Source organism: Tenrec ecaudatus, chromosome 6 (assembly GCF_050624435.1).
Source record: "Tenrec ecaudatus isolate mTenEca1 chromosome 6, mTenEca1.hap1, whole genome shotgun sequence".
NCBI lineage: Eukaryota > Metazoa > Chordata > Mammalia > Afrosoricida > Tenrecidae > Tenrec > Tenrec ecaudatus.
In genome coordinates, this window is record NC_134535.1 from 170,002,931 (window position 1) to 170,075,019 (window position 72,089).

At 45.7% G+C, this 72,089-nt stretch overlaps 1 protein-coding gene and 1 pseudogene across 1 annotated transcript; both read right to left on the bottom strand.

The window, feature by feature from the left end:
* Nucleotides 1-25,757: 25,757 nt before the first annotated feature.
* On the bottom strand, nt 25,758-26,832 carry LOC142451744 (ubiquitin-fold modifier 1 pseudogene; annotated as a pseudogene).
* Nucleotides 26,833-27,638: 806 nt separating this feature from the next.
* C6H10orf67 (chromosome 6 C10orf67 homolog) lies at nt 27,639-50,740 on the bottom strand. Its single transcript, XM_075553415.1, has 4 exons — nt 50,625-50,740; nt 30,570-30,690; nt 29,124-29,267; nt 27,639-27,725 (listed from the first exon to the last, which is right to left on the bottom strand). The coding sequence occupies exons 1-4, from the start codon at nt 50,738-50,740 to the stop codon at nt 27,639-27,641; spliced, it is 468 nt and encodes a 155-aa protein (XP_075409530.1).
* Between the last annotated feature and the right edge of the window lie 21,349 nt (nt 50,741-72,089).

A 72,089-nucleotide genomic window follows, 5' to 3' on the forward strand; every position in this document is an offset into this window, starting at 1 on the left:
GTCCAAGCCACTAGGCTAAGAAGGCAGCCTAAATACCTTAAAGTACAGCCCTCTGGAGAAACAAGCGTGACCAGCAGCCATCATCAAGCTCCCCCTCCCTGACCACTGCACCGGCCACGAGGAAGGTTGAAGCTCACAACAACTGTGTTCCTGGTGGGTGTCAAGGGCAGCAAGGTCCAGATCAAACAGGCTGTGAAGCAGCCCCGTGACACTGGCGTAGCCCAGGGCAATACCTTGATGAGGTTTGTGTTGACTGGCTCCTGACCACCGCGCTTTAGACATTGCTGACAAAATCGGAGTCACCTCATCTGAGTCCAGCTGCCTGATGCTGTCTCTAAATGCTTTCAATACCAACCCCCCGTCACATCTCCTTCAGATAGCGGCTGCTATCACTTAGAGAGTTTACACTTCCCCTGACGGTACTGGTTGGTTGGTTGGTTGGTTGGCTGGCTGGCTGGCTTTTTGGTTGGCTGATTGTTTTTTTTTTTTTTGATTAGTTGGTTGGTTGGTTGGTTGGTTGGTTGGTTGGTTGGTTGATTGGTTGGTTGGTTGGTTGGTTGGTTGGTTGGTTGGTTGGTTGGTTGGTTGGCTGGTTGGTTGGCTGGCTTTTTGGTTGGCTGATTGTTTGTTTGTTTTTTTTGGTTAGTTGGTTGGTTGGTTGGTTGGTTGGTTGGTGTTGTCTCTTGAGGACTTGGCCAACCTCCCTCTTCTCCCATGGCTCCCAGACAGGCCAGACTTAGGGAACACACAGGGCAAACAGTTCAAGGAAGGCTCGTGTCTTCGTGTGAGGAGTGCAGCGACCTGATGAGGGAGGGGGTTCTCACGGTCCACAGGTCCGCATTCACCCCTGGAGGATGGGTGGGGTGCTGGCTACAGGGTTCAACCATGTCGGGTGAGAAAGCAGAATGAAAAGTCCCTTCCAAGTGACCACTCCACCCACATGGGCCACCGCACCCACAGGTCACCAGGAGGTCTCTTCCACAAGGGCATTTTCCTCACCGTGATAGATGGAGTGTCCACAAGGGTGTTTCTCTAAGGAATTCAAAGCAATTGCGATTCAGTACAGCAGGCACCTTGACCCATTCCTTTAATTCAGCAGGGGTCATTGCCCATTTTAAAATGAAGCAGATCCAAATTGCCTGGCAGATGCCCTGGCTAAGGTAGGAGTCAAAAGCAAGGTCATTACAGCTTTTTTTTTTTTAATTAACATTGCTTTCCTCATCCAATAAGAGTGGTTGTAGATACAGGAAAAGGCTAAAGAAAAGTAAAGGCAAAAACTAGATGCGAAGAAAGCTGATGGTGTCCAGCTATCAAAAAATACAGCGTCTGAGGTCTTAAAGGCTTGAAGGTAAACAAGCGGCCATCTAGCTCAGAAGCAACAAAGCCCACATGGAAGAAGCACACCAGCCTGTGCGATCACAAGGTGTCAAGGGATCAGGTATCAGGCATCATCAGAACAAAAATCTTACCATAGTGAATGAGTGGGGGAGTGCGGAGTGGAGACCCAAAGCCCACTTGTAGGCCACTGGACATCCCCTTACTGAAGGGTCTTGGGGAGGAGAAGAGACAGTCAGGGTGCGACGCAGCAACGATAAAAAATACAACTTTCCTCTAGTTCCTAAATGCTTCCTCCCCCCGCCATCCCCCCCCCCCACTGTCATGATCCGAATCCTACCTTACAAGCCTGACTAGACCAGAGGAAGTACACTGGTACAGATGGGAACTGGAAACACAGGGAAGCCAGGGCAGATGATTCCCTCAGGACCAGTGGTGTGAGTGGCAATACTGGGAGGGCATAGGGAGGGTGGATTGGAAAGGGGGAACCTATTTCAAGGATCTGCATGTGACCTCCTCCCTGGGGGGCGGACAACAGAAAAGGTGAGGGGAGACGTGGGACAGAGCAAGATATGACAAAATAATAATTTATAAATTATCAGGGGTTCATGAAGGAGGGGGTAGGGAGGGGAAAAATTAGGACCTGATGCCAGGGTGAAGCGCAAATGTTTTGAGAATGATGAGGGCAATGAATGTACAAATGTGCTTTACACAATTGATGTGTATGGATTGTGATGGGAGGTGTATGAGTCCCTAATAAAATAATTAAAAATAAATAAAAAAAGTGATTTAACTATTAAAAAAAAATTTTAAAAACTGGATGCAACACCTATAGTAAGGCAATCAGAAAGTGAATATTCCATCTCATTAGACCTGTTTCTTGTTTTATGACACTTACGATTGCACTGTTTATAAACTGCCCAGTTGGTTTTTATTGGGAGTATTAAAATTTGAACACTGTCACAAAGCAAACACTCCTCACGTACTAGGAGGAAGACCAGGGTCTTTAGCCCAGTACTTCATTGATTCCTTATCTCTTAGACACCTTGTGTTCTAAGTTAGAACGCTAACTTGGGATTGAGATGAACCACAGACCACAATGAAAGGGACACGCGATCCATGATGTTTTGTAAGAGGTTGGACACTTGTGTGTGTGTGTAACTTCCCACACTTTTTCTGTGCATGTAGATGTTCTTGGTCATACTTACATGTGCACATATACCCACGTGAATTAATATGCACAAAACATGTAATGTATTATAACCAACATTCTACCCCAAACCCACCACCACTGAGTGGATTCTGACTCACAGGGTTTCTAAGACTGCAAACCTTTACTGGAGCAGACAGCCTCACCTTTCTCCTGTGCAGTATCTGGTGGGTTTGAATCTCCAACCTTGAGGTTCACTGACCAACACCAAAGCCACACACACATTCGTGACCTGTTTAATTTTCATGGTAGCACATAACATCTCCACCACTTTATGTGGGATTTGGGAGGCAGGGGAAGCTCGATTCCATCTTGCCATTTACTAGCTGTGTGCCCAGGAGAGGTCACTTAGTCGCCCTGCTCCTGCTACTTCTGTTATACGGCGTTTTGAGAACAAGGAGACAGGTGGCCGATGAAGCACTTGGCTTCTGGGTGTGGATATTCAGTAGACCGTTAACCCTCCTGGCTCCTGGTCTTTCCCCGAACCTCTCATCAGGCTATCAGCGTCTCGTTCTTAAGATCTAGCAGTAAAAAGGCATCTTGGCTCTGGCTGTGGGTTGGGTGTGAGGCAGCATGGTGTCTCTGAGCTCATAGCTCCCTTGGAGGTAAAAATGGGTACCCCTTTGGGACCAGCGCTTTAAGGAACCCTGACATGCTCCTTCTCAGCGGGAGCTTAGATACTCCTTTCTGCTTTCTCTCCATATTTTCTGTGATTCTTACCTCCCCCAGCGACTCTCCACATGGGCCACATGTCCCAGTATTAAGCAGTTCACTCCCCTGGACAGCGAGTCCTGGGGCCAAAAGCAAAACCCCAAACACCCTGGGAGCATTCCTCCCAGGCATTTCTACTTGAAGGCCATTCTGCTCCGAGTTGGCTTCTGGGAAGCCTCTCATTTGGGGAGACTGGCGTTCACTTTTTCAAACTATCTTGACAGCCCGGGGGGTGGGGTGTGGAATCAGGGAGTTGTGTGAGTGAAAACCACTATATGCTAAGGAGCCCCGAGGGCACGAACGCTCAACTGCAAATGGAGAGGTTGGTGGTTCGAAACCACCACTGCAGGAGAAAGAGGTGACAGTCAGCCATGCAGAGATTTACCTCCGGGGATCCCCTGTGGGGCGATTCTCCTCTGTCCTATCTGGTCCCTGTGAGTCAGAATCGAAGGAGACTTTTTTCCCCCCAGGGGGTTATTCACATATTCTTCTCCACTGGGAAAATCTTTTCTGCTGACCATGAAGGTCTGTTCTTTTGCTTCCGTTATAAACCAAACTGTGATGTCTGCGCCATTGTAGAATGTGCCACCAAGCAGAAAAGTGTTGAGCCAGTTTCCCGTGCACGGTGTGGAGATGGTATCCATGTGCCCATTGAATTCATGCCCTCCCTACTTTCCCCCAGCGCCTAGAAATGAACGGATGCATTCCGTCGCTTCACATTCTTCCATCTTTACCTTGAACGTAGGAAGTTTGAGGAAGCCCGTTGGATCATACTCTTCAAGTTCCTCCCGTAACTCCCTGATGATCCTTTCTTTCTCCTTCAGCTTCCGCAGCAAGACGTTGATTTTGACAGCATTGGAGTCTTGCGTGGACGTCATCTCTTCGCTCACCTGGAAAAATTGCTGGGGAGAAACAAACAAACAAACAGCATTTAAAGTCAGAGTCAGAGCCAGCACCACCGGGAACCATGGCATGTTTGTCTAAGCTGTTGGCTCCTAAACTTGTGTCTTTTTAAAAATTTATTTATTTAATAAATCTTTTTATTGGGGCTCATACAACTCTTATCACAATCCGCACATACATCAACTGAGCAAAGCACCCTTATACATTCGTTGCACTCGTCATTCTCAAAATTTACCTTCCACTTGGGTTCCTGGAATCAGCTCGGTTTCCCTTTTTTCCCCTCCCCCTCCCTACCCGCTCCCCCCTTCCCCCTGGTCCCTTGATAGTTTATAAATAATTGTTATATCTTATCTTACATTCCCCAGCATCTCCCCTCACCCACCTCCCCATTGCCCATCTCCCAGAGAGGAGGTTACACATAGATCTCCAAGATCGGTTCTCTCTTTCTACACCCCCTTCCATCCTGGTGTCTTTGTAACTTGCATACGGTTTGAAGTAAAGAACGAAAGGGCTACTGAAGCCCTAAAACCTCATGTCATGTAGCCTATCACTACGTTCCATAAAGCATATCAGTCGGACAAGCAATGGTAGTAGGACAGTCTAATGGGACCTTCACATCGTGATTTATGACTCCCGAGCGTTCATGAATCACTGATGACGGTCCCATTTCAATCGCCTAGGAAAGGGACGAGAACAACATGTGTGACAAGGGAGGGTAAAAGTGGAGGCGCAAGCCCCTCCGTGGTGTGGAGCGGAGCTGAGGGGCGAAGGAAGGGTCTGCTGAAGTCACTCTGAGGAACGGCCTGCCCAAGCCACACGAGTCTCAAGAGCTTCGCAGACGGATGCCGTGACTTCCTTCCGGCCCGTCAAACTCTCATTTTCAACATGCAGAGCCATTTTGATGCATCCTTTATCCGCATGATCTGTGCACGAGTTACTCATACAGGTGAGCCAAACACCCGGGAAGCCATAGAGACGAACCGGGGTGGCTAACATACTCAGTATATCTCAAAGAGTTCAATTTACAAACTCAAATGGTCCTGAGGCTTGGTGAGGTAGTGCCATCTGGGTTGAGCCACTAACGGTAAGTTCAGCAGTTTGAACCCACCAACTGCTCCACGGGAGAAAGATGAGGCTTTCTGTTTTGGTAAAAAGAACCCACAGGGACAGGGCTGCCCTGTGCTATTGGGTCACTATTAGTCTAAATCAACTGGATGGATGGTAGGGAATTTTTAATTAAAGAACTTCTTTTATGATCTCAGTGTTTACACACACACACACACACACACACACACACACACACACAGTGCTGTCTGATCTGCTGCAACTTCTAGTGGCTCTACAGGACACAATAGGGCTGTACCATAGGGTTTTCTGGCCTGTAATGTGAGCAGAGCAGTCCGCCTTCCCTCCCTTGTAACTGCTGAAAGGATTCAAATTACCAACCTTTCTGAGACCTTTGGTTACAGTTAAGTACTTAACCCTTGTGCCACCAAGGCTTTGCATATGCATACAAGGGCGTACCCCACCCCAAACCCAGAATTGTGCTGGGCAGAGCAGAGCAGAGCTCTCATAGTACGCATTTTCCCCACTAGGTGAGCATCCAGCAAGTTGCTCTGAGTTAGTGCACCCAGTGGCGTCATCTGGGAAGGTTCTTTCTGGTCACTATGAATTTTTTTTGTAATTGCAGTTTCACTCAAACCTTGTTTTTTTTGGTTTTTGGTTTTGGTGATGGCTGATTTAAGAGAACAGTGTGCGGTTGTGAAATTTGATTTGTTTCCTGCTCAGGAAAAATGCCGCAGAAACTGTTGTGATGTTGAACACAGCTTATAAGGTCAGTACTACGGAAAAAAATGCAAGTGTATGAGTGGTTTTCTCATTTCAGAAAAGGTGAAATGTCAATTGATGACAAATCTTGTTCTGAATGTCTTTTAATTTCTCAAATGGATGAAAATGTTGATACATAGTGCATTTGCAGTTTGTTCTTTCAGGTCAGACTCTCTATTTAGAGGTTCTGAAAAGATAGTATACCTGTGCCACCAAAAAACACCTGATTTATGCCAAGGGCTCAGGTGGAGAGCAGGTGTTTTGAGAATGATGATGGCAACAGTACGAATATGCTGGACACAATGGATGTATGTATGGATTGTGATAAGAGTTGTATGAGCCCCTAATAAAATGATTTTTAAATGCAACAACAAAAAGTCTGATTTGTGGCAGACGGGGATTAGTTTTGCCACCACAACAATGCACCTGCTCACACAGCCATCTCGGTGCACCAGTTTTTGTCACAAAACAGCATGCCTCTCCTGCCCCACACACCCGACCTTGCTCCTTGTGACTTCTTTTTGTTTCCTCAAATGCAGAGAGACATAAAATGACAGTGATTTGAAGACATCGAAGAAATGAAGGAAAAAAAACCAACGAGGCAGGAGCTGTCAGTCATCCAAACAGATGAGTTTGAAAAATGTTTCCAAGAATGGAATCACAGATTTGAAAAATCTATTAAGTGTAATGGAGACTACTTTGAAGGTGATTAGGTTGTTTTGTAAAAAAAAATTAAATACATAGCTTTAAAAATCAGTTTTTTGGGGGGGAACTCTCATATGTATATCTGCATGCATATGCATATCTTTATCTATATAGAGAGTACAGAGCTGTGATAGATATCTGAAAAGACTAATATTATATTGAGGTAGACTAGATTTAGGTTTCGCGACATAATACTGACAAATCTACACCACACTGGGGGGAAAATCACTATGTAAGCATGTGATCATATGGGTTCTGATGGACTATCCTTGTGAAAGTTTGCTCCCACCTTCATGACGCTGCTGCTCACAGAGCCACCCCTGGAGGAGACTGGGGCCACTGGGGCAGTGTAGACTTTGCTTCAGAAGACTCTGCATTGGGCTCGTGGAAGGCATTTAACCCCAAGGGCACTGGAGATGGTGACGGGTTAATGCTGACCCCTTTACCAGTGGTTCTCAACCTTCCTAGTGCCGCGACACTTAAATACAGTCCCTCATGCTGTGGTGACCCCCCGACCATAAAATAATTTTTGCTGCTACTTCATTGCTGTCATTTTGCTACTCTGATGAATCGGGCAACTCCTGTCAAAGAGTCATTCGACCCCTAAAGGGGTCATGACCCACAGGTTGAGAACCGCTGCCCTCGACAGTCTAGCAAGGTCTGCTTAGATATTCTATCACTTAGCATATGAAGCGGTCATCTAGTGTTTTATTCTCCCCTTTGGGGCTTCAAATGAAACGGAGACACTGAGAAGCATGTTTTAACACAGCATTGGAAGATGGTTTATTAAGGAACTTAGTAAATTCTAGCTCACATCCTACCCTGGCCATGTGGCCTCTTTTCCTACATTAGCATTCTACCTATCAGCGAGAGGTGAGAGGGACCGTGGGCATACAGGGCTTAGGGTGTGAGTAGAATCAAGTCCTCTCAGGCCGACACACACAGTTTGCCGGATACAGAAGTTCTAGAATCGAATGTGGCTTCAGCAGCAACGTCAGAACAATGCCGTTTCTGCCTGCTGCCCAAGGGAGTTTGTCCTGGCGTTTCGAAGGTCGCACGAATCTTTTCAAATTAAATGTCCATATCTACTGTTATCATGCCCACCCAAGTCCAGCTGACCGTGGGCAACTCACAAACCAGGGAACGTGTCTTCCATGGACAGTGAAATTTTCCTGGGACCAAACTCATCAGATGAGAGGGAAGTCACATTGCTTCCACCAAAGGTCAACTGAAGAGCGCACAGGCTCCGAAGTCAGGAGGCCTGGGCTTAAAGGCTAGCTCTACCACCGCACTGCTGTGTCACCTTGGACACGTTGCTTAACTTCTCTGAGTTTCAGATGACTTTGTGTCAAAGGAGAATATCGACAACACGAGGGCCAAATGAATTCGTGTTTGCAAGGCAGTCGGACTAGTGTCCGGCAACTCTCCAGTACTCCATGACTTGCTGCTGGACGCACATCAATCCTACACGCAACAGAAGGAAACACCGCCCGGTCCTGTGCCATCCTCACAATTGTTCTTATGCTTGAGCCCGTTGGGGCAGCCAGTGTGTCAGTCCATCGTGTTGAGGGCCTTCCTCTTTTTCACTGTCTATCTACTTTAGGAAGCATGATGTCTTTCTCCAGGGATTGGTCTCATCTGACAATGAGTCAGAAGTACATGAGACAAAGTCTCTCCATTCTTGCCTCGAAGGAGCATTGGGGCTGTGCTTCCTCCCAGGCAGATTCTTTGGTTTTTTTGCAATTCCCTGGTGTTTTCAGTATTCTTTGCCAGCACCATGCTTCAAACGTTTTCTGATTCAATGGCCAACCCTCACGTGCAAATGAGGCCATTGAAAACACCCTGGCTTGAGTCAGGTGCACCTCAGCCATCAAAGTTGCGCCCTTGCTTCTTAACTCTTTAAAGGAGTCTGGTGCAACAGATTGACGCAATATAATGGGTCGTTTGACCTCTTGATCGCTGCCTCCCTGAGCACTGACTGTGGTTACACGCAAGACGAAACCCTTGACAACTTCAATCTTTTCTCCGTTTAGCATGATGGTGACGATATCATGATGAGGATATGGTGGTCCAGTTCTGAAGATTTGGGTCTTGTTTACATTGAACTATAATGCACACTAAAGGCTGTTAGTACTTGAAGAGTGAATAAAATGCTCCAGATGAAAATGCCTGTGAATGTTCCCGTCCAAATGCTATTGAAAAGCTAAAGTCAGGGGTGATGCTGGGAGAGTGGAGGGCGAGTGGGTTGGAAAGGGGGAACTGATTACAAGGATCCACATGTGACCTCCTCCCTGGGAGATGGACGGCAGAGAAGGGGAGGAAGGGAGACTCTGGATAGGGAAAGATATGACAAAATAATTATGTATAAATTACCAAGGGCACATGAAGGAGGGGGGAGCGGGGAGGGAGGGGGAAAAAAAGAGGACCTGATGCAAGGGGCTTAAGTGGAGAGCAAATGCCTTGAGAATGATTGGGGCAGGGAATGTGCGGATGTGCTTTATACAATTGATGTATGTATATGTATGGATTGTGATAAGAGTTGTATGAGCCCCTAATAAAATGTTTTAAAAAAAGAAAAGCTAAAGTCTGCAGGGCACATGCGTTCATTGCTGTAGGAGGGTCCCTGCTTCAATACCCTCTTCCATGACAGAGTGAGGATCTATAACTGTATGTACGCATGTACACTCATTGGTCTACATATCTGTGTATCTTTACTGATACCCTTAGCTCGATACGACCATAAAATCATACCTTTAATTCCACCCAACCACCGAGCTTACATCCTCTCTATCTTGTAACCTTCACGCCAGCCCTCAGAAGACTTGACTCCCATTGTCCTCAATGACTTGACTTGTTTTCTCATTCCTCCCTCAGTGTGACCAACCTCCGGCTCATTCTGCACCACCGAGAACGTGGCCCTGACAAAGCTGAGCTGAAAGTGGGAAGAGGCCAAAGCAGGCTTTTTTGATTCACAAGGGCTTTCAATTGAAAATTCCCTTGGGAATTTGGAAGTGGGCAAGCATTTTTATCCTTTTTTTGAAACCTCTTGGTTATGTTCGACAGCATGGCTGATGACGATTTCGGTTGAGAACTAGACTAGGAAGTAAACTATCAATATGGGATCCCAAGTGCCCTTGGGGTTAAATGCCTTCCACGAGCCCAATGCAGAGTCTTCTGAAGCAAAGTCTACACTGCCCCAGTGGCTCCAGGCTCCTCCAGGGGTGGCTCTGTGAGCGGCAGCGTCATGAAGGTGGGAGCAAACTCTTTCACAAGGATAGTCCATCGGCACCCAGAAGACCTTCCCAGAAGAGCAGACACATGCCTGCTTGATCCCAGGCTGGATGGTGAAGTTCAAGGTGTAAAGAAGACAAAAACCAGGGGGAAGGTTTTCTCTTCCATATACAGGAACATCCTAGTCTCCTCTTCTCTCGGTTACCTGATTTTTATGACCTTAGAAGGAGAAATTGGGCGCCTATTGGCCGTTCCCTTCCTTCGATTTTCTCTTCGGAGCAAGTGCCGCCGCAGGACAGGTGTCACGGAGCTGTAGCTCTGTCAGGGGCTGCCTCCGCCCGGGCCGGAAGGAGCCTGCCCCAGGTCACTGCTGTCTGTGACAGAGGCGCGTTAAGTCCGCCAAATTCCGGGTTTCAGTCATAGAACTGGCAACGTCCTACAGCTTTCTCAGTAAAACAGGTCTCTCCATCTGCTGTCTCCTTGATTATATTGTTCATCAGAATCCAGGGGGCTGGAGGGGAGTTACTTATCCAGATGCATAACCCCAAACCAGACCGCTTGCTATGAAGTTGACTCCATCGCACGGCGACCACGTGCGGACCTGAATGAACTGCTCGCTCGGGGCTTTCTCGGCTGCCAGCCTGACGGGGCAGCGCACCCGGCCTTTCTCCCTCGGTGTCTCTGAATGAGTGGGAACCGCCAACCTTCAGTGACTGGAGCACTTGTGCAATGTTCGTCACCCGGCAAAGTACAAGACTCATCAAGACTTCAATGAGACTGATCTCACAGTCTCTCAATGCTGTGAATCTACACCGTATTACAAAACAATCTCAAATGCTCGGATGATTCTCTGATGTCTTGGTGATGATAAACTCCTTAATTTAACTTCCCGTTATCATCTCTCACTGTTTTCTTCAAACCTCATGTCTTCCAGCCAAGTTTCTTGTTACCCTGATTGTGTCGTGCATCTTTAAAAATGTGTGTGTGTGGGGGGGTGGGTGGGGTGGTGGTTGTACTTTTGGTGAAAATGGAACACAGCAAAACAGATTTCCATTCAGCAATTCCCACACATATTGTTCGATGACCTTGGCTACCTTCTTCACACTGTGCCAATATTTTCATTACTTCCATAATAGTTGTGCTAGTCCGGGTAGACTAGAGAAACAAATTTATAGACACTCCTATGTGTATAAGAGAGAGCTTTCTATACAAGAGCAATTGAATATGGAGAAAACATCCCCGCACAGTCCAGATCAAGTCCATAAGTCCGATACTAGCCCATATGTCTGATACCAATCTATAAATTTTTCTTCAGACCCATGAAACACATGCAATGTGTTTCTGAATGCAGGAAGATCACAGGCCAGTGAGTGGGAAGTCTTGTGGATCCAGTGGTGGTGTAAGTATGTCAGCATTGACAGGGGTCTCCATGTGGCTCCTCCAGCTCAGGACACTAGCCTACCTCCATGCATCTTGTCAGCTGTAATGTCTCCCAGGGAGTGAGCATGTGTCCCGAATCCAAGGAGCTATTTATCTCCTTAGCGCCTCCAAATGAGGTCATCAAGCTGCGACCTGACGGACAGGCTAAACTCCACCCCTTCACTCTTCAGTCTCAAATTGACAACAGATTATGTAACTACCACACTACTTGTTCCATTCCCATCAGTTCAACTCACTGTCCCTCAAACTTCTGATTCATCTTTAGTGTAGCTGTTAACCATTTAATTTCATATAGTTAATTTTAAGACAAGAACACACTACTCAAGGTAGACATTCTTAGTGAGTTGTCTTGGTATCTAGTTAAAAGGTGACTCCAGAGGATAGTTTACTTCAAAGTTTAAAGAGTAACGTTGGCACTAATCTCGGGAATTTCTCTAGTCCCCTCTGGCCCAGTAAGACTAAATTCCTTGGGACTGAGAACCTCTGTTCCACATTTTTTCTCCTTTGCTATCAGGATCCAACTGCTGGGTCCTTGGTCAGGACACTCAGAAATGGTAGCTGGCAATGCTTCCATATTCCATGACTCTTCATGTCAATGGTGCCCCAGGCTTTTAGCCTTAACTCAGGAGTCATCGCCTTCTGGAAGTCTTTCTTAACTATTCTTCCAAATGCCCAGGAAGAGTAAGATCCCCATCAGGTGCAAGCCTCCTTTATGGCCTGTAATTGCAGGGACTCTTCTCTCTCCTGACTACTAGGTACCTACTTGAGTGCATGGGCTTCCTCGGTTTCTGCTGCAGTCAGAGTGGAGGGTGGACAAATCAACACCCAAGTCAAAGAACAGTTAAAGCCCTCCACATTGTGCATCGCCAGCGTTCTAGAAAGTTTCCACCAGCAACTTACAGTTTATCCTGGATCCCAGGGTGTAGGGCCAGTTCTCTTGGTGCTTTCTTAGATATAGCCAGCCTTTGCTCAATGTATGAGATGCTAGGCTTCCTTCTCAGAGCAAATACCAGTGTGACTATGGACCCAACTCTCCCCCTCACCCCCAGGAACAAAATCCCCAGTGGGAAAGAACTATACCTAAATCGATAATCGTGATACGATACAAAGCACCCAATCCTACAGTGTATGCCAACTTGTCCAGGAGAGGGCTCTTTCTAAGAAAAGGGGGTGTTCTGTGAAAATTCTAGTGGGGCATGCAGCTCAGGATTGCTAGGGAGTAAAGTTTAGCCAAGAAGCAAGGAGGGTGGTAAGGGCCTTTTGTTCCAGGTTAAGGGGTCTCCTTGGCATCATGCGAGTGTGGGGACGAGACTGAAGGCTTTCTAAACCAAGGCGGAACCTGATTGGTGATTCGGCAGATGATAGACATAATAAGAATCAAGTAGGGCAAGAAGTCGATAGCTGTTGGTCCCCAAGAGATGCTGACTGCCCTCCTGAACTAGTTCTGTGGCACGCTGAAGACAAAGTGTAAGAGATGGCCGGGAAGACAATGGGGCATGTCAGTTAACGGTCGCAGCATAACTGTCATCGAGAATTGAGCAGCTTAAAATAAGCCCACCCTGATTATCCTCCTTTCTGTGGGCCAGGGTCTGGGCACATCCTAACTGGATCTTCTGATTAGGGTCCCAAAAGGCAGCAATCAAAGTGTCAGCCAGGGCTGTGGTCTCCCCTGAGGCTCCAGACTTGAATGGGAAAGGATCTTGGCTCTAAGCTGATTTAGCTGTTGCAAGAATCCTATCATCCTCAAAGCTGCAGAACTAGAGGCATTTAGTTTCTTGCTGAGAGTCAACCAGGGGTTTCCTCAGCTCTTCTTGACCACCTGCAATCCTTCTCCGTTCGGGGTTCCCTAAAGCAGCCACTCTCTCATGCCCTCTAGCCAGTAAGGGAAAGAGACACTCTTGCAAGACGGACCGTTCACTCTCACGCCATGTACCATATAATCCCAGCATCCCATTTGCTTCTCCAGATTTAATTCAGTCAGCTGGAAACCAGTCACAGGCCCCGCCCACCTCAGCCCCTTTTGTGAATCTGCCCAGGGCCCCTGTCAGCTGGCTTCAGGGATAAAAAGGCCACCAACTGGGACTGGGAGAAAGATCAACTTGAAAGAGAAGGTCAATGGGGTGACTTATTTTCAACCTGTTTTCCCCAACACCGTTGGGTTGCTTGTAGTTTGCTTTCTTCCCCTCTTTTCCAGCCATGGTGGTCCTGTGGGGAAAGCACTGGACCGCTAGCCCAAAGGTTGGCCGTTCAAACCCATCAGCCTCTTCATGAAAGGTAAGACTGTGTGTCCCTGCAAAGATGACAGTCGCCATGAATCAGAACGGACTCATGAGCTGTGGGTTTGGTTTGGGTTGGTTTGGTTTTTCAATCTGCAGTCCCAGTCGGTGCGGGAGAATTGTGATGTGGGAGAGTAATCTTGAAAGTCCCCGGGACTGCCTAAGGGACAAACCAATCTGTCGTGAACGAAGTATGACCAGAGTGCTCCTAAGGGGCAAGGATGACGAGACTTTGTCTCACTCACTTTGGACATGTCAAGAGGGACACCGTGCTCGGTAGAGTAGAGGGACAGTGAAAGCGAGGAAGGCCCTTAACAAGACGATGGATCCAGTGGCTGTGACCAAGGGCACGGGGACAGTGGTGGGGCAGTGCAGGGTCGGGCAGCATTGCCTTCTGTGGTACTATCCTAGGGTCACTAAGGCTTGGGACCGGTTCAATGGCACCTAACAATAGCAGCAGAAGTGGAGTACTTCCCAACCCCAATACATGCCCATGATCAGGTGTCCCGAGTCAGAGTACCGAAAAGGAGAAATCCTGTCCAAATACAAAAAAAAAATCGTTTGTTTTTTTAAATGGTCTCATACTGCTGTTTTTAGGCTTTTAAAAAAAGAAGCAACCTGAAATACAAACCATTTCTCACCCAGGCAGTAGCTGCAGCACTGAGGCACAGAAGGCCATGCTGGGCCTCTGGTGGGGAAGATTGTGCTTTACTTCTGAAGCCCCAGGAGCAGGGGGCTGAGTTCCCATTAGCAAAGCAAGGCTTTGATGTGGAGAGAAATCATTTGCCTGCCCAGAGGCCTCTTAACACACCCATGGGGGGCCAAGACACTTCATGCAGAGCCAGGTGAATCTGCATTCTGTCTTCCTCTGTGCTTGAGGGAGGCATGCAGGGAGCAACCCAACCCGAAACCCTCCTCTGGAAACATCCTCCACCATTTGCCTTCAAGGCAATGGTTGCTCCTCTGCCAAGGAGTCCCCGGGTGCACGGTTAGGCCTCAGACTGCTGGCCCCAAGGTCGGCAGTTCTAACCCATTCAGAGGTGCTCAGGAAAGCTTCCTAAAGAGCCTGGCCTCGAAACCCCCAGAGAAGCGGTTCTCAACCTGTGGGTCGTGACTCCCTTGGGGGTCAAATGACCCTTTCACAGGGGTCTCCCTAGACCATCAGAAAACACCTATTTCCGATGGTCTTAGGAACTGAGACACTGAGTCTCTCCCTGTCTCCAGGCGGGTCCGCCCACATGCAGGCACGCCCACAAACCAGTACCCGGCGTGAAGACTGTCACCCATGCTTCAAGACATTTCATTTCTTTGTCATTAGAAATAAGTATTTCACAATATAGAATAACATGCTGTTTTTATGATGAATCACTATGCTTTCGTTGTGTTCCGTTTGTAACCATGAAAATACATCCTGCCTATTAGATAGCTACATGATGATTCATCACAGTAGCAAAATTACAGTCATGAAATAGTAATGAAAATAATGTTATGGTTGGGGGTCACCACCACATGAGGAACTGTATGAAAGGGTCATGGCCTGAGGAAGGTTGAGAACCCCTGACCGAGAGTGTGCAAGGGATTGACACGTGTTCAAATCCACTTCACAGCTCAAGGGCAACTGTCCCAGCAACAACACCGGCATGCTCAAAAAGATGAGACATGATCCACCAAGAGATGTCCTCACAGCGAAACGTCTGAGAGCAGGACCCCCACCGGACGGCCTCCGGATTCTGGAGCTCACGGGTGCATTTTGACCACTGTCCTAGCGTTCTCGTCAGTGGGAAATGGTTGTGTTTTCCTTCTCCGACGGTCGTCCGCCTTAGGTCGCTGCGTGTGCACGGTTTGCTGTCTTTGGTGATGATGTCAAGGGATAAGAGTTGAACTAGCGGAAGCGCTGGTGGCACAGTGGGTTAAGCATTGCACTGTCCATGAGAGGTTCCAACCCACCGGGCACGGACCGAGGGAGCTGTCTGCTCACGAGAATGTAGTGTGGGAACGCCTCAGTCGCAGGCTGACGTCCTACAGGGTCGGCATGAGTCAGAGTGGATTCGATGGAAGGGTGTTCTTCAGCTTGCTCCTTGAATGGGGCACCAGAAAGCATTTTCTTGGAAGGTAGAAAACTGCACAAAAGTGTTCTCTGAGTCAATGATGGCGGAACTGGTATCTGTTGTCTTGAAAGCCACACCAGTAGGAGGACCACTCCTTCATATTGCTTCGATTTTCTGAATGACAGCTTGTTTTGCAAACAACATTTGCGTTTTACCCACAGATCGGTTATCCGGGGCCTATGGGTTTCGTTTTCGCTGTGGTGGTGTTGTTATCTGTTTGGTTTTAAGAGGCTCATACAGTTTGTCCTCAAAAGGCAATGAAAACTCCACTTTCTGTAGTGGAAAAAATGGAGTGCTCAATATTTTAAAACACTAGGAACACCATTATTTTTAATCTTATGAAAAGTAAAAACCAAACAGACAAAACACACCCAGAGGGGTTACCTTGGGGCGCCCTCCTTGTTCGCAGGTGACGGTCCACTAGAATGAGAAATGCTCACAGTCATGTCTCCAAAACCCACAGGGGGGCGCTCTGAATCAGCCTCGGCCCGATGGCACTGAGTTTGGGTTGGGTTTGAACTTTCCATTTAGCTCCCGGACTTTTTGAGTGCCCTGCGCAAGAGTGAAGGTCACTGTGATGGGACACGCGCAGGCGCATGGTTTCTGTGATGGCTCCTTTTCTGGGCCCACCTGGCCAGGTATGGTGCCCCTGTGCACGGTCAAGCCCTAGTCTAGATGCTGCGATGAGGCAGGAACATGAGATGCAATCAATTGTCATGAAGGAATGCCGATGCCCCTCCACAGTACGGGCAGGGCTGGCCCAGTCAGAGAAGAAGCCTGGAGAGCGAACAGGGTGCTCCCCTAGGGTGCTCTACACTATAAACAGACATCCTCCCAGAACTCTTCCCCTTTCTACTCTCCCGGTCATCTGACCTCGGACACAAGCCTGCAAGGGTCTCCACTTGATGACAGATCTTGGATTTTCCAGTCCTCCCCACGCAACCTGGTTAGCCATTTCATTAAACTGAGTCTCTCTCTCTGCATATATACATATATATATATGATGTAGGTATATATTATATAAGATCATATATACATTGATATATATGTGGTAGCTCCAAAAATAGGCTTATACAATCACAGAAACCTTGATTAAACAAAAACAGCCAAAAGTGAAGCTACTGTTTCTCGGGATACCCTCCCTCTACTTGGATTCGTACTACATCAAAAGAGTAGATTTGGTACCCTTGGGGGACCTCTGAAGCATTGGAGGACTACAGGAAGTCTGAGTGGACAAAACCAAGGCTGCAGAGCAGATGGGGTAAGGTTGCCCAGCCTCGTTCGTGCAGCCAAGCCCCTGAAGAAGGAGCAGACGCCTCATCCTGGTTGGGACCAATTCCTCAGCACAACTTTCCTGGCCTCTTTCTCACTGGTGTGGTTTTCTGATTTCTTTAAACTTCTCCCAAGTCAGCGCCCATATTGTTGAGCGTCCTCTGAGAAAAGGGATCGAGATGGCCCCTCCTGCAGTGTCACAGCCATCATGTTCTGAGCTTACCTCCCCGGCTAGCATTGGACTGACCCCGCAGGTCCTCTGAGATGTCACTGTGTTGATTGGACTTGTTAATTAAAAAAAAAATGGAGTCACCCTAATGAGGCTACGATAAATGTGTTACTGAGAGAACTTATCTGCAGCCATCCACTGATCGTGGAGACACGTTTGATTGCATTCGGTCGGGCATAACCCCAGGCATGCCTGGGCCCGAGCAGCCATACTTTGAATGTGCCCCCCTGAAGCATGGCATGACTTCATCTGACAAGGGGAGGAAACCCACAGAGAACCCCATCTCTCGGGCCTTTTCAAGGGATCTGGATGAGTTCATGCAAAGTGGTGCTGTGAGAAAAGAGGAATCTGATCTCGGGGGGTACCCTGCAACCCCCAAAGTTGTCTAGAACTCCCATGGCTCAATCCATTCTTGCCTGCCACCTTTCGCAGTCATCGTCCCTGGTTCTCGGCTCCCCGTTCGGTTGTACGCTCCTAACACCCAACTCAACCTCCTTTGACTTTTAATAACCCTTTTGGGGTACCTTCTCCCATAAATACAGAGTCTGTATTTGTCTTGTTACCCAGCACACTACCTCTGCAAGTTAAATCACATCCCCACACGCCGGTCCTTCTCACTGACTGACTGGCCTGACTCTCCTCCCATCCAGCTTCTCCATCAAGGGACAGAGTCGATAAATCATATCCAACACAAAAGTCGTTATGAGGGGGCTTCAGAAAGTTTCTGGGGGGAAATGGAATTCAAGGATAACAGAATTTTCCCACAAACGTTTCAAAGGCCTCTCATACATAATCATGAATTGTCGGCAACATGCTCATCGACTCTGGTAACAATAAAATGACTCCTCCCTTATTATTTACTTAATATTCTGTAACTGCAGTCTCATGTTAAAAAAAGACATATCATTGAGAAATGACTGCATGAAAATGACCATTTTCCATTATGATATGCATATAACTGGAAAATACAAATTAATCAAGGACTTATTAATACTCCATCTGATAATTTCATATTTGGCATGCCACAAGCAGAGTTGTTGGCTACAATATTCATAAAGATCAGTGGGCTTGCATCGAGAACATTTTGCTAAATGAAAGCAGTTTCAGAAGACTACATCCTTCCTGGTCTCATGTATATGAAATGCCCAGAATAGATGGAAATTAGATATGTGTTTGCCACGGACTTGCTGTGGGGAGAGCAGAAGGGAGCAGGGAGAACTTGGGAGTGACTGTTAATGGGTACGATGTGACTTTTTGTGAATGTGAAAGTGTTCTAAAAAGAGATGATGGTGCTGACTGTACAATCTGTGAATGTACCATAACCATTGCATACTCTTTTAAAATGATGTACTTTCTAGTATGTAAGCTGGATTTCAACAAAGCTGGTTTGAAAAATCAATACTTTATGTTTTCCAAGGGTAGATCTTTTTATTTTGAGTGTGCGAATGAACTCGAGTGTTATAGAGCGGGTCGGTTTTCCGTTCAACAATTCCTACACATTTTGTTTCCTGTCATGGATTGCAATCCCCACAATGCAACATCACGCCCCCCACTTCCTCCCCGTGTTTCTCGTATCCACCCCTCCTTCTTTCCTACCACTTCTAAACTGTGTCCGTAGGTAAGTGACGCCCTTTTGATCTCAAATGGGTGGTTATTCTAAGGAACGTTTACCTCCCAAGTGTTCTTTCTTACTTTCCTGTAAATCTGTCCCTGGTGGAGCTGGAAGTTGACCCATGGGGGTGGGGGGTGTCAGTCCAACACATGAAAGGTGGTTAAGAGCCATAGTCTTGGGGGCGGCGGTGGGGGTGGGCACCACCAATATCTATAGGCTCAGCAAGCCTGGCCATTTCTATGATTTTTTCAGCAGAAGACTCTTAAACTTATAACGAAAGACTTCATTTTGTAAAGTATGAGATACAATACTTTGGCATAACTAGGTTTTATCAGAAAAATTCATCATAGATGAGTCAAGAGATAGCTAATAACCTTGGATAGGTAGGCTGAACTTTATAATGGATGCAGTTTTTTTCTAAAATTCATGAATACATTTCTGATCAGCTCAGTTTCAATAAAAATTCTAAGTTCATCTTTTTGGAGGATGAACCAGAAACATTATTTTAAAGTTTGTGTAGGAGAATAAAAAAGCAAGAAAAATTCCAGAGAGAGAACTAATAATAAAAAAGACCTAGAATTACCAGGCATTAAATCATATTATATTGCTAATAATATGATAATATAAAAGTTATAAAAACAGAACTAAACACAGCATAGGTAATTGTCCTAAAAAGATGCAACATTTTCTGTTTTTTTGCTTTGGTTTTTTGTTTGTTTGCTCATATTAGGGTTTATCTCACAGGTGTTATGTCACTTGGGGTTACCCTCTAGAAGTTGTGATATATGTTTTTCAGTATATAAAACCCAGGATCGATGAACCTATAGGGACAGCAAGAAGAATAAGGGTTTCGGGATTTCAGGGGCTGGGGCCGTGGGTAGTGGTGGGGGGAAGGGGGAGGTGGGTAAGAAAGGAGACGATGTCATGAAGTCCAGGAAGGAAATGAATGTTTGGACACTGTGGTAGCACTTGTACTATACTGCTTGACACGATTGAACTATGGAATGATAGGATATATGTATTAACTCCCAATTAATAATACATTTTTAAAAATAAAAAGGATCTGAAATATTTTTTTAAAAGCTGAAAACTAGCATAAATAATCTTAAAGTACATCTTCTTGTTGGGGTGAGGCGAGGAAGCCATTATAAGAGAATGAAAAAGGAAAAGACTGAATGATGCTGGAGTAGTTGCTTAGCAATTTGTTCGTTCGTGCAGCTCGGCCTGAACCCAACTAACATCAAAATCCACTGCTATGCAGTCAGTCATGATGCATGGTGACGCTAGAGGCTGCCAGGACTGCTTTTCGGGGTCCTGGAGGTGTAAATCTTTGCAGGAGCAGATAACGTCACCTTTCTCCCAGGGCGCTGCCACGCACACCTGACCTCTCAATCCACAGCCCATGATTGCCCCGCTAGCGTTCTGCCCCTTTCTAAGAGGGCCCAACCCCCTATCTTTTACCACTCACTCACCTATCAAGTTGTCCTACTGTGGGACTTGCATACTGCTGGGATGCTGGAAGCTGGGACCCCCATTCAAGGGTAGTGTTTCCCTGTTGTGCACGTACGGGGTCACTATGAGGCAGAAGCAACTCAACAGCACCTGTTGTTGTTGCCATTGTTAGGTGCCAGCCAGGTGATCTAAATTCACAGCGAGCCTCTGTACAAGACAACAGAACACCTCCATTCTAACCACTGTTCTTATGTTTGAGCCTATTGTTGCAGCCATTGGGCCAATCCATCTCATCAAGGGCCTTCCTCTTTTTCACTGCCCCTCTACTTTACCATGTATCGTGTCCTTCTTGATAACATGTCCAAAATACGTGAGACAAAGTCTTGCCATCCTTGCCTCTAAGGGGCATTCTGGCTATACCACTTCCAAAACTAATTTACTTGTGTTTTTGGCAGCCCATGGTATTTTCGATATTCTTCATCATAGTTCAAATGCATCAATTCAAATCACTAGTCTTCCTTATTCAATGTACAATTTTCACATGCATAGGAGGTAATGGAAAATACCATGGCTTGGGCCAGGCACAATCTTAGCCCTCAAAGGGACATCTTTGATTTTCAACACTTTAAAGAGGTCTTGGGAAACAGATGTGCCTAATGCTATGTGGAGTCTGGTCCCTAGACTGCAGCTTCCATGAACACTGATGGTGGATCCAAGCAAGAGGAAATCCTGACAACTCCATTTGTTCTCCCTTTACAACGATGTCACCTATTGGCCCGGTTATGAGGATTCTGTTGTTTTGTTTTGTTTTCATATTGTATTGTAACCCATACTGAAGGCTGTAATTCTTATTCTTCATCAGTAAGTGCTTCAAATTCTCCTCACTTACAGCAAGCAAGGTCGTATCATCTGCATATTGCAGGTTGTTAATAAACCTTCCTTGAACCCTGAGGCTGGGTTCTCCTTCATATAATCCAGCTTCTTTGAGGATTTGCTCAGCATCAGACTAATAAGTATGATGAGAGGATACAACCGTGACACACGCCTTTCCTGATTTTAAACCATGCATGACTTCTTTGTTGTGTTGGAAACACTGCAACTTGATCCATGCATAATTAAGTGTTTTGGAATTCCCATTCTTCTCAAGGTTCGCTACAGCTGTTTTTTTTTTATGATCTACACAACTGAATGCCTTGGCATAGTCAATAAAATAGTCAAATAAATATCTTCCTGGTATTCTCTGCTTTGAGCCAAGATCAATTTGATATCAGCACTGATATTCCTTGTTTTATGTCCTCTTCTGAACTTCATCTGATCGTATGGCAGCTCCCTGTCAGACAAAGCAGGACAGACTATAACGAATTCATGGGCTATCCACTTCAGAGGAATTAGCCACTGCAACCTTGATAGCAGCAAAACCTTGTCAGATACTGAAAATCTCACAGATACAAGCAGAACATTGTCCGAGTTAGTGCCAGAGCTTCCCTGGTCAGAAGTACTCAAAATATGACTGATGAAGGGCTTCATTCTCAAAGTAGAGTCAGTCTTCATAACGTGAATGGAGTGAAGCACTAGATAGTCAAGACTTCAGGACCTTCATTTGTTGGTGGGAATGTCTCAAAATGAGAAGGCACAGCTGCAAATATGTATTAATAACTGGAACTTACAATGCAAAATGTATGACTCTAGGAATGTTGGAAGTTGTGAACAATTAAATGGAACTCATAGAGATCACTTTGAATCAGAAAAATCACATGGTTTATGATACTGGGATTGACACATTCATGAGAAATGGTTTGGCTTTCATCATAAGAAAATTCAAAATCGATCCTGAAGTACAATGCTGTCTGTGAGAGAAAAATACCTACCTGCATACAAGGAAATCCAGTCAATACAACTATTGTTCAAATTTAAACATCCATCACTAAAGCTGGTGATGAAGAAATTGAAGAACTCTACCAATGCCCTCAGTCCAAAATTGATCCAACATGCAATCAAGATGCATTGATAATGATTAGCAGTTGGAAGCAAAGAAGAAGGAGCACTGTGTGAAATATGATCTTGGTGATAGAAACAAAGCTGGAGATCTCATGGTAGAATTTTGCAAGACCAATGACTTGTTAACAGCAAATACCTTTTCCAACAACAGACACAGTGACTATACGTATGGACACCTCTAGATGGAATGCACAGAAATCCAATTGGCTTTATCTTGGGAATAGATGATGGAGCAGTCCAAATCCAGTAGCTGAAATCAGGCCAGGTGCTGACTGTGGAACAGACCACCAATTACTTATTCATAATTTATTATTTATACTTATTCTTGTGTAAGTTCATGTTGAAGCAGAAGAAAATGAAAACCAGTGCAGGAAAGCCAAATCATAACCCCGAGTCTATCCCACTTGAGTTTTGAAAACATCTCAAGAACAGATTTGTTGCATTGAACACCAGTGGCAGAAGATCTGATGGGCTGTGGGAGGGCATCAAGAACAGCACACAGGAAGAGCCCGAAAGGTCATTAAAACAGACAAGAAAGAAAGAAAAAGTCAAAGTGGATTTCAGCTGAAACTCTGAAACTCGCTCATCATAAAGTAGCTAAAGGAAATGGAAGGAAGGATGAAGTCAAAGAGCTGAACATAAAATTTCAAACGACAACCCAAGAACACAAAGTAAAACATTATACTGAAGTATGCAAAGACCTAGAGTTTTAAAACCAAATATTTTAAACTGAAAGAACTAAAGGAAAAACTCAAGCTTCCAATTGCAATATTGGAAAATTCTATGGGCAAAATATTGAGTGCTACAGAGATTATGAAAACACGATGGAAAAAATTACACAGAGTCCCTGTACCAAAGGGAACTAGTTAACCTTCCATCCTTTCAAGATCAAGAACCAATGGTATTGAAGGGAGAAATACAAATTGCACTTAAAAAAATTAGCCCAAAAGAATACTCCAGGAATGAAATGCTAATTGGAATGTTTCAACAAACTGATGAAGCATGGGAAGTACTCGATGGTCTATGAGAAGAAATTTGGAAGATTTGTCAACTGACTGAAAGCTATCCATATTTGTACTGATTCCAAAAAAAGGTGACCCAAAAGAAACCACAAATTATTGAACAATATTATTGATAACACATGCAAATAAAATTTTGCTGAAGATCATCCAACAACAGTTGTAGCACTACATTGACAGGGAGCTACCAGAGGTTCAGGCCAGATGGAGATAAGGATTCGGAACAAGGGACATCGTTGTTGACATCACATAGATCTTGGCTCAATGCAGAGAATACCACAAAGATGTTTATTTGTGTTTTACTGACTATGCAAAAGCATCTGATTGTGTGAATCCTAACAAACTATGGGTAACCTTGAGAAGAATGAGAATTTCGGAACATCTCGTTGTGTTCATGCAGAACCTGTACATAGAACAAAGGACCATTGCATGGTTTAACATCGAGAAAGGTGTCATCGAGAGGCCAGTTCCTGGAGAAGGACATTGTGCTCAGTCAATAGAGGGCAGTGAAAAAGAGAATGGCCCTTGAAAAGATGGACCAGCACCGTGGCTGCAACAACGGCCACAAACAGAAGGACAGTTTTGAGTATATTACAGGACCGGGTGGCATTTCTTTTGTATATAAGCGTGGGAAACTAGCGCTGAGGGAATATGACGAGGACTATTTTCTCTATGACTTTAATCTGTACATATTGTCACTGTATAATTGTGTCTACTGGTCCTTCGGTTGTTGGAGGCTGGCTTCTTCTGACACATAAGGTTGCTATGGGTCAGAACAAAATGGATGGCACCTGTCAACGTCAGCAACCTCGCCAATGTACTGAGCTGGTTGTTGCTTGCGACATCAGTGACATTGTTCTACAATTTGTGCATTCTGTTAGGGCACCTTTCTTGGGGATGGGTACAAATACAGATCTTTTGATCATATGCTACCTCTTGATATAGCTGAATGGCAACGTTATTTTTGGAAAAGGGACTTTGTATTCTTTCCATCTTCCTTCGATGTGCCCTGAATCATTCAATATGTTGCCATATTCTCTGACTACTGTTCCTGTCTCCCCTCCCAGCTTTCCTATTCCGATCATAATCAGTGCATCTTGATGGAATATTTTATCAATTTCAGACTGAGGGTGTTGGTAGAATTCTTCAATGTCTTCATCAAAAGCTTTAGTGGTTGGTATATAAGTTCGAGTAATATTGGCTACATTGTCTTGTGTGTGATTAGCTATTATCCTATCACAGACAGCATTGCACTTCAAGATACATCTGGAAATGCCCTTTTGGACAATAGATGCCACACCATTCCTCTGGAATCTATCATTTCCAGCACAGCAAACCATATGACTGCCTGATTCAAAATGGCCAATACCAGTCCATATCAGCTCACTGAGTGCCTAGGATATTGATCTTTCTATGCTCCATTTCTTCTTTGATGGCTTCCAGTAGCCCTAGATTAATTCTTTGTACAAAGTTCTAATTAGTAATAGATATTGGCAGCTGTTTCTCCTCACATTTGAGTCATGCCCCATCAGGAAATGAAGGTCCTGAAGGCTTAAAAAAGTGTCATTGGCATATAATTCATACACCATGCAATTCAATCAGTCAAGCACATTAGGAAGAGCTGTACAATCATCACTACCATCAGTTTTAGGGCACTTTCCTCTTTTGTTGAACTCATTGTTCTTCGCGTCCCATGTCCCCCTAACGTCCCCTGACATCCTCCCAAGAACCATTATCTATTTACTGTCTCTATTGTTCACCGCTCCTGGATTTCATCGACAGAAAAATGTAACAACAACAGAGAAAAACCTCCAAAGGCTTGGTTTCCTCAGCTTTTATTCCATCCATGTCACTGTAGTTGACTTCGCTTTGAGAAAGCAGCTCTTGCTCCATCAAATTTTGAGTGCCTTCTGACCCGAGGGACTCTTCTTTTTATTTTGTTTAGATAGAAAGTATAATCAGTTATTGATCCACTCATCATGAACTGTATAAAATTAATACATCTATCACTTTAAGTCCTGCAAGGTAGATGCTATCAAGCAAATTGCTGTCTACAAACCATATATAAATGTTTAACTCAAGGACAAATAATTAAGATTCAGGATCCAGTCAAGTTTAAATTTACAAATGGTTTCATATGATCAGAAGTACCTTCCAGTTATACAATTCTGATCATCCACTGCCCAGACATGAGCTACCTGGGCATGTTGTGAGGTGGCAGTGACAGGCTATGTGACCTGACGGCAGTCACATTCAGTAAGTGCCCCTCTTCTCACTCAGCCCGTGGGTAACAACAGGGCTAGGAAAGTCATCTCTCGTTGACTATTGGCATTTTCAGAGTGTTTCACAGAGCCTGATTTCAATTTTACAAAAACCTCCACAAAAACAAAACAAAATTTATTCTGAAAGTGTATTCCTTGAAGCAGCTATTAACAACTTCAGACATGATCTCTAGGAAAGAATTCACAGTTCTGAGCCACGCTTTAGAATGACATTTCCAGCAGTCTGTGTAGGATGTACTCCTATTCCATCATGGGTAATAATTGCACTTGTCGTTGCAGGTACTTTAAATCCTTCTGCTGCAAACGTTCAGACTGCCATGAAAGGGTTACTTTCAGGGACACATGAGTACTTTGTCAGGGCAGCCGCGGGCTGATGTCAGTGGGATTTTAAAGGAAACCTTCAACGTGGTGATTCAACCTGGATGGAGGCCTCACAGCCCACTCCCAAGGGGCTCATCTTCTGGCACTTTCTCTGACAGTGTGCAGATTCTATTCATCTCCCTAAGGTTTTCAGTGGGGAATTCCTCCAAAGAGGACAGTCTGTTGCCTCTTCGTTGTCTGTTTTAGTCTGGAAGCTCTTCTGAAGCTTGTTCACTTGTAGTGACCCCGTTGGTATCTGAAATGCCAGTGATATAGCTTCCAGCATGGCAGCAACACACAAACCATCACAGAACAACAAGTTGACAGATAATGGTAGAGACAGCACCCAACAACAATTAAATCCCACCTGTCTGATAGACCTCGAGTAACTCCTCTCCTCCAATTTGAATCCCAATGGATACACTTCCAAGTTCCCAAATAGGTAAATCAGAACTGTTTTTTAGTCTGGTAAATAAGGTACTGTAATATCACCTGCTAAATTGTGTGAAGTTAATTAGGGCGCCATAGCTGGGGAATTGGAAGGTGTCTGTTCCTTCACAGATCTCCAGAGGGCAGCAGAGAGTCATCGACTCATGCTTTTAACTCAGAGTGTAAACTACTTACTGACTTTTTTTCACTCAACACTCACTCTTTCTGTTCTTTCCCTAAACTTTGACACGCTGGGTGGTCAGGATTAGGAAGGCTGTGTAAGGCCCTGGACCAAAGCGATGTCAAGAAAGCCAGAATGAAGATCCAGTTACAGCTTTCGTATCTTTAGGAGAACCCTTTAATCGGCTAAGGCAACTAACCACAATTAACAGTAGATATGACTGACCAGGTCAAATGGCCCATACAAGTCCATTTCAGCTCAGTAATGCCTAGGCTACCGATCTTTATGCATTCCATTTTACTTTTGATGATCCATTATCTAAGAATGAACTTTAGAGGGACTGGAATTTGCCTCTCAGGTCCACCACCGACCAACTCTGTGACCTTGGGCCAGTTGCTTAGGGTCTCTGTGCCGGTATCACGCTTACAGCCCATTGCTGAACAGCGAGGCATGTAAACACGTAATTGAATAATTAGCTACCAACATGTTAAGTGCTATGAAGTGCTAACTGCTATGCAATCAGCGAGTAATTAGCTGTAAATAGAAAACATTACCTTAGGGAAGCAGATTGACACGAAAGGCAAGATGATCATTATAAGCACCCAAGGAAGTGGTTAAGTGTCGGGCCGTCACCAGGCTAAGGAATGTGGAAATATCCCTTTCTGTAGAAGCGGGAAGCAGCTAGGGTATCCCCTTTGTGGAAAAGGTATTCCATTAACACATCAGAGGCCACTCCCTGTGCTACTTTTGTTACAGCCCCAACCAAAGTATCTCTTAAGATGATTGGACTTTCTCTGATCCCTCTGCATCGTTACCAAACACACTTCATGTTCCTTCACCCTTTTACCCAGGTGCCTTCGATAGATAGCAGAGTGGAATTTTCCAGCCTCTGGAAAATAGTATCTGTCCAAGGTGTGAGTTTGATAAATGCAAGCGAGTGTGAACAGCTCTGAAGTGGCCCGAGAATGGAACAAACAGACTCGGGAAGCTCAAAGTACAGCCTGGGAGCCCGCAGTGTGTCCTTACAGGAAACCAAGCCCGTCTCACCAGCGACAGCACTAAGAACCCACCGCGTACATTCCTTTGACAATGGCGATGGCATCCGCTAACTGCTGATGGAAGCTTCTTCTCATCTGCTCCTCATTCTGCAAGCCCAAAATTAATATGATGAGCACCACATTATGTTTCCAACCGTGACTCATGCTTACGAGGACGGGGCTCAGAGGGGGAAACCATCACTGAAATCATCACTCTCTTGGAAATGCCCATTTCATAATTGTTTCTCCTGCTCTGCATCTATTCTAACGCATTTGATTCTGACTTTAGAGTCAACCGAAAGCACTAGAGAGGTCACCGGGTGAAATGAATGCAGAACATTCCAGCATTTTAGTTTATTTGACGAATGTATCAGCCCAGAGCTGATGACGAGGCAGTAATATCTATTTGCAATTCTTCCCCTCTGCTCGTCTCTGTGCTTTCTCAATGGAATATGCTCAGGTATGGGGTTCCAGAATGGCGAAGGCAAAACCCCAAGTTGTTTGCTGATTGCAGGAAGACCTTGAGGGATCTGTCTTGCATAGCAATGCAAGACAGCACTTTAAAAATAGTCTTTCCTTCTGGGTGTGTGAACAACAAATAATAGGGGCTTCAAAAAGTTAATTAAAAAATTTTCTTTTCATTCCATTTTTCCATGGACCTAGTGAAGCCCCCTCAAAGGTTTTAAGCTCAGGCCAAACAGAACTTAAGTATCACTGCGCCCCTTACTGTCTCTCTAGTCTTAAGCAAGTTGCTTAAGCCTGGAAAGCTTGGCTGGCTTCTTTCTCTATAGATGAGGATCGTCAGATTTCCATTGAAGGAGGGTTGAAGGATTTAAGGAAGACATGTACTTAAGCAACTCAGCATAGTATTTACGATGGTGTGGCCAACATGTTTTTGGTTTTTTTTTAATGTCAGAGAAATAACAGTGATGCACATGCATAATAATGGCTCAGTTTGCCAACCTGACCAAAGTTCCCGGGAATTTCTTCAAGCAGCATGGTCTTCACATCTCTGGCTCCTAAAGAGCCCAGACAGCACAAGTAACACCATCCAGCCATGTGGTTGGGAGAGGGAACTCAAGTGACCCTTACTGGGTTGGCAAGGAGGTGCCACCATTTTTAACTGGTGTCCTCGAACAAGTCAATGGACTTTCCTAGATCTCTGGTTGTTTGTTTGTTTGTCTGTTTCCATCTGTAAAATCGAGCTAATAACTGTACTGACTCGAATGGGTTATTATGAGGCTCCAATGAGTTAACTCCACAAACAAGTACTTTAAAAAGCCCCTGACACGTGGGAAAGCTAGACCAAGGTGTTCCACAAAGTTCCTGAGGAGATGGAGTTACAAGATAATGGGTTTCCCCCCATGAATCTTTCTAACCCTGTCTCACATGCATTAGCCACATTAAACGAGACGCAACATGGGCAACTTAAATGGCCCTCACGAATCACTAAATGTCTGAGTACAGGGTCTATCCCCACACAATGAAGGGGGCGGGGCACCTGACCTGTTGATAATATTTCTCCACTGTTGTGATCTTGTCATCCAGAATATCAAAGAGATGGAAAGCCTCCGCTTTAAGTTGATCCTCAAATTGTAACTGAAGAAACTGTTTGAGAAATCCAAAATCCACTTGCAGGGCTTTAATAATCTACCAATGGAAACACATGCATGATTACAGATAGTTCTGGCTCTCTGTAGCAAAGCTGTAACCCATTCTGGGCACAAAGCAGGGTTAGGGACATGTCCTCCCTTTTCAGGATTCCTTCTCAAACACCTTGCGCATTGGCCAACCCCTGTCAGTCTGTCTCTGAGTAATCAAGCTCTCAAAATGACAATTCATCTGCTAGACTAAGAGGGGTTCCTGGATACGGGAGAGGGTCTTCCCAGCAATTTCTCCCTACGTAAAATAAAACTAACTATGCTCACAACAGTTGTGTGTGTGTGTGTTTGTTTATCTACCCTCAAAGTTAATGTTCAAGGTGTGGATTTCAGATCAGAATGGATGGGAAAAGACAGACATTTGTTGAGAGTGAGGCACTTAGGGATCTAACCAGGGGGCTGAGTGAGAACCATTTGCGATATAATCAAAGCAATCTATTTTTGTCTCCCGTCATCTATCTATGATGCATCCTCTAAATTATATTCCCGCCTTCCTGAATGCAAACACTGGAAAATTCGTTGACCTTTCTGTTCATTTTCAGGAAGAGGCAGTTCTTTCAATGCTTAAAAGACAGCCCCAAGACAGCATTGGCAGCACGACTACGATGAGTCGATCACTTTACGCGTCATGCCAAGTGTTCTTTTTGTAGACCAAGGTAAGCAGGCCGGACCTCAGGGAGAGCTCGGCGCCGCAGTGGGGAAAGCACTCCTCTGCGAGCCAAAAGGCCAAAGGGGGGGGAGCCTTCCGGACCGTCTGCAGGAGCAAGGTGTGGCAGTCTGCGTCCACCAAGCTGTACAGCCTTGGACCCGAGGGGGGCGCTTCTACTCTTTCCTGGTAGAATCTCTATGGCTCAAAGTCAACCAGATGACAGTGGTCTAGTCTTTAGAGGAAAGAGGATGACCTGTTTTTGCACTCTCCTCCCTCCTCTTCCACACTCTGGCTCCTACCTCAGATTCTACCAGGGCAAAGCAAGAGCGGTCAAAGAACACAGCGGTTCTTACCTGGTGGGGTGTCTTCACGTTGGTCTGGCAGCATCTGAACATGAACTCTTTCTTGCTTAGGCACTGACATAACGCCTCTAGATATTCCCATCACTGGGTCCTTCCGACAGACGCACTTCTACCCAAGTAGACACCCCACTCTCTCACTATGGGTCGCTCTATTCTGGCCACTTGCTATTCTTTCTTTCACCTCTAAAAATCAGCTTTTGCTGAAGATAAAATGAAGGGAACATAAAGACAACGGAAGCCGAAATGTAGCTCGGACATTGGAAGCTGAACCCTGATTTACCTGCACTAGATGTTGGGTAGCCGAACTCAAGTCTTTCAGCGGCCAGATCTCACTGGTGTCTGTCTGAGTAGCATGGTCTGTGGTGAAAAAGCCGATCTTTAAATCATCCGAAATGCTCAGTCTGGGGAAAAACACACACGCCGATGACATGTGTTTGATTCACTAGATGATTTTCGTCACTAGGCAATTCGTTAATAAACCGTGAAAGCAAACATTTTTGAGAGAATCGGGTTAAAGTGGAGAGACGCTAAGGCGTTGGGGAGGAGTCCTGCTGGAAGAGTGGTGATGAACATGCATGGGGTAGCTGGCCACGCCAGCGGTTTGAGCCCGCCGGCTGCTCTGTGGGAGACAGAGGAGCCTTTCTGCTCCTGTGCAGATTGACTACAGATCGACTTCCTCCTGCAGGGTTGCCCCGAGTGGGAATCGCACGATGGCACGGTGTGTGGTCAGGGGACGGCGTGCTTGGAGAGAGGGAACCTGTGGAACGGAGTGTCCACCAGCCCGTGCGGGGCTGTCAGGCTGGCTGCATGTCGGACATTGCCGTGCTGAGACTCACTGCGAGTCTCATTTCATTTTCTGAGCTATAAATTTGAGTGCTGTCTCTTCATACCCTTATCTATGAATGGGTATAGCGACCAGACACACTTTAGCAGTTCTCCAAGCCTGGTCTGAGGTTCAGGGGTGGGAGTGGGGGTGGGGGTGTCCAGGCAGTTTCAGGGAATGTCCCAGGTCAAATGTAACTCATAAAATGAGGGTTTTATGTATCTTTTCCATTCTAGCACCAGGATTCTGTGGGATGTTCCAGAAGTTACAGGTTCGGTGAATGCGTGTCAGACTGAACGTTGGAGCAGATGTGACCATTCAGTAGAACTGCCATGAAGACAGGCACTAAAGTGAGGTGCAAAAATGTAAAACCAGCCCACCCTTCCCACTGAAGTTTCGAAAAACCGCTCTTTCACCCTAAATTAATATAGCAGCGATGTTTCCTTGATGTAGTTATTTTAATTTGGTCCACTATTGCTACTTTAAGATGAAGGAATAGATGTGTGTTTTCCCTTCTCCCCTTTTCGATTTCTCATATGTAATTTACAGGCGTACATAACCCTCATAAACGACATCTCTTTGAGGTCCTCAATCATTAAAATATATATATATATATATCAAGGGGCCCTGAAACTAACAAGCGGGTAAACTATCTCTTTAAATCATCACCGAAAACCCTCTTTGATGGTCAGACCATAGGAGTGTTACTGAAAATTCTGAATAAGCCAAGAACTAATACCCGAACCTCCTTCCTGCTGGGCTGCAAGCACAGACAGCCCAAGCAGCCATCAGAAGGCCAGTCTGTGTTCCGGATGCCGTCTCTCTTCCTTGCCTTCCAACCTGCCACAGCCACCTCTTCCCAAGTCAGCCCACAGCACAGAGAACCACACAAGCTGACATGGAATGATCAGCGCCGAGTATTGGTGCTTCCGGCCTGGCTTCTGGGTGATGGGTGGGAGCAGGAACTAGTGTGGGCACCCCATACAATCCCTGTCTTCTTTGGTCCCTGCAGAGTTCAGGGGAGGGTGGCCATATGCCCAGAGCCAGAGGGCATGCCTGTTGGGTCTAAGCGTCTCACAACGAACCTGTGCTGCTTAGCTGGGAATGTGGAGAAGCAGGCAGGCAGGCAGGCAGGCAGGCAGTCCTCGTGAAAATCTGACACACGGGAAGAAAAGACTGCCAGGGGCAGGGGGGAAAGCGTCTGAAGGAGGAAGAGATGCCCTCGCTGACTTCTGGCTCATACTGAGCCTGATGGGAGGCACCTGCGGGACTCCCAGAGAGGCCCGATAGAGGGCAAAGTCAGCCCACAGGTGATGAGATCTCTAACAGATGGAGAACATTTTGACCCGGCAACTTTATTGGATCATTGAATCAACTCAACCTGCCATACCTCGGGCTTGGCTCACTTGTCAGTGAATAAAAGTCCTTATTGTTAGGGGTTTCGCTTGACAATAGCTGAAACCACTCTAGCCGATACTCTATGGGACATGAGGTAAATGACTTACCTTAGCTGACCCTTCGTTTCAGCGTATGGAAAACAAGAGTGCGTACGTCATAGGGTTACTGATGGCAGTAAGTGCGCTAATACTTAGAAGTTCTGCCAGTGGTGTCTGTCACACAGCAAGACCTCAAAATATACTACCCGTTATTGTCCCTTGAGTTTGCAAACCCTTATATGCCAATCCACCAGTCCAAAGGGGGTGTGTTAGTCTGGGTGGGCTAGAGAAACACATTCATAGACACTCCTATGTGTATAAGAAAGAGTTTTATAGACCAGAGCAATTGAATATTGAGAAAACATCCCAGGTCAGTCCAGATCAAGTCCATTAAAACAATATTAGCCCATATGTCTGATACCAATCTATAAATTCCTCCGCAGATTCACACAACACATACAATGACGTTGAATGTAGGACGATCACAGGCCAGTGGGTGAGAAATCTTGTGGATCCGGTGGTGCTGTAAGCATCTCAGCGCTGGCAGGGATCTCCACACGGCTCCTCTAGTTCCCAGGGCTCTGGTTGCATCATGATGGGTCCATGTGGCTTCTCCTCAGGGATGTCTTGCCGGGAGTGAGCAGAGAGAGACTATGTCTCCCACCTCCTAGGAAGAAATCCATGCGTTCCCAGAATCCTCAGGAGAAGGCCTTCCCAACACAGAGGCCGTATTGGCTAACTCCTGATTGACAGGTTAGACCTCACCCCTGCAGTCTTAGTCCTCAAATCGACACCAGATTAGGTGACTACCGCAGGGGGGTTGAACCTTCCCAGAGGCACCTGGAGAGCAAAGCCTGGTAGTCTGTTCCCCAAAAGTCACAGCTTTGAAAACTCCGTGGTGTGGGTGGGATCCCTGTGAGCCGGAATCCATGCCACCACTACTGCTCGGTTGCTTGTTTTGTTTTTATTGTTGCTGTGGTCCTATGTTCAGAAACAGCACACCGTTTTCAGCATGATTGGGGGGAAACCGATCCGAGCAGCAATCTAAAAGCCACTGTTGTGGAGTCCATGTCATCTCATGGTGACCCTAAGGGACAGAATACAGCTGCCCTCGTCAGGTTTCTAAGGCTGCCAGTCTTAACCGGACCAGACCGCCCGTGTGTACTCCCACGGAGTGACGGGAGGGTTTGGACCACGGGCCTGTTGGTTGGTAACCAAGCACTTCAACCACTGGGTGGCCAGGGCTCAACTAAGGCTGAGTGCCAACCCAACAACAAACTTCTCAACAGTGAAAAGCATGGTTGGTCATGAATCTCCTGAGCTCGCCCACACCCAGCAATAGAATAACGATGACAGGTCCGTGGCAAACAACAGCACAATCAGAGTATCCCAGGGAGCTTCAGAAATTTCATGAAGAAGAAAAAAGCCATTATCTTTTAATCGAATTGTCCATGAACTCCTTGGATCCCTGGTGTTTGCGTTTGAGAGAGTTTGATTTCGATTTGGTCTAATTCATGGAGGAAAGCCAATATTTTTCTCACTGAGGCCCTGCTGCTGGGAGAGGCGTCTCCAAGGGCCCTGGGCTTTCACTAGCATTCTGGGTATGCCAAGAATGCAAAGCCTCCACTCCTCTACCTCCAGGGATTTCTCAGTGTTGTGGTTGCAGAGAGACATCTTGAAGGATGAGGTCACTTCGCTCTGCTGAGTAGTAGGCTTGCTTCTGCTTCCTATAAAAGAGGTGACCCCCCCCCTTCCCTGGCACCCACCCCTCTTGAGCTCAGGCCTCCTTTTATAGACTGCAATTTGTTGCACATACATGTAGGCACCCATGATGGATTTTATTCTGTCTGCCCATGTAAGACTTGGGGGACATGGGGGACCAAAACTAACCCATACGAAGCTCTGCCTACTGTTTTTTGCCACGACAATGATGTCTTTTGTCTCTGAGCCAGGAGTCTTGGTGCTTTCTGCTGACAACCACAAAACAGGAAGAGGTTAACTTGCTAGTGCATAAGCAGGGTAGGATCTCAAACCCTGAATGGCTCTTGACCATGATCGGACCTACAAAATGCCCCCAATAAAAGCTTGATTTATTGAATATCTTTTCAAATGACAAAATGATGAGAATCACCATTTGACAACCACAGCAGGAGTGGTTGACTGAAGAGAGAGCGGTCCGTGGTGGCAGAGGTTGGCCAGTGGCAGTCTGATGAGGAAAGGGGGACTTTGTAATACCTCCGCACAAAAGCATAATTTATGACAAAAAAGGAGGGTGGTAAATTTAAGGTAGAAAGAGCCAGGACAAGACAACACAGAAATAGGCTGGAAAAGTCACTCTCCCATTTGGGCATTAGGACCCATCAGATTAAATAGGAATAATCTGTGACGCACCTGTAACTACCAATAGGACACTCACAGCACACGCTTGATAGGATTTGGAAGGAAATGCTACGTTCTTTTCCGCAAACAACTCTCTGTTCTTTGAGAAAACGCTTTTGGCTGAAAGAGCCTTGCTAGAGAAGAAAAGGCAAACCTTGGTTCATTAGAGAAGTGCATGGCCTGAGCTCTGGGATGACCCGGCTTTTATCTGACCCACCAAGTCAGAAGGTTGGACACTGACTTCTGTTGTGTTGCCTCCTCTCCCGCAAGGCACACCTTTGGTCTCAGGGAGTTCTCAGAGACCAGTTGACTAACAAAGAAAAGGTTATACCTACCTAGCAGCTGGACCACTGATAACTCAGTATTATAATCCTGCTTAGTACTGACCTTGAAGGATGGCAATGAGGGAGAACTCTCCCCATGAAAATACCTTTACATAGTACATTTGGGTGTACTTCTCTGGACTCAAAGAGGGTCAGAAGGTCAGGTTTATAATTTTAGGGCAGTTGCTAGAGATTTGGGTGGATGGGCCAAGAAGTTACAAGGAACAAATTGAGAAGATGGTGATCAGGAAATCTGCAGAAGAATCTGTGGATGAACCATTAAGAATGGGCACAGACTAAAAAGATACTCCGCCCCCTCCCCACCAGGTGAATGCTTATCACAGTGACGTAGAAACCTGCAGAGAAGGTGCTCAACCATGTGATCTAAACCAAACTGACACACATCTGTCAGTTTCTTTCCCTCGACACCCCAGAGCTTGCTTAATAAAGAAGCATGCTCATGGTGGCACAGATGGAGCAGAGAAGAGACTCCCCTTGACAAGGCATTCCTGGCGATCACCGCCAAGAATTAGGCTGAGCACCTGATCTGCTAACAGGAGAGAGCCATATGAATCTGCTAAAAAGGGAACTTTGTTAGGTGGCGAAGCCAAACCGGTTGTTGGTACATGCCACTGAGTTGGCTCCAACCACAGTGACCCTACGCACAACAGAACAAAACACTGCCCTGTCTGTGTCATCCTCACAATGGTTCCTGTGCTTGAGCCCATTGTTGCAGCCACTGTGTCAAGGAGTCTTTTCAAGGGACTTCCTCATGCTCACTGCCTCTTGACTTTACCAGGCATGATGTCCTTCTCCAGGGACTAGTCTCTCCAGATAACATGTCTCAAGCATTTAAGACAAGTCTCGCCACCCTGGTCCCGAAGGGACCCTTTGGATATGCTTCTTCCAAGGCAAATTTGTTGGTTCTTTTGGCAGTCCATGGTACTATTGATATTCTTCTCCAGCACTACAACTTTTTATTAAAAGATCATTTTATTGGGGGCACTTACAACCCTTATGACAATCCATACATCGATTGTATCGGGCCTATTTGAACATAGGTCGCCATCATTCTTTTCTAGACATTTACTTTCTATTGAGCCCTCAGTACCAGCTCTTCTCCCCCAACCCTCATGACCCCTTGATATATTAAAAATTATTTTCATATCGCACACTGACCACTGTCTTACTTCCCCCATGGTTTCTGTTGGTCTTTCCCCTGGAGGGGTGTGTATGGTTATGTGTCCATCATTGCTATAGGTTTCCTCCCCCCCCACCTTACCCCTACCCTTCTGGTATCACTATTCCCATTCCTGTTCCTGGATTCTGTGTGTCGTGAGCTCTTATCTCTAATCTATCCCTGTGTACATGCTCTGGCCTAGCCCGAAGTGAGAAGCAGCACTGGGATCATGATAGTGGGGGGTGAGGAAACGTCAAGGAAGTAGAGGAATATTGTTTCATTGGTGCTTTACTTTGCCCTGGTTGACTCATCCCTTCCCTGTGCCCCCTCTGTGGGGGGATGTTCCATTGTCTACATGTGTTAGCCGGGGTACTTTATAGAAACAAATCCACAGCAACTCATGTATAAGAGAGAGTTTTATATAAAGGTTAAGTGCTCATCAAGAAAACATCCCAACCCAGTGCTGCCCAAGCCTACAAGTCCAACATTAACCCATATGTCCAACACCAATCCACAAAGTCCTCCTCCTTCTCACAAAAGAGACACAACAATGCCAATTACAGGAGGAAAGCCGAGTCAGTGAATGTGTAAGCATCTCAGCGCTGGCAGGGGTTTCCACACGGGTGCTCCAGCACCCAGGGCTGCATCAGGGTAGGTTCATGTGGCCTCTCCTTGGGGATGTCTTGCAGGAAGTGAGCCTTGCCAGCTGAAGCAGGGAACTGGCAAAGGCAGCTGTACCCTGGTCCGACCATCACAAAGCAAGAGACCTGAGAACTCGAAAGGCGAGGCTCACTGAACCATTTATCCCTCCACCCTTCAATTAACCCCACATGTGTTTAACGGCCTTGTTGGCACAATAAACTAACTAACTCACTACAGATGGGCTTTGGGTCTCTGCTATGACCCTGCTCGTTCTCAATTATATGTTTTTCCATGGTTTGTTTATTTGTTATGGGTCTTCCGATGCCTGTTACCCGGTTCTGATGACACCTCATGATCACACAGGCTGGTGTCCAGCTCTATCACTTAAATATGTCGATTCTTCTTCAGCCTGCTTTATTCAATGTTCAACACTCACATGATGCAATGGAGAATACTATGGCTTGGGTCAAGTGCACCTTAGTCCTTAAAGTAACATCCTCGATTGTCAACACCTTCAGGAGATCTGCTGTAGCAGATTAACCTAATGCAAGGTGCTATTTGATATCTTGACTGCTTCTTTCATAAGCACCTGTTGTGGATACAAGTCAGACAAAGTCCTTGGCAACTTCAATCTTCTCTCCATTGATCACGATGTCATCTATTGGTCCAGTTTTGAGGATGTCGGTCTTCTTTCTATTGGATTGTAATTCACACTGAAGGCTGCAATCTTTGATCTTCATTAGCACTTCAAGTCCACCCCACTTTCAGCAAGCAAGGTTGTATCATTTCTATCTTGCAGGTTGCTAGTGAGCCTTCCTCTAATCCTGATGCCACATTCTTCTTCATATAATCCAGCCTCTCGGAGTATTTGCTCAACACACAGACTGAAGGTCGAGAAGATACAACTCTAACACACACCTTTCCTGATTTTAAACCATGTGGCATCTCCTGTTATGTTTACACAACTGCTGTTTGCATATATAAGTTCTGCACGAGCACAATGAAGTGCCTGGACTCAAAGATGCTCATCGTTTGCTATGATCCACGCAGTCGAACGCCTTGTCATAGTCAATAAAACACAAGTAAACACCTTTCTGGTATTCTCTGCTTTCTGCCAAGATCCACTTGACATCAGCAAGATTATCCCTTGCTCCACATCTTCTTCTGAATCCAGCCTGAACCTCCGGCAGCTCCCTTTTCAATGTACTGCCGCAACCAGTGTTGGAGGATCTTCAGCAACATTTGACTGCATGCAATATTAATGATATTGATCTATAATTAGAGCATTCTGTTGAGTCACTTTTCTTTGGAATGGGTACAAATACAGCCCTTTTCCAATAACTAAGTAATTATCTTCCAAACTTTCTGGCATAATGAAAGTGAGTGCTTCTAGTGCTTCATAAAGGAATTTTGCTTCATCGGTTCTTTCGGTTGGTATTCCGTGAATTCCTAGATCCTTGTTTAGCTAACGCTTCCAGTGCAGCGTGAACGTCTTCCTTCACTATCATTGGTTCTTGTTAACACGCCAGCTGATAGTACAGTTATACTCTTTGTATACTCGCATGTGTATGTGCATAGAAAAAGATTTAAATCAAGAAATGAGTACACAGTTACAAAAGAAGATAAGTCCCATCTGGTTCAAGTGTGTAGGCTTGATACAAGCTGGAGGCTCCCCTGACTTCTGTAGCGGATGAACAGGAAGCAGGAAGATGAAGCAGGAGGGCCATCAGCTGGTGGATGCAAAGCTGAATCACTCTGAGGTCTGTGTCTGCTGACAGGCAATATAAGAAGAAATCAAGGAACCAGACATAGGCTGCAGGTCCAGCAGAAGGCAAAGGGGCAAGGGAGCTCAGTTATATTCAGGGACTCTCTTATGCAAAAGGCCACCCTTCCAAGGAGCTGTCATCAGGCTGTGGCTTGATTGATAGGTTGGGCTCCACCCCTACCTTCACCCAGGTATGTCAAGTTGATACTTAAAAGCTCTCCATCAAAGACCACCCCTTGTCAGCTTGACAACTCTACCCAACTCTTTAACCATATATAATCCCCCCTGAAAGACAAGAATAAAGTCGTGCTTGCCCTAACATGATACAACAAACACGCATACAACCGAAAATCTAATAACCCCATGTTCACCTTTTATTTAGTAAGGGAGCAAAAACAAAAATATGTGATGCACACATACAAGTAAGAATTACTCATCATGATTAGAGTCCTCATTTCTGCAGCTGGCTACATGGCTGTAGCAGGTATTTAGAACTACCTTTTTCTACGACTTAGTCTGTATTTCCTTTGCCCTCAGCAAGTCCCTCGGCTGATTTTGGTTCTCCGACAACTAAGATGACCCAAAACTTCCTCCCAGAGCAGTCTTGGCAATTGGAATTCACGTCAGAATCGGGATGCTGTCATTTCCTATGGTTTTAATCACAGGACATGGTAGGACTAGGTAAGAGACGACATAAGGAATCTCCTGGATGCCAGGCATAGTCAGGATCAATCACACCACTCAATAAAGTAACAACCTCGTTTGCCTATTGATCCAGTCATGAGGAGTCCAAAATAGCCGGCAGGCATTTTTAACTTCCAGTTCAAAGGAATCAGTTCTGTCTCCAGACAGGAATATTTCTCCTTTTGGAACTAAGACCTGTGAGAGAAGTGGTTCTCAACCTGTGGGTCTCTACCCTTTTGGGGGTCGAACGACCCTTTCACAGGGGTCACCCAATTCATAACAGTAGCAAAATTACAGTTATAAAATAGCAACAAAAATAATTTTGTGGTTGGGGGTCACCACAACCTGAGGAACGGTATGAAAGGGTCGCGGCATTAGGAAGGTTGAGAACTGCTGCTGTAGAGCATGCGGTTGCAGGGACAGGAAAGGCAAATGTGGTGAGTGGGTCACAAGGAGTAATAGTGAGTGGTGCCACGCCCATTCCTACCTCTTGGTTCCTGAACCCGTGAGTCTACTGAAAATAGCACCCTATATCGGATGCTGGTGTAGAGCATATAGAGCCTCCTGGAAAACATTGCCCCAATCTTGCAAGGTGTTGCCACCTAACAATTGTGTCTTTAGAAGTCCCATCTTTCCATCATTCTATCAAGCCAGCTGCTTCCGGATGATGGAGAGCATGGTAAAACCAGTGGATTTCTTGAGCATGGACCCATTGCCACATTTCACTTGGTGTGAAGTGAGTAACTTGATCAGAGGGAGTAATGTGCAGGATACCATGCTGGTGGGCAGAAGCACTGAGCGCAGATAGGGCAAATCTGTATCCAGAGAAAGTGTCCATTCCAGTAAGAACAATATTCTGCCCTTTCCATGAAGGAAGTGGTCTGATGTAATCACCCTGTCACCGGGATGCTGGTGATCTCTCTGAGAAATGGTTCTATATCTTGGACTTAAGTGTTGGTCCCAGCTGCTGGAAGATGGGCATTCAGTAGTTGGAATAGCCAAGCCTGCCTGGGTAAGTGGAAGTCCAGTTGCTGAGCCCACCCATACCTCCATCCCTGCCACCATGGCCACTTTGTTCATGCACCTTTTGGGCAAAGTCTGGAGTGGCTGGGGAAAGAGGATGACTGATTTTCAGAGAACATGGAAACCTTTCCACATCTTTGTTCAATTCCTACTCTAAAGAGGTCACCTTTTGATGAGATTTCATATGAAACGCAAATATCTTGTTTTGACCCATTCAGAGAGGTCTATCACCATAACTCTTCCCCACATCTTCTTGTCACCAATTTTCCAATCAGGTTCCAATCGAGTCCTTCCAAGTTCCATCCAGCCAAGTCATTGGCCACAGCCGTGAAGTAATATGCAATTGTACATTTGGTCATTTCTCGCCATGTACTGTTCACACTTCTGCCCGTTGGGAAGGTTTCTCTTCACCACTGCCCTTCAGGGAGGTCCTAGAAGCTAGTCACAGTGCCGCTGTTGTCGGATTTCACGTGTTTCCTGCAGCGTGTGCAGACCCATCAGCTAACCAAGCATGAGTTTCTCTTCCACAGTCAACTGATCATAAGGAATTCCCCATGCGGCCCTAGATGAAGACTTGGGGAAAGAATACTGTGACAGGAGTGGAAACTAGTCATTTGGGCCACTTCTTCATGGATCTTAATTGTACCTTAAGGTCCTGATCTAGGACAATCTCATATATACCACTGTTGTCTGCAGAGGGTGGCAGAGTTCGGCTCCAAAATTCTCAGGGTCGGCCCTGTGATTCGCCAAGAGGGACCTGCCAAAGACTCTAAAGTGCAACTCTATGCACCACCAATACTGCAAGACCATTGGGTCAGCTGGATCATGTGGTCCAAGTGGCAGAGTAGCTTACATAGCAGCCTGAACCTTTTGCAGAGCCTTCTTCCGAATTAGGAGTTCATCTAAATTAGGAATATGTTGCCTCCAAAATCAAAAGAGGTCCAACTTTTACTTGTGACAGGAGCCAGATGCAATAACTTATCCTTCACTGTAGGAATATCTCAACAGGCCCCACATCACTGGACCTTTAGAAATTTCACTGAGGTAGAAGGGGCCTGAATTTTGTCAGGTTAATTTCCCATCCTCTAGCATGCAGATGTTTCACTCATAAGTCTAAAGTCATGGATGCTTCTTTATGTCCAATCAGCTTAATGTCATCCATGTTAACGGAGCAAAGTGACCTTTTGTGAATGGGAAAGGCACTCAAGGTCTCTGCAGATTAAATTATGGCATAGTACCGGAGAGTAGACATAGCACTGGGGGAGAGTTGTCGAAGTGTATTGTTTCCCTGGCCAGCTCAAGATAAATTGCTTCCCCTGTTCCATTGAAACTGAAAATTCAAAAAAAGGTATTGACCAAATCAACACCTGAACACTAGATACCCAAAGAAGTATTAATTTCCTCAAGCAACAAAACCAGCTACTCATGTGCGTTTGTATATATCAAGACATTTAGATCAACAAATGGCTTGCACAGTTGTACAAGTAAGTCTAGACAGTTCAAGATTGTAGGTCAAATGGAGGGCCACAGGTTGGTGGATGCAGAGCTGAATTAATACAAGGTCGGCCAAATGATTCTAAGGTTGACAGTCCGATGATGGCACCTGGGATCATCAGGCAATATACCAGGAGACTGAAAACCAGACATAGCATCCAGATCCAGCAGAAGGCAAAAAGGCAATAGAGAGTTCAGTTTTTCTGAGGGTCTCTCTTATACAAAAGGCCACACCTCCGAGGATAGGTTGGGTTCCATCCCTATCTTCACCCAGGTACATCAAGTTGACATACAATTTAACCATCATGCACACATAAACCTAGCCATCATAGCCCCGTTAACCAAGCGTGATAGCCAGTCACCTGCTGGCAAGTAGATAATGCAACATCTGCCATTGTGCCGTGAAAGAGACTCATCTTCGAAGTAATGGATTCATCCTCACTTTAGCTACGCATTTGCACACCCTGCCCATGATATCCTTCTCCAGGGATAGACCCCTCTTGACACCATATGCAATTATATGAGATGAAGTCTTGTCATCTGTGGTACATAATCGTGTGTCAACTTGAGGGTATTAAGAGTGAAAGGGTGGAGTCTAGCCTGCCAATTGGGTCGTGCCTAATGATCCCTCCTTGTGGTTGTGACTTTCTCATGAGGATTCTGGAAACTTCCTCTTTTTTCTCTGGGGAGGTAGGACATACAATCTCTCTGCTTCCCTTTCCTGTGGACAAGCCACATGGAGCCACGCTGATGGCAGCCAGAGCCCTAGCGATGCTTCCACCGCCACTAGATCCACAAGACTTTCCATCCACAGGCCTGTGATCTTCCTGCATTCGGCATCATTGCATGTACTGCATGAATCCGAAGAGGAATTTATGGACTAGTATCGGACAGATGGGCTAATATTGGACTTAAGGACTTGATCTGGCCTGGGATGGTTTCTTAATATACAATTACAATATACAATTGCTCTTTGATATAAAGCTCTGTCTTACACACGAGTGCCTCTGGATTTCTTTCTCTAGTCTACCCGGACTAACACATCATCCTTGCCGCTAAAGAGCATTTTGGGTACACTGCTTCCAAGACAGATTTGTTTGGTCTTTTGTCAGTCCATGTTACTTCCCATATTCTTTGCCAGCACCATAATTCAAACACATAGAGCCTTCTTCAGTCTCCCTCATTCAATCCAATTTCCACACGCATGTAAGGCAATTAAAAATACCATGGCTTAGGGCAGCCATACCTTAGTCCTCAAAGGAACATCTTTACTTTTCAACACTTTAAAGCGATCTTGTGCAGCAGTTTTACCCAATGCAATGCACCCTTTGATCTCTTGACTGCTGCTTCCACGAGCGTTGATTGTGGATCCAAGCCAGACGAACGCCTTGGCAATTTCAATCTCTTCTCCCTTCATCAGGATAGTGCCTTCTGGTCTAGTTATGAAGATTTTGGTCTTTTTCACACTGAGTTGTAATCATACTGAAATCTGACTGCTTGCTCTTCATCAGCAAGTGCTTAACGTCCTTACTTTCAGCCGGCATGGTTGTGTCATCTGTATATTACAGGTTGTTGAGAAGCCTTCCTTCGGTCCTAATGCCACATTGTTTAGTCTATTCCAGCTTCTTTGATCTGTATTGGCTCAGCACGCCGATTGAATAAGTAGGGTGAAAGGATGCAACCCTGATGCACGCTTTTCCTATTTTTAAACCATGCAGTATTCCCTTGTTCTGTTCACACAACTGCCTTTTCACCGATGCACAGGTTCCACATGAGCACAATATAGTGTTCTAGGATTCTATTCTTCTCAAGGCTATCAAAGATGGTTATGGTCCACATGGTCAAATGCCTGAGCACAGACAATAAAATATAAGTATTTCTGTTATTTGCTGCTTTCGGCCAAGATCCATTTGCTGTCGGCAATGATATCCCTAGTTCCAAGTCCTTTTCTGAATCCAGCCTGGACCTAGAGCAGCTCTGTCAGTGGACCGCTGCCACTGTTGTCGGAAGATCTTTAGCAAAGTTTTAGTTGCATGTGACATCGACGATGCTGTTCTAGAACTCACCCGTTCTCTTGGGTCACCCTTCTTTGTACCTCTTCCAGCCAGTTGGTCAAGCAGTTGTCTTCCAAATTTCCCACCATAGAGCAGGGAGTGTTTGCAATGCTTCATCAGCTTCTCGAAACATTTCCATTGATATTCCATCAATTTCCCGAGCCTTCTTTTGTGCCAATGCTTTCAGTGCCGCTTGAATGTCTTCCTCTAGTATCATTGGTTCTTGCTCACATGCTACCTTTTGAACGGGTTGAATGTTGACGGGTCCTTTTTGGTACTGTGACCCTGTGCATCCTTTACACCTTCTTTTGTTGCTTCCTGGACCATTCAATATTGTGCCTGTAAAATCTTTCAGTATTACAACTCAAGGCTTGAATGTTTCCTTTAGTTATTTTAGTTTAAGATCTGCTGTGTTACTCTCCTTTTTGGTTTCCTAACTCTAGGTCTTGGAATATTTCACTATAATATTTGACTTTGATTTCTTAATTTCCCCTTAAAAACTTCCTAATTAGCTCTTTCACTTCATCTTTTCTTTCATGTGCCTTAGCTACTCTATGATTAAGAGCAAGTTTCAGAATCTCTTCTAACAGATCCTCCTGATCTTTTCTTTTGTGGTAGTTACGTAATTGGGTGTCAACCTGAGACTATTGTGTTTGGGTTCTCTAGAGAAACAAAACCAGAACGCTAATAGTTATATATATTTATACAGATAGATAGACATATAACATAAGAAATAAACAGTTAATTAAATTATAAAGCAGTACAAATGACTCAGTACAACTCACTCCCCTGAGACAACGGTGAGACACTGGCAGTCCTTCAAGTCTTGAGGGCCCCTGGGTAGTCCTCTGTAGAGCAATTCAGGCTATCCAGGCACAGGCAGCAAACAGCAAGGCAGGTCACCAACAGTCAGCCAGATGACAGGGTCCGACAGTCCCCAGCTCAAGAGATGTAAATTCCAATTGTGTGGTGAAGCAGGTCTTGAAGGAACCTCAAATTACAGCGACACAGTCCACGAGTTAGGTGTCCCACAGGTAGTGTAGCTTGCAAATTGAGGCAAAGAACAAGCAAGGTGGCTGCACATTAGTCTGATGATCAAAGAGCAAGAGACCCGAGAACTAGAAAGGCGAGGCTCATGGAGCCATTTATCTCTCCACCCTTCAGTTAACCCCACATGTGCTTATTGGCCAGGTTGGCACAATAAACGTTATCTCAACTATTAAGAGTGAAGGGGTGGAGTTTAGTCTGTCAATCAGATGCACAGTTTGATGACTCATTGGGAGGCTCAAAGGAGATACATAGCTCACTGGAGGTCAGATACACTCACTCCCTGCAAGACATTCCTGTTGACAAACCACCTGGAGACACACTGATGGAGCCAGAGCCCTGGAGCTACAGGAGCCACATGGAGACCCACACCAGCACTGAGATGCTTCTACCGCCACTGGTTCTACAAGACTTTCCACCACTGGCCTGTGATCTTCCTGCATTTGGCATTATTGCATGGCTGCATGAGTCTAAAGAGGAATTTATGGACTAGTATTGGACATATGGGCTAATATTGGATTTAAGGACTTGATCTGGCCTGGGATGGTTTCTTAATATACAATTACAATATAAAATTACTCTTTGATATAAAGCTCTTTCTTATACACACGTGAATGCCTATGAATTTGTTTCTCTAGTCTACCCAGACCAACACATCTTTCTTTCCTGTACCCTAAATTTCCTTTTGCTTTCTTCCTGCTTGATGTTCTTGATGTCCTCCCTATGCTCATCAGGTTGCTCTCTGCGGAGCTACTTCTGCAGACCATGGCCTGTAGCCACTGGCAAATGTGTTTGCCTCCAGCAGATTGTAAATTTCTGAGACAATTACGTAGGTGTTTTTTTTCTTTCTTTATTTTTTTTATTTTTTTTAATTTTAACAATTTATTAGGGGCTCATACAATTCTTATCACAGTTCATACATATACATACATCAATTGTATAGAGCACATCTGTACATTCCCTGCCCTAATCATTTTTTTCTCCTCTTTTCTTTTTTTACATTTTATTAGGGACCCATACAACTCTTATCACCATCCATACATATACATACATCAATTGTATAACGCACATCCATACATTCCCTGCCCCAATCATTCTCAGAGCATTTGCTCTCCACGTAAGAGTTACGTAGGTTTGACTAAGCCATTGGAGTGTGCTAGGGGCTCTTTTTCAATCCTTCCTTTGCTCCTTGTCTTCTCTCCCTCACTCCTGCATCATAGTTGCTTTCCGACTCTGTTATTCTGCTTCTCCTGATGGAAATCCTTAGGTGGTACAGACAGTTAACAAGCTTTACTGTGAACCAAAACCCTGGTGAATTGTGTCCACCCAGGGGAACTTGGGAAGAAAAGCCTGGAGATAGATGTGCTTCTAAAAAAAAAACCCAGTCATTGAAAACTCAATATATACTTGAAAGCTATCAGGAGGGCCACTTGTCCAGCCTAGACAAGCCACCCCCAACCCTCTGCAATACAAGAACATTCATTTTAACTCTTCAACTTCATTTTTCATTAAGCTCGAATATATATATATATATATATATATATATATATATATATATATATATATATATACACACACACACATATATATATACACACATATATGTTCTTCTTTCTTTTCTTCCCATTTTAAGTAAATTATCTTCTGTGGAGTTAGATAGTGTTAGTTATAAATAATATATACATTTTCAAGATCTTATTGAGAGACTTGGAATAATATTTTTATGTATCCTTTCTGGTGTCATGAAGAGACTATGTCCAAACCCACTGCCATTGAAGAGATTCTGCTTCAGGGTGACCTCATATAAGGGTTTGAAGGCTATACATCTTTATGGGAGCCTCATGTTTCTTTCAAGGAACATGTGCTATATAATAATGTAAAACTGGGGCCAATAATATTATAAACACTACCTTAATATGGCCTATTTATGGAGTGCTTCATCTGTGCCATATACCTTGTTCTAAGGATGTATTAACAAACATTTCTCCCTCAAGTTGTTCTTCCAACAAGCTCATGGGAGGCATATTAACGTTCTTGCTTTGAAACTGTGGAAGCCAGGGCTCAAGGAGCATTTGGTGGCTGGTCTCTGGGGGTGGTGGACTCCTACTCCCTCTTTTGTAAGGAACGTCACTGACCCCAAGGTCCCCCCAGTCGTCATTGCTGGTGTCTGATTCAGATAGGTCCCTTCCGCTCTTTCCTTTTTGCGTCACCAATTCAGAAAGATCGGGCTCATTCAGAATCCAAGGGAAACATGACGATTCAATCTTCAAACTCCAAACGTCTCTAATTTCAGACAAGAACCCGCTGCCTAGCCTGGGAACCCACATCACCGTACAATAGCTAAGTGGCTTGTTCCTACACAGTCTCGCCAATTCTATTTCAGAAACACACGTTGGTTGTTAGACATAAAATACAATCTTGAAAAGATAACATCTGAGTTTTTAAAAGAAACGCAACAGAAAGCTAATAGGCTCATTTATTTTAGGAAACGGGCCCACGAATATTTTTATTTGTAGACTGTGATGACACTCCTCACTGAATCTTAGAATAGACAATGTGAACAAATGCTCACAGATAAATTAGTCAATGAAAATATCATCTGTTATGCTAAATGTGCACTATGATGCATGGTTCAATTTTAAATAAAGAGGGGGAAAAAACCACCTCAAACCCATAGCTCCGCTTCCTCCCTCTTCAAAGAACAAGCAAATCCGGTGTGCCATGCCCCAAGGCTCACACCCCTCCTCTCTCTGGGTGCTCCCCTCCTAGATGGTCCCACCAAGTCACACTGCATTCAGCATCATCTCTGTGCCACTTCCACGTTGATCTAGCCAGACTGGACCTTTCTTCTGAACTTCAGACATATAACCAGCAGCCTACTTACCAGCCTAAACTGATGTCTAGTAGGCATTGCCGACATGCATCCAAACCTAAGGTGATGTTGTTGCCCTGAAGCCCATCCTGGTGACCATCTTCTCCATTCGAGTTCCTGGCAACTCTATTTTTTTCCAAATTAAGCAGGTCAAAAACCCTTGGAGTCTTTCTCACGCCATTTCATTCATCATTGAACACGACGAGTCTTACCAAGTGGTCCTAGAATCTTACCAAAGTCGTCCTAGAATCTTACCGTCTCAAACCATGGATACCAAGATGCTCATCTTACACGAGGAAATGATCATTGCCACTGACCTAGGTACCTCGTGCTGCTGTCACGTAGATACCCTGAGTGGCTGGCCTGGGAGACCCAAAACAGAAATGATATCAGACCCTTGTTTGAGATGCTCTAAGCGCTCTCATGGCCACCAACCTGGGCTCAAGGCACTTCTCCTCCTCCTCCTCCTTCTTCTTCGGTTTTTCTTTTAAACCACCTTTTCTTGAAGACATCAGCTGGGGGGGGGCCTTCGATGCTGTTGACTTGGTTTGGACTTACAGCGACCCTCTCTCTGCACAACAGCACGAAACACTGCCCAGTCCTGTGCCAGCCTCATCATGGTCCTTCTGATTCAGCACATTGCTGCGGCCACTTGGCAATCCACGTGCTCAAGCGTCTTCCTCTCTTTGGAGCTTTTGCTGGTCCTCCGCTTCACTCAGCAAGTTCTTCTCCAGCGACTGGTCTCTCTTAGCAACGTGACCAAAGTACACGGGACAAAGCCCTGCCGCCCTTGCCTTTAAGGAGCATTCTAGCGGTCCTTCTCCCAGGACAGAATTGTTCATTCTTTTGACAGTCCGTGGCACTTTCAATATTCTCCATCAGCACTCTAATTCAAGGCATCGAGTCTCCTGCAGTCCTTCTTCAAGGTCCAACTTTCACACGCACGCGAGGTTATTAAAATATAAGGATTTGGGTCAGGCACAACGTAGGCCTCAAAGTAACACCCTTGCTTTCAATGCTTTAAAGAGGCCTTCAGCTCTGCATTACCCAAATAAAAATATGAAGCAGGGGACAGGTAGAGATTACATAAGGGAAAACTATAAAAATCAAGAAATAACACACACTTCTACTGGAAAGCACGCATAAGGTGCTATGTTATCACATATGTACCACTTAAGCACGGCACTTGCTGTGGATTAACTGTGCCCCCACCCAAACATGTAAGTAAACCCTAACCTCTATGCTTGGCGCACTAATGCTACTTGGGAATGGATTGTATTTTTCTTTTTCTGTTTTATTTTTTTAAAACATTTTATTAGGGGCTCATACAACTCTTATCACAATCCATACATATACATACATCAATTGTATAAAGCACAACCGCACATTCCCTGCCCCAATCATTCTCAAAGCATTTGCTCTCCACTTAAGCCCTTTGCATCAGGTCCTCTTTTTTTCCCCCTCCCTCCTCGGATTGTATTTTTCATGTTACTGAATCAAGGTTGGGATGGGTATATTTTGAGTTAATCTCTTTTTAAGATAAAGAAGATTAAACAGATGATCACAGAATGAGATGGAATAGAAGAGATGCCAAGACACAGGGAGATGGCTTAAGAAACCGGGAAGCAGAAGCGGAAGGGAGAAGAACCTTCCTCCAGAGCAAGAGGTTTGTCCATCACCTCTGGGATATCTGCCATCTCAGTCTTCCCCATGGAGTCAATTCCCAATCCTAGTCACTTTAGGGAACAGGGTAGAATTGCTTTCCCAGACTGTAACTCTGTAGGATGAAGAAATCCTTGAAGTCGATGGCAGTGAGAGATTTCTCAAACCAAAAAACCAGAAAGACAAACGCACCGCCCTCGAGTCAATTCCGACTCAGAGTGATCCCAAACCATAGAGTAGAACTGCCCTTTCTGGGTTTCCAGAATGGAAATCCCTGGGGAGTAGAAAGCCCTTTGATGGCTTTGAACTCCTGTAGCCCAATGTCCAACTCACTATTGCCAACTGAGCTCGCAGCAGTCAAAGCTAACTAACTAAACTAACTGCCTTCGAGTCGATTTCGACCTATGGCGCCTCTATAGGACCTGGTAGAATTGCCCCTCTGTGGGTTTCCGACACTGTAACTCTTTACAGGAGTACGACACTTCATCGTTCTCCCTAGGAGCCGCTGGCTGGTGTTTTCGAACCGCTGACCTTGTGGTTAGTAGTAGCCCAACGCAGAAACAGCCCTCTTCCAACCACATCGCACGGAGGATTGATTCGTTTTACGGGATGCTCCCAACCGCCCTTTCCTTTGGTTTTTCCACAATGAACGCGGTGTCTTAGGGATCCTCATCGCTATTTTCCCAGGAAGGGAGACGAAGCCCCGAGAAGGTAAAGGAAGTGGCCCGCCTGGTAAAGTAAAGGGACGCCGGGATTCAAACGCCGCAGCCTGCGTGGCCGGTGCGCTCTGGGAATGAACTTCGCGTCTCGGGCTCTGGGGGCGAGGCCAGCCCCGGGGGCGGGGCGGGGGCGGCACCCGTCGGGGAGGAGGAGGGGCCGGGACGCGCTGGGCGGAGCCTCCGGCGGCGCCGGGCGCGTTCCCGCGGCGCTCGCTGGCCGCGGGCGCGTCACCTGGGGTTATACTGGAGAAACTCAATGGTGGCCTGGAGATTCTCGAGGATCTTGCGGCACTCTTCGGTCTCGGACGCGAAGTCCTGCGTATTCATCCCGGCCGTGGAGCTATCCATCGGGCCGGGAGCCTCCCTCTGCGCAGCGGCTCGCTGCTAGTGAGCGTCCCGAACCCAGCGTCCGTTACCATGGCGACTCCCGGGGAACCAGCGAAGCGCGGGAATCCGTAGAACGGGGTTGCTGCCGGCCGGGAGCAGAATCCGTCCCTCCCCCCTGCGCGCGCTCGGCTCCCGCGGCGCGGCCCCAAGAAGGAGTTCCGGACTGCCTTGAGCTTCCCCTCCATGCCCTTCCCTTGGGCAGACCCGCCCCTTAGACTGCAGCGCCCCTCCAGGGAGTTGAACCTATCAGTAACCGGGCAGCCTTTGCAAACCGTCCTTGCCTAAGGCTCTGATCTCCGGTGGCCTTAGGGGGCTGGTCCCGTGAGAAGTTAGTCTGGGCCACCCACAGCAGTCGTTCTATGCCCTTTACAGTCACCATGAGTCGGAACTGAACTGACTCAGTGGCAGCGAGACTTTCTTTTGGGGGCTCATTTGAGAAGACCTCTGAGCTCGGCTTTCCTTGGGGACCCACGCACTTGGGGGCCATTATGAATTGAATTGAGCCCCCCCACCAGCCCCCACACCCATGTGTTGTTTATACCTTATACCTGCGAATGCAGTGCCTTTTGAGAGAGGGCTTTGGGGTAAGGTGTGTTTCAAACCCATCACCTTTGAGACAGAAGAGTAGATTTGGCACAGGGAAGAGCCCTAAGGAAGAGTAGCTACTTGCAGCAAAAAGATCTCCCAGGAACCAGTGGGCACAAGCTGAGAAGAGAGGACTTTATTCCACAAGCAGCAGAGACAGAATGTCTGCCCCACTAGAACCGACACCTTGAATTCTGACTTCGAGCCTCCTCAAAGGAGAGAGTGGCGCCCTGGGCCACAGCGGGTGACTTACTGGACTGCTAACCACAGGGCCAGCCCTGGGGACCCCCAGCTGCTCCACGGGAGAAAGACGAGACTTTATACTCCTGTAAAGAGTCACAGTCTCAGAAGCCCACCGGGACAGTTCTAGCCCGCTCTATAGGGCCACTGTAGGTTGGAATCGAATGATAATAGTGAGTTTCTTTGCTTGATATTTGGGAATGGAGAAAATAATTTTTGTTCATGAGACACTTGTGGTTATGCCTGTTACAGCAGCACTAGATAACAGGCCCAATGTTGAATCCACTATGCCACCGGGGTGCCCGCAATGGAGGACTGCTTCATTACATAACTGTCAAGTTACCGCATTACAGAGATGCCAGCCACTGAGAATCATGGCCTCATAAAGTTAGCCTACCGTGTCCATCACTGCCAGCTTACTCTAGACCTTGCACCTTGTAGTGCATGGCTGACACATAGATGTTCTGTCTATTTTTATAACGATTGTCATAAAAGAAATGTGGGATAATGAAATACATGATAACTGTGAAGGAGGTGTTTTGTTTGTGTTTGCTTGGTCTTTGTATTATGTAAACAATATCTTTGTTCCCATAGTGTCTCCAGGAAAATAATTTGTTTTCCTCTCATAATAATTATGATTAAGGGAGGCTAATTTGTATATTGGAATCTCAAAATAGTGGAAAATATCTCTGCAGGATTGTCACTATTGTTATAGACAAGTTTAAAGACCACGGTGGCAGTTACATAATCTGGTATCAAGTTGAGACTATTAAGAGTGAAGGGGTGGAGTTTAGCCTGTCAATCAAGTCACAGCTTGGTGACCTCATTTGGAGGTGCAACAGAGATAAATAGCTCACTGGATGCCAGACCCAGTCTCCCTCTGCTTGTCGTCCTGTGAGACATTCCTGTTGACAAGCCACATGGAGCTACACTGATGGAGCCAGAGCCCTGGAGCTGGAGGAGCCTCATGGAGACCCACACCAGCGCTGAGATGCTTCCACTGCCACTGGATCCACAAGACTTTCCACCCACTGGCCTGTGATCTTCCTGCATTTGGCTTCATTGCATGTGTTGCATGAGTCTGAAGAGGAATTGATAAGTTGGCATTGGACATTTGGGCATATATTACACTTATGAAGTTGTTCTGGACTGGGCTGGGATGTATTTTTAATATACAATTACTCTTTATACAAAGCTCTTTCTTATGCACATATGCGTGTCTCTGGATTTGTTTCTCTAGACTACCCAGACGAACAGAAGCACCAAATATAACCTATACCAACATAAACTCCCAGGATAGTTTGCTGTCTTGGGAAAGGTGAAGAGAGAGAGAGAGAAGAAAAATTACTTTTTCTTCATTAGATTTTAGTTTCAAATTTTAACTCCAAAACCTGATTCATAACCTTGGGAAATTATCATATAATTCAAAAGTATTTTAAGGAGGTGAACGTCATCTATCTACAACATATTTTAAGTGATTATTATAACGCACATAAAGAGTTTACATAAAGAGTAAACTGTGGAATTCAAATTTAAAATCTTATTTGTTTACAGCCAGACTGCGGGAGTGGAAGAATGTGACAGCCTTCAGCTATTTTGCTAATGCAATTACAAATGAGTATTTTGAAATTGAGGAGGGAGGTTTCACAGTGCAGCATGAGTCATTGGTCAGCTCTCCGTAGCCTTGTTGACTGATATGCACCCCATCGTTACACCATCCCCACAAAAACGTGTTAGGAACAAAGCATCTTTGTTGGAACCCATGCTATAGCATATCAAGGAGTTTCAGATTTCAGTATCTAGGAGACCAAGTGTGATCATGATCGTTTTAGAAACTTATTCGCTCTGTCCACTAGTTCTCGCCTGGTCCGTTGCCTGTATTTTATCTCTAAGGTGTTCCGGCTTATGAAATTGTTTACTTCAGATCCTCTCCTCTCCTATAGTAACTGGAGCCGTCACTGACAATGCATTTGTGATATTACACTGGGCCTCCTTTATCAGACGATCAATTCATGGGTGATTTTCAGTGGAAAGTTTATGAGCATTGAAGTTTTTAAAAAAAGAAAAAGAAAAGAAAGACAATACTGTCTCTAAAATGTACTCCCTTTGTTAAATTGGGCAAGTTGTTTGGCAGCTCTGAGCTCCTGGTTCCTCGCCAATGAAAACTGAACAATGACGTTTTCTCAGAGGGGTTTGCATCCATAAAGCAGGGGAGCACATAGCACAGTTCAGCGACCTCACAGCAAAGCTCCCACAAATCAGACCTTCAAGGAGAGCGGGCTCTGCCTGCAGAGAAATCAGTACCCAGGAATTCAGCCTTTCAAGTCTTTCATTTTTAAAAGTCAATTATTCCATAAGTGAAAATGATTTTTTTTACTTGCGACTTAATAGGATGTAGAACACAATTTTCAAAAATCAGGGCTGCTTCTCTGATACACACGTTGATAATGTGTACTTCTTCTATGAGGATAATCACATATCAATTACTAAAAATGATGACATCTCAGATTAAATGGCAGGAGGATTTGGTTAAGAGTCAAGTGCTGACTCTCAGCATAGTAATTTATATATTCCATTTGGATATTATCAGCGCTACAGACTAATAAAAGCCAAGAGGTTTCAGTTGAGGTTGGTAATTTAAATTCTTTCTGGATTGCCATCATACGTGAAGTGCTTATTTTTCTTTTATCACCAGCGGTAATCTATGATTATGTGGGGTGGGCTCTGTTATGTAAACTTGTTTTATGTCACGCTTCATCCATAACCGAAGTTCTCAAATAAGGGGTTGGGGAAGGAAATAGCACGGCTCTGAGCCAGGGCGATAGCATGTGGCTACAATAAAATATCCCCGAGTCTTTCCTGGAACACCCCGGGACTAGATGACTTTCACATCTTAGATTTTGCTGCCATGAGAAAACATGTCCACTCTTGTCAAACAGAAACAAGAATGATGTCACTGTTTGTCACTTCGTGGAAGTTGAAAACCAATTTTAGAACCATGCTGGGCCATTTGACCTTACATGGAATTTGCAGCCCTTCCCGGCAAACGTCCCGGTGTCCAGTAGAAGCCGTTTTTCTCTGGTTGGAGAAAAATGAATCTCTCTCTCGTGGAGCAGCTGCTGGCTTTGGGTTGGCACCCCAGCACGCTGTAACCCACTCACAAAGGAATTGGATAACCGTTAGACGGATCCTGAAAGAATGGCAGAAAATAGGTGGACCAGAACCTCAGATTCTTAACAATGGCAGCCACACTGGACCAGGTGAGACTGGAGGACTCCTTGAGACTATTTCCCTGAAACACTCTTTAAACCTTAAACCCAAATAGCCCCACCCTCATCTTTTGGCTAAATAACAAAACAAAGACTATCACCTATGAGTACGATGCTACATGTGGTAGGATACCAGAAGGTTAAAAATTTACTTTTCAACAAACACAAGAAGGTAGGGGTTCAGGAAAACTAGATGGATACAAATGGAACAACCAGAGCAGAAAGAGTCATATTCATACACAGTGAAAAATGCAACCAATGTTACTGAAGAGTTTGCATAGGGATGGTTGCATGAAAACTTAAATGGCTGTGTAAACCTTCGTGGAAACCCAATAAGATATTTCAGAAACAAAATCGACCAACCACCCAAAAGAGATTTGTGAAAAACAAAGATACGATGGCATTCGCTATCTGCAGACATTCCTGAAGGAAATTTGCTCAAGTCCAGTCAGGTGATCAGAGTGTAACTTCATGACCAGAACACAACCTTGGGAAGCTGTAACACAAGCGTTAAAAAAAAAAAAATTTTTTTTTAAAAGCCTTCTGCCAGCATAGTGAGCTTCTATGGGGTTTCCTAGGCTTGGAAAATCTTTATGGGAGCAGACAACCTCATCATTGTCCCAAGGAGGGGATGATTGGGTTTCAACCACTGACCTTGCAATAGTTGTATAGAATGAAATGATTTAGAGTGAGTAGAAGTCTGAAGGGAGAGTAACAAAAAGACAATGACCGTATTTCATCGAATCTAAGGTTTTATGCATTGTTAATTGCATCATTCTTTCATGTGCCACTTAGGAAAACCAAAAACTTTCCTTTATGATTACACCTTGATTTACCATTAATTGCATTGAGAAGTGGTTTTGAATTCTCTTGGAATACAGGTCTCTTGATTTCAGGCTATGCTGCGATGATCCGCCCAAGCCATTACCTTGAAGGAGAGCTTCTTTTGACCTTCGACCCTGTGGAAACTGGTATCCTGAAGTAGCCTTTACGTCAAGCAAAGGCCTACTAAGCAGTTTAGTTAAGTGGTTCTCAACCTTCCTAATGCCTTGACTCTTTCATACAGTTCCTCATGTTGAGGTGACCTCTCCAACCATAACATTATTTTTGTTGTTACTTCATCCCTGTCATTTAGCTACTGTTATGAATAGAGCGATCCCCAAAGGGGTGGTAACCCACAGGTTGAGAACCACTGGTCAAGACCATTTTATCCTAGGCATTGTGCGCTTTTGAAGAATTAGCCTTGTGCGAGTCAGTTTCCAGAAACTGTGGGGTCAGGCTGGAAAGTGGGTAACTTTTTATGTAAATACTGCTCTGGCCTTGTTGCCATGGCAATGTCAATAACAGGGTCAGTAAGACCCTTTGAATGTTCCTTCATACCTGGAACACTTGGGCTCTCTAGGGCAGCAGTTCTCAACCTGTGGGTCGCAACCCCTTTGGGGGTCGAACAACCCTTTCACAGGGGTCCCCCAATTCATCACAGTAGCAACATGACAGTGATGAAGTAGCAACGAAAATAATGTTATGGTTGGCAGGGGGGGGGGGTTTCACCTCAACATGAGGAACTGTATGAAAGGGTCGTGGCATTGGGAAGGTTGAGAACCACTGCGTCTCATGAGATGTGTTGCCCAGCTATAAAATTTCATGTTAAACAAATTATTAATTGAATAGGATTTTTATTTGAAAAGCATGATACCATACAATTTCAAAGAAGTGACTCTTTGAATTGATGAAAGAGAGTGGATAATAAAATGTATCTGACAGAGATCCTTTCTGGGGCCTCCATTACATCAGACCATAAAAGGAAATAATTTCTTGGGAAGCCAACCATCCATCAAAAATTTCCCTCACTTGGATAAAGTAGCTACAAAGAACCATCTGATTCGTGTGTATGTGTGTGTTTTTACCAGAATTACAAAGCAGCCTGCCAATAAGGAATTCTGTTTCTCAGATATATGGATTCCCAAGAAGGAGTTGATTTAGCTAGTAAACTTGTGATGTGGGCCCATGTGAATAGTCCCCTGTAGCCTGATCTTAATGAACCGATAAAACACAATGTTTTATCGTGTTTTATCCTGCTTGAGCAAGGACCAGCTTTCGAGCCTGGGCATGCCATGGAATCCAGGTTTTGTATGGGGATCCAATTCTCCTTTCTCCTGAACACTGCTGTCGCTCCGGTAGTAAACACCCTTCGTGGTCTTTGTGAACTCTTGTCTCAGAAATGTGGGACAACGTCTACTTTATCCTTGCTGGGAGCATTTCTCTAAAGACTGATACACAAAGAGCACATGGTAGAGGGAGCGCAGGTTAGGTATTGTTAGGGATCCACCTGTGTATTGACTGGGAGACATTGCAGGGTTTTCTGCGTGGTGTTTTATGGATGTCACCTAAGTGAGCTGACGAATGCCTGGGCCAGGGCTGGTCCTTGGCTCACATCAGGAAGTCCACACTTCTGAACAAACTCCTCCAAGCGCTACTCTTCACTGGGAAGCCACTCTATGCGAATTAATACACTGACCATCAGAAATGAGTTTGTATTGGTGAACAGTAGTGACTTATTAGCTCACATAATATGTGTCCTGGGGTCTTTTTTGTTTTGTTTTCCTTTTAACTATTTTTGTGTAGCCTTCAGATGAATGCATTTCTAGTTGGCATACTCTTCTTTGTTCTTTTTTTCCCGGAATTGTTTGTGCCCAGAACTTGGTAAAGGTTGCTTTATTTATTTTAATTCTGAGCACTAGGTTTTCAGAAGGCTACACTTTACAAGGAGAGCCGTATCCATTTTTCTATCTACATATCCACCTATATATATATTTCTATATTAGTATCTGTTTACCTATAAATCTATGTTACTAGCTATGTATCCATGTGTGCTACTATCTTTTGTTTATATGTGCGTATGCATGTCTGTGTGTGCATCTATGTGGATCTATATGTATCTCTCTTTTTGTCCTTCTTTCTCTCTCCCCCCCCCTCTCCATCATCTTCTTTTGATGTGAAAACCATTTTTTCTTGAGTTTTTTCTTTGCCATAGTGGTCTCAGACAGAATTCATTGGAATGACTAACATGACAGAGCCCAATGTCTTCCCAAATCATCCATGCCAGGAGGTGTTTGGTAGTCTCCTCATTGTTCTTCAGGGATGCATAATATCCCCTTGTATGTAAGCACCACAGTTTACGTAGCCATTCTTCCACAGAGGGGCATTTTCACCATTTTCCATATTTTTTCTGATTACGCTGCAATGAACATGAGCATGCATATATATGTTCGTGTTTTTTCCATTTATTTATTTAAGATGTATCCCAAATAGAGAGATTGGTGGGTCATATGGTATTTCTTTTTGTATTTAAGGAAGCACCGTCCAACTAGCCACATTGGCTGTACAATTTTGCAATCCCACAAGCAGTGTACATGCATTCTAATTTCTCCCCATCCTCTCTCGCATTGATTATTTCCCGTGCTTTTGAAATTTTATAACACTGTTAGTGTGAGGTGGCATCTCATCATGTTTAATTTGCATTTCTCTTATAGCTAGTGATCAAGAACATTTCTTCCTGTGATTGATGGCCGCTTGGATATCACCCTTGGTGTATTGTCTATGCATGTCTTCTTCCCATTTTCTATTTAGGTTCTTGATGTTTTTTCTGATTGAGATGTCACACTTTTGAGAAAGATGTCAGAGATTATTATCCAATATAGCATCGCCGAATTTTTTAACCTTTATCTGTGGGCTTTCTTCTTACTCATTTGATGTACACAAATATATTTTTAGGATGGACTGGCCCTCCACTTAGTTTTCTGTGGGTGTTTTGCATTATGTTTGGTGATTTACTTATTTATGTCTTGTATTAAACCCCCTGCCATCGAGTTGATGCTGACTCATACTGACCCTATGGGACAGGGTAGAATGGCCCTGTAAGTGTTAGGTAGTTCTAGCGTAGGGATGGGGAGTGTCCGTTAACGCATGCTCAGAGAGCCAAGCACGGGAACAAGGAGCGGTGCACTGCACATGCTCAGAGGTTCAGGTTTCCCACGCAGTAGGCATGGGTGGGCACTATACCTGGATTGGCCCACCTGGGCCAGGTGAATTCAATTCAGCCAATGGGGTCTATCAGGGTCGTCCACCACGCCTCCCCGTGGAATCTTTGAAAAGGCAGGAGCCTAGAGTTGGGAGAGAGAACTTTTGTCTGTGTGAAGCTGAGCAGCCTCCGCCAGGCTGCATGGTCGGGAGGAGTCCCATGGGTGCCATGTAAACCTGAAACAACTTCTAACTGTCATAAAACTCACTTGGATCACGAACCAGGCTTCGGCGTGAATTCTTTCTCGCACAGGGCCAAGGACTGAGGCATAACTCTAGCTGCAGAGAGATCTAACAGAAGTTTCTGAAACTCACCATTTATGGTAGTGGAAAATCCATCTTTCTCTCTTGGGGCAGCCGATGGTTTCAAACTGCTGACCTTTTGAATTGCAGCAAAACCGAGAGAAGTCTCTCTTCCAATTGTCTCAAGGCTGGGATGTGCTCAAGGAGGCTGCGCTCCACTGTGGGAAAGTGCAGACCAGGAAGAGAATGGATCCGACCACATTGTCTATGCTCGTCATGACGAGTCTGGGAGGCCAACTCTAGAGGAGGAAGGCCGTCAGATTTGCGAGCTAGAGGTGACTCGCAGTCACATTCTCCCCACTGAAAACCATCCCCACACTATCCTCTAATGGTGCTACGTTAAAGATGCCTCTTACAAGCACCTGGCTGCTCACACTCCACCGAAGACTACCGATCTCCAAAAAAAAAAAAAAAAAAGTTCTCTTGTTCTCCCCACTCAAAGGGAAGTCAATTCCCCTCTGCCTACTCGCAATACTGGTCTTGGCTTACTCCCCCAATGAGCTTGGGGATATCGACAGGCAAGACACTGCCCACCTCATTATGTATGTGACCGATGGGACTTGCCTGCCCCAAGACTATATAATCCCGTTGGAAAAGACATTTGCTCTATTTCTTGTTCCTGACTTCTGGAAAGGTGAGTACCCTGCATGCTTGCTCTATTTATTTCCCCTCAATCGCCCAGCCACTCCTCAGGAACACTTTCCATTGTGAAGCTTGTGGGAAACAGATTTCTCCCAAGCTGTCTCCCCCAAATATATGCCAAACTTAGCTGCTTGCTACACGTGGCAAATGACTATACACTTGGAGGTCAACAGAAGTAGGTCAGGGGTTATTTTCCCTAAGGGTTACCAGCCGTCCAGAGCAAGCAGACACCACTGTTTATCACCGTATAGTGGTGTCTACCAGACCTGTGATGATTTCTTGGGGTCTCCTTTCCCCACAATTTAGAGTCAAGCCACCAAATGAAGAGATCAGTTCAACAAACAATGAATAGGTTAAACAGGGGCCACTCTTTGTAGCAGTTCCTTATCATCCACAACAGCAAGCATCGTAGAAGGACTGCAAAATTAACTGACTGCAGTGCAGCTGGCATTTCCTGGATGCTTACTATGGGCCAGGAGCTTTGATAGACTTTTTACACTACTCATTCAGTCTATCACCCTCGATTTAACAATGAAGAAATGGAGGCAGTGGAGAGAGGGTGGGTTGGAAGGGGGGAGCTGATTACAAGGATCTACATATGACCTATGACCTCCTCCCTGGAGGACGGACAGCAGAGGAGTGGGTGAAGGGAGATGTTAGACAGTGCAAAATAATAATTTGTAAATTATTAAGGGTTCTTGGCGGGGGAGAGGGGAAGAAGGGGAAAGAATGAGCTGATGCCAGGGGCTTGGGTGGAGAGCAAATGTTTTGAGAATGATGAGGCCAATGAAGGTACAAATATGCTTTGCAGAATTGATGTCTGTATGGATTGTGATAAGAGTTGTATGAGCCCCTAATAAAACGATTAAAAAAAAAAGAAAGAAAAAATGGAGGTGGCAAGGTCATAGAGCTTGAAAGAAATCAAACTGGGCTCTGACCGCAGACAGCTCCAGAACCCTGATGAATCATGATGCTACATTGCCTACCAAACTGTCAGGAGGAACAAATGACCTCAGTCTCACAATGTTAGCTTTGGCAATGGCCTCAGAGGTATCTCTAAGGCTGTCAAGAACATATAAGCAACTTAATTATAAATGAATGTTACTGCGGTCACCAAATACCTTAGCTGTGTCTAACTCAGGCTCAGTTATCAGGGAAATTCACCTTGGTGCAATGTTTACAAGAACAAGGCAGAAGCAGCCATGGAAGCTACAGAGATCACATCTAAAATTTGTTGGCTTTTCCCCAAGGGAAACTTCTTATGCTCTTACTCAGGTCCCTATCATTATGTGCAAGCCTAACAATCCTGACATCTGCTTGCTTGCTCTTCGGGGGCAAGAGGTGGCAGTGGGCTTCCCTAAAGATCTGTCGTCCTGGAAACCCTCGAGACTCTTCTACTCTGTCCCACAGGCTTGCTGTGAGCTGGAGTCCTCCGATGGAGGACCTTCACATCCACAAAAATGAAACCAAACCCGTGGTCATCAATTCAATCCCAACCTGTAGAAACTTGCTGCCTTGAGTTTATTCTGCCTCACTGGGGCCCTGTAGGAGAGAGTAGCACTGGCCCTTGGGGGTTTCTGAGGCTATAACTCTTACAGAAGTAGAAAGCCTAATTTTTCTGAGATGATAAATGTTTAGGGTACAGACTCAACAACTCAACTGATGACCATCAAGCTGGTTCCAACACATAGGGACCCTATAGGACAGGGTAGAACTGCCCCTGTGTAATTCCGAGACTAGAAGTAATTTTATGGGAGTAGAAAGCCTCCTCTTTCCCCTGCAGAACAGCTAGTGGTTTTGAGCTGTTGACCTTGTGGTTTCCAGCACAACACATAACCCCTATGGCATCAGAGCTCTGCAGAGAACAGACAGCTTCATCTTTCCCCCCCTGAACAGCAGCAGGTGGATTGGAACCATCAACCTTGGGATTAACAGCCCAGTGTCTAACGCACACTGCGGCCAGTCAAAATGGGGAGATGGACTGTGACAGGTAGTTCTTATCATGACAACATTGCAGGGTCACAGCTGGCATGGAAGCACTGAGGGATGGCTACAATACAAAGCACCAATCTAAAGAACAGAGGCTTTTTGGTCATTGTAAGCAGCAATTAATCTGACGCTGTCAGGTGCCCGAGGATATCGCTGCAGAAGAACTAAAGCTCATAAATGACTCGATCCAAAATGTGCCTATGTTTAATATATGCATTTAAAAGGCAAGTGTGTGTATAAACTAAATAAGTAAGACTATGGTCTACACTTGAAACCCCTCACTATCCCTACTTGACTCATTTTCAGGAGAGAAAGCGAGGGCTTGGAACAGCTGAGATGATACTGCACCCCTTAAAAAGCAACTTGGGCATTTCTTTGGTCCTTTGTAAGAGATTGCTTTATGCTCTTTGGGTCCCGGAGTTTTCAAAGCTGAATCGACCTTAGAGATGGTGGACTCTAAGTCAATTTGCTCAAGGGCTTATGGTCATTAGCCCATAAGTAGGTTAAAGTGTCTTTATCCTTAGGCCCATCACAGTGCGCATAGGACAGTAAGTTAAAAATGGATTGCTACCACACTTCCAGTGCGTACGGATACGTGGGTTTATTCCCAAAAAAAGGTGTTTAAGTGTGACTCTGAGATGAGTGGATGGCTGCAGACAGGTTCTCTCCATGATACATTTGTCTTTGTCTCTTTAGGATGTGTGTTGCTTTGGGTAGACTAGAGAAACCAATTCACAGACACTCATGTGTATAAGAAAGAGCTTTATGTACAAGAGCAATTGAATATTGAGAAAACATCCCAGCCCGGTACAGATCAAGTCCATAAGTCTGATATTAGCCCATATGTCTGATTCCAATCTATAAAGTCCTCTTCAGACTCATGAAACACATGCAATGTGTCCCTGAATGCAGGAAGATCACAGGCCATTGGGTGCAAAGTCTTGCAGCTCCAGTGGTAGTGTAAGCATCTCGGTGCTGGCAGGGGTCTCCACGTGGCTTCTCCAGCCCCGAGGCTCTGGCTGCCATCAGCCTGTCTCCATGTGGCTTGTCAACAGGAATGTCTCACTAGGGGAGAATGTATCTGGCCTCCAATTAGCTATTTATCTCCTTAGCATCTTCAAATGAGGTCATCAAGCTGAGACCTGACTGACAAGCTAGACCCCACCCCTTCACTCTTAAGTCTCAAATTGACAACAGATTATGTAACTACTGTAGGAGACCTTCAAAAAGGAGGATACTTTTTGTGCCATTGGTATGTGTGTGGGGGGAGGTGGTTATTTTGAGGACAAGGGTAATGTAAAAATTTTAATGTATCCTCAAATGGATATCTACCTAAATCACTAACCTTTGTCACAAATTTGCAGGAATGCTGCCCCACATCAAACAGCAGTTTTCCGATGGATCAAGTGTGTTAAGGAAGGTCAGAAAGACCCTAGTGATGAGCCAGGAAGAGAAGACCGTTAACCTTGACATAGGAACAAACTGGCTGAAGGTCAGAAACTGGTGGGAGAAGACTAGACTTGCCACTGTTGCTACAGGTACCAAAGTTCAGCATTTTGACCTCAGCAAGCTGTCTTTTGCCCACATTGCGATCTTTCCATCATTCTCCTAATCAAGCTCGAGGCTAATAAGATACTTTTATGGAAGGAATTGTAACCAGGAGCAGGTTTATCAGTTTGATTCAGAAATAAAGGTCTAATCAAAACAGTAGCTTCTGAAGGCATCTGCTGACCCAGTTAAATTCAAGGCACAGCAGTCAGCTCTGAAGGTTAGTGTGTGTGTGTACACCAAAGGGATAATCTGGTTAGCTTTTCCTGAAAGACACAGGATTATAAGGGGGACGTTTACCAGGAAGAAGTTTTAAGTAAAGGGAAAAATACTTTGGTAAGAAAATTTGGAGAGGATTTTTTTTTTTTTAATAATGAAATAGCACCTGCTGATTCTTCAAGGTTAGGAAGGTCTTTCCTATGAGAATTTAATCGGGAAAATCTTATTCCATTTTCCCCAAACCCAGATTCTGACCTTTCAGATTTATTTTTATTCCCTAAACTCCAAGAACACTTGAGAGCAGCCGTTCTCAATCTGTGGGTTGAGGCCCCTTTGGGGGTCGAACAACTCTTACACAGGGGTCGCCCAATTCATGACAGTAGCAAAATGACAGTGATGAAGTAGCAACGAAAATAATTTTATGGTTGTGGGGCCGGGCGGGGCGGGGGGGGGCGTGTCACCACCACGTGAGGAACTGTATTAAAGGGGCGCAGCATGAGGAAAGTTGAGAACCACTGCTTTAAAAGAACACCCTTTGCATCCTTCAGAGATGCTAAAACTGCTGTTTGGATTCTGGATGTCCAGCAAAGAGGGCAGAGTTGCTTGAGGAACAGCTAGAGAGATAGAAACAACACCTTCAGGATATGGAGAACTAGATGGGGGAATAGGTTGGGAAAGGGTATATATAATTTGAAAGCTATTTAAAAAAATTTTATTAAAAGATCATTTTATTGGGGGCAACATTTTGATATTTTTGTTTGATCAGGCTTCGACAATTTTGTAGCAGTACTTCTGACTTACAGGGTAGGCTAAGTTCTGCTATAGTAACAAACAATCAAAAAGCCTGAGTGGCTCCAACAATCTAAAATCATTTCTCACGTGGACTCCAAGTCTCACCGACCCTGGAGCTCTGCTACAGACAACCGGTCAGGCCACCAGGGGGTGGAAATGGGGAGCCCTGAGAGCTGGAGAAGTAAAGGCAGCTATGTTGGAAATGGCAGACCCTCTCGCACAGTAAGTCCAGGGAGTCCCTGCGCTTACAAATATCCACTGATGGACACTTGGCGCTGGCCCTTGGATAGCATGTAAATTTGCCCTCTGTTTAAAATGGCTGGACAATCCCCCACACCTCCTTCCATGTAGCCGAGCCTGAGTCATAAAGACCCCATGGGGCATGGTAGAAGTGTGAGGTTTCCCAAGTGGGTAATACCTCGGTTCTTGGCTTCCCACCATGAAGGAATTCACAACGAAGCCTGTTTTGTAAACCACGTGGGTTTTTGTGAAGGACAGGACAAGGTCCAGGCGTTACAGTCTCAAAGGGGACCTCCTGCTACCCCAGAAAGTGTGCCAAGCCGCGCAGAAGTTCACAAATGGTTACGGTCAACCACATGGAAAGAGTACCCCAAGGTGTGGAGCGGGGACCAGAGAGCAAGAAGGGCGAGAGAGCGTGGGCCGAGTAAGCATGTGCTTACCCTCTTACCTGCCTCTGTCTAGGAGCAGAGTGAAAGAGCGTCACCCTTCCCACAGCCAGGTATTTCGAGCCTCTGGCTGGGGAGGCATGGTTGATGGTTTTGGTAGACCCCATTGGCTAGGTTGAGCCCACCTGAGTGATGTCCTGAGCTGGGACCTAGTTTGGACCACCCAGATGTACCTACCACCTGGCTGGGGGCTTGAATTTGAAGCATGCTCAGTTTGGGGGGGTCTTCATAGGCGTCAAATGGTCGCCTGATTTCCTTCCATCCTCCCCTGGGGGGGGGGGCTGTGCAGGCATGGGAGGGACACCCCCGGGAGGGACCTCCCAGGAGGGACATCCTCCACCCCTTGTCCCTGAGTCTAGCTACCTAACAGAACTGTCCAACAACAGCATTTCCTCTGTGGGCACAGACAGCCTCCCGTGTACCCATTGAAAAGGCCCAAAGGTGTTTTAGACTGCATTCATTTTTCCTTTGTGAGAACTGAAGATCCAAACTATGATAGCAGGATTCATACCCAGTAGTAAGGCTTAATATTAAACCTATGAATCTGTTCTGAGTCACCTACAAATTCCACTTGACTTAAAGGCATAGTTTGGGACCAACCATGTTCGTAACTCCAGGGACTGCCTGTCCAGCATTAAGTAAGGCGCCGAAAGGAAGGCAGTATTGAGGCTTTGCCTTCTGGAACTGTGGAAGTTACATCATTTCATGTCAATTTGAAGATATATAAATGCATAGAGCTGGCGTTCAACCTGTCAATCAGGTCACACCCTGATGCCTCTTTGTGGGTGTGGCCTTCTCATAAGGAGGACCCTGCCCCCCCCCACCTCCCCGCCTCTCTCTGCCTTCACCTTTTGGCTGGGTGACCTTGGTTGCAGCCAGAGCCCCGGAAATGTACCCATCACCACCATTGGATCCATGAGACTTTGCACCCACCTGTCTGATATTTCTGCATTCTTCATTGTTGCATGAGGCTGCGTGAGTCTGAAGAGGGACTTATAGACTACTATCGGACAAGTTGGACTGGGTTGGGATGTTTTCTTGATATACAACCCTTTCTTACACATACATGAGTGTCTCTGGATTCCTTTCTCTGGTCATCTCAGCCTAACAGAGGAACCTTACACACCAATTACAAAGAAAAATTCACACACGCAGGAAATACAGGCTCATGCAATACAGTCCGAGTTCCCAGGTTAACTCAGGCTCCCTTCAGTGGCTCCATGTAACTGCATTCTGACATCAGTCAAATACCTCTTCCCCTCTGCCTACACTATCACCTTTTATTCTCAGCACCTTTTGATAAACACCCAGCAGTGTTTTGAAGGGTAAATCTTAAAAGCTGAGCATGTGAGTGAACACCGTGTGGCTCCACTCATCATAACTCGAATCTGCTGGTACAATAGGTCCAAGGTGACACAGTGGCCTGCTCACTGCAAGGTCAGCAGTTGGAAACCACCAGCTGCTCCGAGGGAGAAAGATGGGACTGCCTATTTCCGTACCGCCAAGCGCTACAATCTCAGAAACCCACCGGGGCAGTTCTGTTCTGTCCTATAGGGTTGCTATGAGTCAGAATCTGGTCAACAGCAGGGAGTTGACTGGTCAGTCAAGTATTGATTTGGAAAGTAGAGGCTAAATTATGAAGAAAATGAATTGCTGGACAAAAGAGGTAGACCGCTGAAAAGGGGTGGTGGGGGTGTGACCCAGTGAGGGTTTGCAGGAGGAGCCGTGGCACAGCCAGGGCTTGAAGCCGGGTAGGAATCAGAAGGTGAGAGCGGCAAGGGAGTCTGTGCTGGAGATAACATGGGCCAAGGTGAGAGTGGGCCGGGTCCCTGGGAGAGTGTTTGTGCCCTGCGGGGGCATGCCAGGCTGTGTTCTTCAGAGTTGTGTGCGCTGGCTTGTAGCCACTGGATTGTGATCGTCTTGGGGACAGGGCCTTCCTTGTCTTTGTGGACGTGGAGCAGACTTGTCCTGGCTCACAAAGGGGCTCACAGCTGTTTGTCAAATGAAGATGGTAAGGCAGCTTTACTCCAAAGAAGGAGCCATTCCTGTGGGGTTTACAATATTTTTTTTGTAGTTTTATCGGTTTTTAAATGGCAGACAGTATGCCGAATGTCCTATTTTCCAACGTGAGCATTAGAGATTCAGACTCAAATCGCAATCTTAGTACCACATGCACGGGACTCAGGGAGCCAGAGGACAGGGCTTCTTTGTTGTTTTCTGGTACATTATTGCCTGGGGAGGGCGTTTGAGGGAAGGTTTTTTTTTTTTTTTGGAAGGTTTTACTATATCGCCAAACCAGAAAGGATTCCCTCATTCAGCTCATTTCTCTTTGAATAATTCATTGCCCAAGTTCCTTTTACCTGCAACCTGCCTGGGCCAGCGTTTCTCATTGTGTCCTGATGAGTTGTAATCCCACTCCTCCCTACCAGGAAGTTGATAGTCCCTTATTCACCCTGCATGTTGATCCCTGTTAATACAGCTGCAGAATGCAGAGCTTGATACAGTCTGTCGCTTTTGTTTCTTGTTTTCATTGTCTTCCAAGGCTGCTGAGCTCAGGTAATTAGCTCCAGGGATTCCCACGTCCAAGGTCCTGGGCTTGGCTTATGAGTTCTCTCTCCTCTTGACCACAGACGGCCTCTCTGACCCCAGTGTTCCCACCTCCACCGTAGGGCTGACATGCTGGTTTGGCGATGAGACAAACTGCAGTGACTGAATACCCGTTGCAAGAACTTGACTTTTTGAGCAAGGGTCATTAGCTTTTAATGCACTATGAGGACAATGACCAGCGAGGTAGAAAAGGCTCCGTTTTTCCGCCTTCTCAAAGGAGGCCGGCAAATAATATGCATAATTACGAAGTCTCTGTACCAACACACAGAAACGAGACACAATATTACGTAAGCCCTATGATTCCTACCCCGTGAAATGACCTGAAGTTATAACAGTCAGGGAACGGGAGGGGAAACGGAGAACTAGAAAGAAAGGGGAAAAGAAAGGAATGGTCAAAACCAAAAACATTGATTATATTAGGGAAGTGGGATTATAAATGGATATCTGCTTTTCCCTACATTTCCTTTTCCCGTCGTGGTTGTAAATAAGCCAGCTGTGTGAAAATCCTCTGGCCTTTTGGGATTAGTCTCTTTCCCTTTAGGTTCAAATAAAATGACTTAACCATCCATCCTAGCATTTTTGTTTGTTTTTTAATTCCCAGCATAGCTATGTGTGTTCATTTCCTCACCTGCCTGTGGCTGAAGTCCAATCTCAGGGTAGCTTCTCTCTAGGCGTACCAGCCTCTTCTCGTTCCATGCAAAGTCGCTGTAGGGCCGCTGAGTAATGGTGTAATCAGATGGTAGCAGGCACCGACTCACTAGCTTTCCCAGGTGGCACGACGTGCTGAGTCACTCGTCTGCTGCTTCAAAGAACGGAGGTTAGCTCTTGGAAAGAAAGCTCTGGAAATCTGCTTTTACTAAAGGGCACAGCCATGGAAAACCTCGTGGAGGACTCAGTCTTACACGGATACCCACGAGCTCGCCGAGAGCTGCTGTCGGCTGTCGGCTGTCGGCTCCTGGAAGCTGGTCCTGCTGGAAACCACGATCTTGCTGACTATTTCGGGAAGAAGAGGAGGGCGACAGCTTGGCGTGGAAACAACCTGAGATGGCGATGGCAAGGGTGCCTCTGCAGGTCCTGGTGGCACAGGGGTTAGGTGTTGGGCTGCTAACCACAAGGTCAGCAGTTTGAAACCACGTGGGTACTCCTCGGGAGAACAAGGAGGCTTTCTACTCCCACAAAGAGCTACAGTCTTGGAAACCTCTAGGCACAGTTCGGCTCCATCCTATAGGGTCACTATGAGTCAGTATCGACTTGATGGCACTGAAGTTTCGCTCTCTCTCCCCCCCCACCTCCCCACCCCCCCACCCCCATCAAGGAATGGTAAGGATCACAGCAGGTGGCAGGAGCTAGGAAGAGGCCAGGAAAAAAATCTTCATCCCCCAGGAACCTTGAGAGAGAACGTGGCCATGTTGATGTTGCACTTCCGGCCTCCAGCAAGCCACCATGACACAATAAAGCCCAGTCGTGTTCCCTCCCCCTCTGAGCAGCGGTCCTCGGAAATGCATACAGGTAGAAGCCATGCAGAAAAGCATTGCTGGGGATGTCCCCGCTCTTTCTCCCTGGGCTGTGTCTCTCAATCGGTCACTGTGACTCCACATCATTGGGCTGCAGAGACCAAAGAACAGGATGTCAGCGAGAGACTGAGATGACCATTATGTGCCTCAGGTGCGGGCCTGCAGGGAGAGGAGGTGAAAACCTCCCACACATCAGAAAGCCTGAAAGCTTTCCGCTGCACTGAGCCTATTTGTCAAGAACGAGAGGGAGTCTTCCACAAAGGGACCAGAATTGCTACTTCCCAATAAGAACGTTTCTCTGGAAATAGTTCCCTTGGAAAATCACCTTTCTCTCCTGCTGCCCACACTGTGCTCAGGTCTGGCCTGGCACTGCCAAACTGCAGGAGCTGGGCAAGTCTTCCATCTGCTCGCTCAGAAAGCAGCGTGTTGTACCACACGAAGAAAACTCCAGCGGGTTCTTTAAGTAATGCTTATTGTTTCAGGAAGACACCTCTGCTGGACTTAACACCTGCACCCCGCACCCCCACCCCCCATCGCCACCCCATTCTCCCCTTCCCTCTCTGCTCACATAGAACAAGCGAGAAGAGAGCCAGCGTCCCATGGTGGATGATACCCAGAGCAGGTGCCTGGGTACTTGGATCATAATTTGGTCCAATGTTCTCCCTCAAAAATGCTGGCTTAGTTTCTTGGGTCTGCCATAGGACTGGGTGCCTCCCTGAGAGGCTGGTGGCCCTCCCCTCTTCCCAAGGCTCCCTGGCCCTTGATCAGGCGTCAGTAATTGTTCTTCTGATAATATCTTCCTCTCCCTTCAGCCATGTGCATGCACTGGGACCTGCCCCCTCCCCCCACCATGACTTGTACTTGAACATTCCATATCTCACTTCCACGTGGGCTAGTCTTCTTTCATGAGTCTTGGGGGAGGTACATCCCTATGCACGGGATGAAGCCGACACCCCGTCTAAGGTGTCTCCCCCCGCCACCCCCAGGACACAGCCACACTTCCACCATGTGTACTTTGCACAGCCAGCCTGAGACTGGCATCCTCAGAAAGGCCTGTTGTCAGGGCTGGTCATGGGTGACCTCAGGAAACCTGCCCTGTAGGAGGGCTTAGGACTCGCTTGCTCAGATGATGATGGAAGCAGTGCCAAGTATCTCGAATACCAGCAGTCACCTCTGACTGGTTCCAGCAGAGCTCCCAGACTAAAAATTATAAACAAAGCCGAGAGATACCTTCCAAAGGTAAATCAGGGAATGCCGTATAGCTCACAGCCAAATGGGAAGGTGGGCCCATGGGGTAGTTACATAATCTGTTGTCAATTTGAGACTTCAGAGTGGAGGGGTGGAGTCTAGCCTGTCAATCAGGTCACAGCTTGATGACCTCATTTGGACGTGCTAAGGAAATAAATAGCTTGCTGGAGGTGGGACACGCGCTCACTCCCTGGGAGACACTGCAGCTGACAAGACACATGGAGCTGCGCAGTGCCCTGAGCTGAGGGAGTCATGTGGAGACCCACGCCAGTGCTGAGATGCTTCCACTGGTATCCTGGATCCACAAGACTCCCCACCCACTGGCCTGTGATCCTCCTGGATTCAGCGTCATTGCGTGTGTTGGGCGAGTCTGCAGAGAGGATTTTATAGATTGGTATCGGACATATGGGCTAATATCGGATTTGTAGACTTGATCTGAACTGGGCTGGGATGTTTTCTCAGTATTCAATTGCTCTTGTAGATAAACCTCTTTCTTATACGCATAGGAGTGTCTATGAAGTTGTTTCTCTAGTCTATCCAGATTGACCCAGTCCCCTACATTGGAAGGCACTCAGCATGCACAGGGACTGTCCTGATGGGAACAGTGCCGAAGACGACACAGCCTGGGAAATGTTCCTGTTTTTCTTTCTATTGCACACGAGGTCACCTCGTGTCAAAGCTGGCTCAATGGCTACTAAGAACAATTGCTACTAACTCAATCTCTAACTGACAGGAGGACTGAAAGTGCTTGGAGAATGTGCCAAATGTCGACTCTCTTCTAAAACTTACAACTCATAGCTGGGGAGGCAACTCTGACTCATCACCACCCCCATAGGGTGTCTGAGGCTACACATCTTTATTGGAACAGCCAGCCCCAGAGTAGCTGGTGCATCTGAGCTGCTGACCTGTCAGCTAGCAGACCAGTGCTTAACCAACAGTACCCTAGAAGGTCCTGTGAGTCAGAATTGACCAATGGGCAGTGGGTTTGGTTTAGATACCTATGGTTGATTATAATGCCATATGTATAATGGGTTTTCATATGTTAACCAGGAGGCATTAGGGTAGAGTGAGTCTTTAAAAAAAGCTCTTAAAAAATTGTAAAGAGCAGATTAAGCAGGGGAGCACAAATGGAGGGGAAGATACCACAAGGTCCCCCAAGAATAGAAGCTGCAGGAAGACAGGCCTGTCCTTGACGGTGGACTCAGAGAGAGAGAGAGAGAGAGAGAGAGAGAGAGAGAGAGAGCCCTCCCCTCTAGCTGGCACTGTGAATTCAGATTCTAGACTCAAACTGGGAGGAAATAAGTAGGTGCTTGGTAAAATTGCTTACTGGAGATATTTTTGCTATTGCCCCACTCGATACCTAGAACAGCACCTTTTCTTCAAAGATCACATTGAATCCTCTAAGCTGGGCCAGCCTTAACACTTTTTTTATTGGGTATTCCAATTGACAAGCAACCTTAAGGACTGTTTTTGTTTTCTAGCTCTCAAATTGACTATTAAGTCCTTCAGGGACCTTGCTTCTTGGGCTGTCTGTGAAGAGCCCTCTATTCATACTAACTGCCCTGGGGGCTATGGAAGGCCTGAGTGA

What these genes read in the sequence shown, in the direction of transcription:
- C6H10orf67 (XM_075553415.1), bottom strand. Translation starts at nt 50,740, where the DNA reads ATGGATAGCTCCACGGCCGGGATGAATACGCAGGACTTCGCGTCCGAG. An exon ending in TTTCTCCAGTATAACCCCAG is followed by an intron (nt 30,691 to 50,624) that starts GTGACGCGCCCG and finishes GTTTTTCCCCAG; the next exon opens with ACTGAGCATTTCGGATGATT. An exon ending in TGGAGAAATATTATCAACAG is followed by an intron (nt 27,726 to 29,123) that starts GTCAGGTGCCCC and finishes TTGGGCTTGCAG; the next exon opens with AATGAGGAGCAGATGAGAAG.